The 53,626-nt window shown below is 52.2% G+C and overlaps 2 protein-coding genes across 2 annotated transcripts; one reads left to right on the plus strand and one right to left on the minus strand.

The window, feature by feature from the left end:
- Positions 1-25,867: 25,867 nt before the first annotated feature.
- LOC122370231 (28S ribosomal protein S15, mitochondrial-like) lies at positions 25,868-32,622 on the minus strand. Its single transcript, XM_043345654.1, has 5 exons — positions 32,373-32,622; positions 31,233-31,425; positions 30,809-30,942; positions 29,228-29,438; positions 25,868-26,282 (listed from the first exon to the last, which is right to left on the minus strand). The coding sequence occupies exons 1-5, from the start codon at positions 32,407-32,409 to the stop codon at positions 26,003-26,005; spliced, it is 855 nt and encodes a 284-aa protein (XP_043201589.1). The 5' UTR covers positions 32,410-32,622; the 3' UTR covers positions 25,868-26,002.
- A 7,622-nt stretch (positions 32,623-40,244) lies between these two features.
- On the plus strand, positions 40,245-41,943 carry LOC122370222 (piggyBac transposable element-derived protein 3-like). The gene is made up of 2 exons (XM_043345638.1): positions 40,245-41,450; positions 41,689-41,943. Exons 1-2 carry the CDS (start codon positions 40,245-40,247, stop codon positions 41,941-41,943), a joined length of 1,461 nt encoding a protein of 486 aa, XP_043201573.1.
- The last annotated feature ends 11,683 nt before the right edge of the window (positions 41,944-53,626 follow it).

Here is a 53,626-nt window from a genome sequence, read left to right on the forward strand (position 1 = left end):
CTCTCTCTATCTCTCTCTCTCTCTCTCTCTCTCTCCTCTCTCCTCTCTCTCTCTCTCTCTCTCTCTCTCTTCTCTCTCTCTCTCTCTCTCTCTCTCTCTCTTCTCTCTCTCTCGGCACTTAAAATACGATCAACTCGGCACACATAGCCAGCTGAGCTCGCTCTACCCGGCGCACTCTGCCAGCCAGAGTGCGTATCATCGCTGCACATGTCATGTCAGCCGAGCCGATTCGTTATGTTCCTGATGCCTAGAGTCTCGTATGTGCCTTGCGGCTTTCCTGTTAACATATACATACATACGTGCACTCACTTGCCAAGTGCGTCTCTGCACAATGGTCTGGGTTCGTTCACGGCATACTCCATTCGTTTGACTCTTGAGCGGGTCAACCATGCTGGTCCCTATCACTAGTCTCGCTAGCACGCTAGCCTGACTTACCGGCCATGTATGTTTCCCTTGTGCTCCCTCTGCTGAGCACCAGCTACTTTGTCGTGCCACAAACCTGTCTCCCGTCCTCGCCCACTGCTCGCTCATATCACACAGTCATTCGCTCGATTTCCACTCTCTCGACTGTCCGTTGCCTCCGAGACCACGACCATTTTCCACAGCCTGTCGCTTGGTTTCCACCCTTCTGCACTGTCCGCCGCCTCTGAGCTCGCGTCTTGGACTGCCTGACCTGTTTTGCAGCAGATCCCTCCCTCCCGTGTGTACAGGGTGTCTCAAAAGTTCGTTCACACATTTCCCATGCCCATAAAGCATATAAGAACCGGCCAAAATCTAAGGTTTTGGTGTCTGTGTGCACACTAGACAAATATGCATGCTTTGGCAACTGATTCCGAAGGTTGGAAATCAAACTATTTGCTATATCTCCAAAAATATTTGTCCATACCGATTTTCGTCGCTCCGTCAGCTGCCGGAGGCTGATAAAAGGTTACCAGCTTTCAAGCTCTTGTAGGGGAATCCCCTGCAGTTTCTGCGTCGGATTTAGGTTTGACGAGCTCCCCGGCAACATCCGCTTCTCCCTGAAAGCCGACAGCTTGCATCGACACCATCCGTGAGTATTTTGTAGGTCTTCTCTGGCGCTAACTCCTTCATGAATGACTGGCGCCGACCTCCCAAGCACCATTTTCCTTTTCAAAACAACCCCATTCCTGAACAAATGGGAAGTGCCAGGGGCAAATTTTTCGCAGCATATCGTAGAAGAATGTGTCGGCCATCTGTTTCTTAGACACGTTGTGCAAATTTTGCAAATCCCAAACGCTCATCATTCCCCATGATAAGATCTTCACTGGGTTGCGGAGTGTTTTCCTCAGGAGAGGTTCTGCTTTGTAAACGGCCAAAACCTGTCCATCGTGCGGTTTTGTCGGGATTTTGTGTCTAAAAGAAAGCTATTCGCTCCAGATCTGCCTCTTGAAACTTCGTAAGATAAAAATTTACATTAATTGACACTTTTGGAGGGTCAGTTGTCCTTGGCATCGACGATTTTCGTGTTATTTTCCCCCAAAATTTAGCGTTTTAGATATAATAAACAATTTAAAATGATACTTTGTCTTTATTTTACGATGACCTGCAATTTTTGAAACTGGGTAACCTCTGTCTGTGAGCTTCTTGTCAGTTTTCAATAGTTATGACTTCATTTTAAGCTGCTTTCCGGAGCACGAGTCTGCTGCCGTACGAGGGTCGTTCAAAACGCTGTTAGTCTCGCATGGTTTTGTCCTTCAAAAATTTTAGCCACCGTTTTTATTAGATGATCATCATGTTGTACTCATCCTCGCCGACAGTTTGCCATGGGTCATTTCCGACTTAACCATTCCCATTACTCCTGAAATAGAGAGTTTCTCAGCCGACCCGATTTTGCGACCTCCATTTTCATGCCTGACCCATGGTCAGAGAGGAACCCTTTTTGTGAGCTCATGAAGGGTGGAATGCGCTTGAAAACACTGAGACTGCTTGAGGAAGGTTGTTGCGAGTGCCCATGCAAAATTTCGACCGTTAATTAATTGTTGATTCAGAATTATTGACAAAAAAGCATGGCTGGTACCTGTGAACGAACTTTTGAGACACCCTGTACTGTGTGTGCCTTATCTCGCCTCGGCCGCGGCCCGGTCCCCTCCCCGTCCCTGGACCCGGGCCGTCAACCGCGCGCCACGACTCGGGTCTCCTCCCACCCCTCTGCCCCTCCCTCCCTCCTCGTGCTGGCCATCCTCCGCTCACTCTATTCGAGCCCCAAATCAAGCTATTACCGGATGCCGGGCAACTCTTTGTCAGCCCCTTGTGTACACAGTCGTCTAAATGGCCGCCAACAATAGCCTCTGGAGGTCGAACGTTTTCCAAGCATGCAAGCCAGCGTAAGACCTTGCGTGTCCGTCTCTTTACAGCCATCGCCCGAGGACTATTCCTCATCCCAGCTGAACGGAGCTGTATCACGCGCACGCACGCGCTGCCGCACCGTACTTTCACTCCGTCTGATGCAAGGTGACGAATTCTGGCCATAATTCCAACCAAACGACTCCCAGCCCTCCCTCCCTCTCTTCCTCTCTCCGATCCCGCACCGATCTCAGAGATCGTTACCGTCACCCGCCCAGACACTGCGATGGCACAACGAGAGCGCGTCTCGCCCTCGTTCCAACAATTTATCATTTTTCTGAGGTGCTCGCGGCGCCCGAGGCAGCATTAGATGGCGCCCAGCGCAGCTCCGTCCTTCCACTGACCTCTGGAGGCTACCTCGGGCAGCTCCCCCTTCACAGCCCCGGGATCTCTCGTCCGTTCGGTGGGGAGCGCTTCAAAGCTTCAGGAGGGGAGGCAGACCATCAGAGCACCCCAAGACGCCCCGCTGAGTCGGCAGCCGTCTGAGAACCATCACCCACGCACCCAAGCCGCGGAGATTGGTCGGCGTCAACACCGCCGACGTCCAGTCAGCGTCGGAGGGACATTTGGCGCTATCGAGGCTGTCATCAGCGGCGACAGAAGCACCACTTGAGCCGGGAAGACAGCGCCGGCGCCGCTCCCGCTGGTGCCGACATAATGGAACCATTCCGTGGGAGCAGCCCGCGGCGGCGGCCCGCGGCGAGACCCGCACACAAACGCCACCGCCGCCGCCGCGCGTGCTGTGCCACTCCGCAGCGCTCCCGTTCTCTTTGGCTGCAGTCGCTGGTACCGTTCGCAGGCGGGTCGGAGAGTGAAGGAGCGCCACCGGCCTACCCCGGGGCTGCGGGACGCGGCGAGGTGGAAGGCAGAGCACTATCCGGGCTAACGACCAGCCACCTGGGGTCTATAATGACAACCGGCGGCTACACGCCCCGGGTGTGTTTTGAACAACATCCATCGCCGCTCGTTGGAGATTATGCAACGCTGGACTCTGCCCCAGATATGACTAGCTCTCTGACAACGGCACTCGAGGTTAGGTTGCGGTCCGCGAGTTTCGCAGAAAACAATGAGCTCGGGCTTCGCCACGGAAAGACCATGCCTCTCCGTGCCAGTTCCTTGCCCAGCCCATACCCGCATACCTGGCCCAATTATCCGGGACCAATCAGTAGCCGCCCGGTGTCGGTCGCGGCCCGCAATCTGCGCGGACCCGACCCTGATGAGGATGTTTGGACGCGCACGCCGTCCCAGCACTCCCGGCGGGCTCATAGCACGCTCCGTTTACGATACAGGATAAATCGCGCGCCTGAATAAATTTGCGGTCACGTGGCCGTTGGCGGCGGCGCTGCGGTAAAGTGGTTGGAGCGCCGCCGGCTCTGGACACTGTGAGAGAGGTCCCACGCTCCGCACACAACTGGCGTGAGGCCGGGAACGGCCCAGGCAGGGGGTAACCGACCTTATATGCACTCATAAATATACGTCGTCCGTGGACGTTGAGATACGTCAATACATTTTAAATCGCTCCTTTGATAAACAACACAAAGACTTGTTTTTGCCGTCGTTCTCCGATCTTGTCATCTCCAGAAGCGCTCGGCAAAAACATCACCGTAAGTTGTATCTTATGTCATTGATGTAAATTTTCTGGCATCTGCGGCGAGTTTTTGTGGCTGTGCGCGGTGCGGCTGGCGGACGGATCAGCGCATGCCTCGGAAGCCGGCAGTCCCAAGTGGGTGCGTTTGGACCTGTGTTTATGGGTGACATGACAGCTCGCAGCTGATCTGGATCGGTGTTCAGTGCTGGTGCGGCGGCCGGACCCTCTGTTTACCTGCCCGGCCGGTGTGCTCGGTGAGGGGTAGCGAGTAGAGTTGCAAAGTTTTCCCAATGGGCTGCTACCGGCACCGCCCCGCCCCACAAAAATTTTCTGGGATACCGGCATGCTACCACGCCCCAAGCAAAAAAACCGCCAAATTACCGGCATACCGGTAATTTGGCGGTAATTTTAATACGGCATATGGAACTTTTACCACAAAATGTATTTTGCAGTGGCTAAGATTGCTGTTATTACAATTCAATAGCCTCTTAGTGTCCAAAGTTTGAATCATATGCTGATAATTTTTTTTTGTGCAAAATCAAAAATACCGGCATGCTACCGGCAAGACATGCCAGATACCACGAAAAAACCTGCGGTAGTGAAAATTACCGGCATGCCGGTAGTGCGGTAGGGAAATTTTGCAACTCTAGTAGCGAGGGGCGCCGGCCGAGCCCGACCCCCGCCGAGCGCACAAAGCGGCCCGGGCGGCCGGCGTCCGCCCCCAGCAAATGGACGGTAATTACGGGACGTGTGTCGCTCCTCGCACGGCGGTGCCGGTCAGCCGCCCCCGTCCCTGCCGCCGCGGATGAGCTGAGAACTAATCAACACGACTGCGTCCCGGCCCGACCGACCGGCGTTCCGCTCAGCCCGTGACGAATCCCGGCCATCCGGCCATCAGGTAAGTGCGGGTTCTTGTGGCGGCTGCCGGCGCGTCCGATCAGGAGCCCACCGGTCGGGGATGGGACGGCGATGATTCACCCACCCCGTCCCGTCGGCCCATCAGCACACCTGCCGCCGCCCAAACCAGCGCCACTCAACGGCGGCCGTGTGGGAAAGGAGAACAGAAAGGAAGAGTGCGGAGGCGCGGCAGCCGTGATTGGCTACCTCCGCAGGAAGCGGCTGCCACCGCCGCGCAGGGGCGGCCGGCCCAGCGCGAGAGCGTGGGACCCACTGACTTTCTTCCCGGCCCCCTGCACGGAAACGAGCACCGCCGGCGGGCCCGACGGCGGCGTGGCAGTGCCACGGTCGAACAGGTCACGCACAATCCACGAACTCACCCGCGCCGTGGCACACAACCGCTTCGACAGAACCGGGCCAACCCGACCCGGTTGAGCTGTTGGTCATGACGGCAATGGTTTCCGATCGGGGCCAAGGGGATCACGCAGCGTCGTAATATACCTATCGTACAACGTGTGAACTTCGGCGCCGGGTTAATGTTCGAAGCCGCTCAGCTCACGACTTTGTGCGAATGAGACCGGCCTAGTCGCCGCTCCCCCATCTGACGGATCACGCTTACGAGTTGTGGTACGAGCGACTCTCCGGCCGCGGGGATTGAGGAGCAGGCGGGTCACGCAGGATGTCGGGGTCGATTCGCTGTCTATCTGGCGATCGGGGCCGGCCGAGCGCAGAGACGCTCCCGAGAAAGCCCACAGGCTCACGCGAGACCCGGCCAGCCGGAGCGAACGGTTCGTGAAGAGGTCACGAGGGCGGCGGCCGGCGGGAGGATTCGCGAAACCGCACCACAAGGAGCTAGCTGCAGACAGCCTCTAGGGGGCAATACCACGTCCCTTAGTGGTGTCAGAGGCTACTCATGCACCGGACAGGGACACCCAGGACCAGTCATCGGTAAAGAATGTCCAGGGGGACCGAACGACCATCGCGGGTTACTGGTGACCGCAAACGATATCCCTGAATGGGAGTCTTCCGGCCCAGTAGCCACAGATGAGGCGAGATTGCACCCGGTGGACGTCCAGAAAACAAAGACGGTAAGTGCCAATGGAAAAAATAGCATCGCATGCAGCCATGCGAAGGCCTCATGCAGAATTACACGAAACGAAACCGCAAGCAAACATATCTTGAAAGACTGACAGCAAAGGTGACCAGCATCGGAATGACAGGTTTCAACCCCACCACCGGAAAACACACCTTGCAAGAACACATTTCAACGTATTGCCGTCACAACGAACGGAATTCCGTTTCGTGACATGTGACATGAGTATTTATCACTGAGTCAAAGACCATTGTCTATTATCCTGCCAACGGCCCGAGCTGCCATGATAACAGTCGACCCGCTGTTGTCATGCCCGGTCCATGATGCAACTGTATGCCGTGCAGGACGACCTGTGAGGACAACAGACCACCGGTGGCTACCGGAGCCGATCTACAGACCACCGCTCGACTTCGGACCAGACCACTGCGGCAGCTCCACCTCCCACGGCACTGTGAGGCGCGGCCAGCAGCCTTTCCAGGCCACACATGGCGTGTGGCGACGGCCGACCGGCTAACCGCGGCCACTCGGCGCTCTCCGCGGCCGATGGGAGACGGACCGACCGATTTCGGCGCCCGAATTGGCACCGCATGAGGCTGCGATTCGGCTGTGGGTCTAACCACAGCGCTAGATATCTCCAGTCGGCACAGAAACGGCAGCCACACCCTCCGCTACCACAGCAGCGACCGCAGCAGCAGCACCACAACCATAGCCAACACAAACCGGCACCAGCGCCGCCATCACTAACACCAGCGCCGCCATCACCAACACCAGCGGCAGGTCATCGCGCACCACGGCTGCACGCAGTCAGCTCCGGTCACTGCCCGATAATCGCCACGACCCGGGTCGGCAGCCGGGCCAATCGCTCACGTCCTGCTCCGTCCAGCCGGTGTTGAAACGAGCACGGACCCCATTCGTCAGCGCCAGGCGCGGCCGTCGAGCTACGCACACGCACCCCGCCCTGCCAGTCGATCGGTAGGCGCCGATCACACACGTGCCGGCGACAGCGGCTTTATGCCTGTTTGAGAGCTCAATAGGGCGACCACCCGCCCGCACACTAACCGGTCAGTGCGCTTCCAGCTGCAGAAATCACGATTGACGACGGATAGGTCTGGTCAGAGCCCTTTGTCTGCGACAGATTGGTCAGAAGAGCAGTAAAGACGACGAGACTCATCTGATTTCGAAACGACATACCGGAGCGATATAATCCCACAGACACTCGCCGACAGAGCGTTTAACTCTAGCCATAACGCCGCTCTACATGTCAAACCTATCCAATTATATCGTAAAGCAGGCCGAGTCGAGCCGCAAAGACGTCGCACACGGCCGCGCTCGCTGGTATTTAGTGCGGAGCCATATCGGGTCCAGCCGAGCGGGGCGGTGCGCCGTCGCGACCGGCGTCACCCCACGGCAGGGCCGCCTGCTCGGCTGCCCATCGCGGCGGCGGCGCGGCGGCGGCCGGCGGCATTGCTGGCGGGCTGCCGTGCTACTGATCTACTCAGTGACCGGCAGGGAAGTCCGATGGTGGCCGCGGCGGAAGTGGGCCGGCGCAGACGCTAATGGACGAGCCAAGTGGCCAGCCAGCCGAGAGAGACGGCCGGATAGGCAGACGGGACGGGACAGCTGGGAGGAACCGACGGACAGGACAACTGGAGAGAACGAGCCAACGGGACAGCTGGAGCAGATGGGAGAGACAGCTGGACAGAATAGATAGGCGTGGCAGATGGAAGGATTGGAAGATACATCAGAAGCTCGTTAAATGAAATCCTCAATCACCCGGAAGCTACGCCTGACACCAGCCAGACTAATCTGGCGATATAAATAACCAGCCGGGTACGAGAGTAGTGACCGATGGGGCTCAGACCAAACAGACAAATCGTGGCTCTTCTATCAGCTCGATTTATTGCGCTCTAGCCTCAGACTGAACTTAATCCCGGCCGATCTCACAACCTTGTCGGCCGGTTCGTGTGCCCGGCCACGGCCGTCCGTGCCGGGTCGTCCGCTGGCCGCTGTATAAGGCCGAGGCGGCGGCAACGGTCGGGCCGCGGCCACCCGCTCTGGGTTAATCAGGCGGCAAAACAATGGAGCTCCGTGTGACGGCACCGGGGCGCCGATCGCGGCTACGCCCTGTGCCCAGGGCAGCCGCTGGGTGTTGGCCGGCTCACCGGCTGCCCGAGGAAGGGCTGGTCAGGGCGGGGCGGCGGCTTACTTCCGCCAGCCACCAGAGGGGGCTGCAGATCAGCACTGGGGCACAGAGACCGCCCGGCAAACGAGCACTCTTCACACGCGGCTCTGCACCACCTGAGCCAATAAACAAAGCCGCCCGGGAGAGTCCAGGAAACGGCCCACTGACGGAAGGAAAACCCCAGAGGTAAATTCAGGTGAGCGCCGGGCATGTCCACCAGACAGGTGGAACCCATACGCGCCGAGCCGGCACTGCACCCGGCCGGGCCGGCCCGGGGCCGAGCGCACCAGCGCCAGCACGGAAACAATTAGTTTCACTCATCAACCACAACAGGAGCGGGGTAAACACATCCGTGGCCCCGCCCCCGGCTCTCTCGGTGCACAAAGTGAAACCGGCCGCTCCGCCCGCGCCTATCTACCCGCAGGGGCACGGTAGCAACCAGCAGGGCCGTCTGGCTGCAGCCACGGGTAATCGCTCGCGCAGGGCAGTCTAAACTCGTCGGCCACCAGACATTCTCCGAATTCGACGATTCCGTGTCCGGCTCGGTGCGCCGGCAAATTGCGACAATTATTCGTGTGATGCCGCCGGCAGCTGGGCTCCCGCCTGCCCGGGATGGGGCGGCAGATTACGTTTTATCTTCCCGCCTGCCGACCACTGTTATTGGGGCTCCAGATAGGCAGCGTGACGTCACGAAATGAGTGTTGTCGACCCCTCTGAGAACAAAGGAGGGCGACTGCTGGCGCGCACCACCACCTCGCGTTTTTGATAGATGTGCGTCGACGTATTTCATCAGTTGCATTTTTGCCTCATTATATCCCAGAGTCAAAACATAAAAATGCGAAGCGCTCAATAGGTAGGTAAATGCATCGCTCATAAAATAATTCTTGCATAATGTAACCATACTGATAACATTCAGCTCAGCATGCATAAGTTCTGCACAGCGCAAGAATGAGCAAATGCCGGCGTAAGAAGTTGCGATAGAGTCAAAGACCCTTGCAGCGAATCGTGGCAATATGTGTAGATTGACATAACGTCCTTGGCTGCAACTATCAACCACTCTGCACCCACTGTCTGGCTTACAATCCTGTCAGGGGAGTGAAGAGAGAGGAGAGAGAAAGGGCAATGGCGTTGAATGATGCAGTGGGTAGGTACGCAGCCAGAAGAGGAAACTGAGTTAGGCGTTCGATTAGAAGTATGGTCAAGTAATTTTTGGGCGAGGTTAAATGACATAAACTGTCACCACCTCGTGGTCAAAGTAAATGATAAATTGATAATATTAATAGAGACAGTTGACGTATGTGAACACGACCGAGTCTGACGTAGTGTGTGGTAAAATGAGATCATTATTCCGTGAGGGATGAGGTGGTATGAGATCGGACAAGATACAGCAGTCCAAGACACTGTTACCTCAAGCCCGGGGGCGACAGACCCGCCCGTGGCCGCAGCTCTGTCCTCACTTCTCGGACGAAGTGACCCGGCACCACGCCTCGCTCCCTCCGAACCGGTTCTATGCATACTTCTGACCGAGGTCTCCGCTCGCTTCGTCACGCCCTGCGGATCGCACCCTGCTCCTCCGACCGACCCGGCAGTACCGGGTTCAGTGACGGGCCTATATCTGCCTCTCTCACCCCGACCGGCCGGCGCGCCGGCCGGTCGGTGGCGCAAGTCGTAACCCAACAACATCTCATGATTCAACCGCATTCTGATCCGCGTCACCGCGCCCCGGTCGACCGGCGAGCGAGCTCGGCGGAAGGCCGGCGGCGATTGGCACTAACCACCGTGATTCAGGTCGCGCAGGTGAGCCAGGTAAATATGCCAGGCGATTCTGGGACCAGCCGGCCGGCGGCGCTGGACAGTGCAGTCAGTCGGTAGAACCGTGACGTAGCGACCTGTTGCCGGAAGCGACCTTCCGTGGACGGACAGCTCCGCGGGTCGGAACAGTGGCCGCTGACAGTCGCCCTGACAGTTCGATAGCGTTTGTGTGCCGTTTGATGTTGGTATGACGACATACAGCCGGTCGGGCGGGCCTGGTACGGGCCTCCTCAGATTGGGACACCCAACAAAACCGAGCAGAAGAGAGCGCAGCGACTGTCCGTCTGGATCAGACGAGCGATGGAGATAGAGACTGCGTATAAAGCGTGCCGCGTCGTCTGGCACATTTCACAACATCGGCGGTCCCGGCTGCAGTTCGTCAATTCTGGCGACTGGCTAACCAGGGGTGACGCGCAGCTGACCTGACCTGACACGCCATGACGAGGCGAACCGGGGCCGGTGAGCTGGGGCGGAGGCGAGGGCGGGGCGGGTCAAGTCGGACGGGCGGCGGGTGAGTGGGTGGAGTCGACTGCCGCGCGCGGGGCAGGCCGGGCGGGGTTGACGCACCCTGCCGGAGGCGGCGTGCTGCCCTAATGACTGATCATTACCGCCGACCCAGCCTGACCCGACCGTAACGGTGGGAACCCGCGCGGCGCGGCGCCGGCCGCTCACACTGGAGGTCATTGCACAAAGACGAGCACGCCCGCCGGCGGTGCTCCGTTCCGCCAGCCGGCGGTAATGAAGCCACCACGGCACCGAGCCCGAGGGCGCACCAAGCTCGCCATTTCATACGGACGGAGCGAACCCTGCCGACTGCCGACGGAGACGGACAGACGAGCCGATCCAGCCGCATCACTGACTGGTCTCGCTCTCATCACCGCGGCTGTGACGACAGAAGCCGTAAACAGCCGGCCCGAGCGCCACCCACAAAAACCCGTCATTACCCGCCGCCAGGTGGGCCGGCCGCGGTCGGTCGACGACGAAACCCTGCACCGAAACCGCGACGGCAGCGGCGCGGCGGCCCAGGGGTCAGCGTCGGGTCAGACATGCTGCAAACTTTGGCGGAGCCGTAGCCGGTCTGAGACACACCCATCCCGGGTCGAGCGGGGCCATCAGCCGTCCATCAGCCCCGGTTTCCTGTCCGGGGAGGGTCCGACGGCTGCAGACCCCGTCTGTACCGACAGAGGCGCGCAGTGTCAGTTCACTCAGCCTGGGAACGGACGGACGACACCGCTCGGCCTCCGGGGTATGCGGCAAAGCGCCGCCGAGTCTGCGACTGACTACGGGAAACTGTCAGCCAGCTGGTATGAGTAAACGCCAAACGGATGTCGATTCAGACGGTATGGAAATACAGACAGACAGACAGACCGGCTTCAAGCGACGGACGTGTTTTTCGGCTGAGCAATAGGTACGCAAGTAGCAACAAATGCGAAGCATTTCAAGCGAGCTTGGAATGTAAAGATGGTTTCGTATTTTGTTTGGTCACAGTGATCAGAGAAGGTCTCTCACAAACAAAATTCAAACAAGGCATATCCGTTAAAGTCTAGCATATTTACGTCTGCCGCTTGATCGCTTCACAATGCTGCTTATCGGGCGAAGGAGCCCGAAATTTATCGACGAATCAAAGGTCAAGTCGACTTTTGAGCGAAAGAAGTGGCATAGACATAGTAACAATGTGGGAATAAATGACAATCAAATCACAATTGGCCTTTGTGGCATACCAGGCCAGACGGCTGAGGACGGTTCGTTCAAATGTGACTGAGAAATTGCTTTGTGCTGGCCATGCACAATGGGTTCGCCTTGCAAACCGAAGCTGCAGCAGCGAAAAACAAACTCGTCAGCATCACTTGGCCGGCTCCAATGCCGTGGCAAATACATACAGCAGCGCTGGAATAGAATCGAACCAGTCTGGGTCCGAACAGCCGGGCATTGGTTTCGCCGAAAACACTGAACTCTGGCCATTTCACACAACGCCCTAAAAGCCACCATTCAGCAGTTCCACACTTTTCATTTGAAATTCCTAGACCGCATTTTTTGGACGATTACACTCAACTGTCCGGCCTCAGAAAGAAGTGGTCTTTCTGAATTGGTCCGCTCGGGCGTATCGGAAGGTCGGGATTAATGAACCCACTCCAGCGGTCGACCAAGCCCCTCGCATTCCAGCGCTGGCCGGGCCGGCGTCAGCACGCACGGGGCCGGTGGCAGCGCGAGCCAGAACCGTGATACACACCACCGGCGGCGCACAGCCGAGTCTGAGCATTGTCTGGATAGGATCCTCCAGCGGCGGGGCGATCCGAGCCCGGGGAGTGACGCGGCCGGCCGCGGGGGTGCGCCGCGTCATCGGCCGTCGTTACGGGGAGCCGGCGTCGGCCTCGAGGTCGCCGCCGTTCGCCGAACCGTCACCGAGCCGACGGAGAGCGGCGCCGCTGTCTCCTCGCGTCACGTCACATTCCGACACAGGGAGAGCCGCCTGCTGAGCCCAGCGCCTCAGAAAGCCCGCCTGCCGGCCGACCAGGTGGACAGAGACGCGGCACGGAGCCCCGTCACTGGCTGTGTGTACTGAGGCCCAGCGATCGTCCGCGGCAGCGGCGGCAGATGCCGACGGTTGGCGCTCGGCCGGCCGTCGTGCCAGTCCGCGCCGCGGGATTTAAACGGCCACCCGTGGCGGCCTATTGACCGGCGACACGAGGGGAGCGTGGGGACGGCCATGGCAGCCCCCGCAGGCATTGTGAGCGGCAGCGGCAGCGGGCGCCCACCGCCCAGCCCAGCCGCTACCCCGCGCCACAGCTGAGCCGCATAGCGCAGGGGAACACGACACCACCAGCCTATAGAAATACGAGAAGGAGCATGAACCACAAATTGAAACCAGCAAAAGGTCATCGACCACAGAAGCCGCGACGCTTCCTAAATAGGTACACGATCAAAGATGTCGCATTACAGCCACTAAGCTCTTCGCGAAATTCCTTCGCAGTCTGAATTTTAAACGTCGTTACGGTTTGGCGACGCTGGGCGTCCTACGTCCCGAGTACGCTGCCTGGGCGTTCCGCAGTCGGTTGGGAGCGCCGGGTATTCGCTGCACGACCGGCAGGAGCCCGTTTCCCAGGCGCCCCTTCCGGTGTCGCGCACAAAGCACCGGCTGGCCGGCCGTGACGAACGACAGCCGCTTCCTCTGGGGACGGACGTGACGGCTAGCCGCGCAGACACGCACCATGCGTGACGGCGAGCGACGACGGGACGGTGACGAGGAGCGACGTGAAAAGAGACGGGGCGGGGATATGGCAATGACACCAAATCGTTGATTGCTTTTGAGATGGTGGCGCTTCATACAATCTTCCAGCCTACCCTGGAAAGCAATAACAGTCCCGAAGAATTATATCGATACATCATGTCAGCGTAAGCGAGTCTTTCTGAAGTCGCATCTGCCATCTATCCAGGCTCTCGTGCCGGGCACTCAGTCCAGTGAGTGTCAGTCCAGCGTTCAGCGGCCAGGTGGACGTTGTCGCCACGATCCCCCCAGCTGCCAGTACCCGTGTGGGTCGTGACGCCGCCGTCCGGTCGCCGTCTCGATAGCGCGATATAAAAACGCGGACGTGCCGGCCACGGCGCCGCCGCCGCCGCCTCGCTGACAGGTGTTGACGACAAACGACGGGTGACGTCGACGGGTGACGCCGACAGCGGCGGGAGCGACGGCAGAGGTTAGTCCCACTCCTCTCAGCAAAGGCAGCGTGATCGGAGGGAGGCGACGACGGCCTGAAGCGAGGGTGAGGCGGCGTCACACACGCAGTGATGCCAGGGGCGACGATCGGCGGCTGGCGGACTGGAACGATGCGCCCTCGGTGTGCCGAAAACACCTATCTGACAGACGTGTGTGCCTCTGGCTGATCCCAAGCGACGCGCCGAGGCTGGAGCGGGGCTCGGCCGGGGCGGGGAGGGCGCTAATCTCTGAGAGACAGACACGGACATGACGGACGGCGGGGAGCTGCCACCGCGGGGGACGCGGCAGCGCGGTCGGTGGTGCCAGACCGATCCCCGACCCGGGGCGCAAATTCCCAATAATGCTACACGCTACGCACCTCCAGCGCTGAGTGGCTGGTTGCCGCGGGAGATGACGTCATAGCCTGACGCCACGCTCATTGGCGTGCGGGTTATGTGACGTCACATCTATCAGCCAAGCAATAGTTAGACGAGGTGGGGTCTATTCGCTAGTCCAGATACAGGTTAAGGAAACTTACGAGGACAATATACGAGTCTATGCACGAACCACACGCGGACCATGGATAATTACCTTGTGAGTTATCCAAGCGCGGACCTAAGGGGCGAATTCAAGGGGGCTATTGTTGGCGTTTGTTGGATGCGCTGACTCATCCATCGTCTGTATGAAGATAGGCCCCTCTTGCACGAAGACTCATCCCAAATTCGCAGTCTTCTTGGACGAATATGTCTATAATCTTGGTAACGTATTTAGATTGAGATTCATATTCGATATTGATGGTCTGCGGAGTGCGGAGTGCGGACCATTTAGAATCACTTGAAAACGATTTTGACTTGTGTCTCCGTGCAAGAGGGGTCTATCTTCCTCCAGACGATAGAGCGAGTCGGTGCGCTTGGTGTTGAATTTGACCGTGATGGTGTTAGACCTGTTAGACTGTAATGAGTGTTGGATTTGTGGGTAGTGTTGTTTCTGCACCTCTGGTGTTCGATGGAAAAGGATGTTTTTTTCGGAAAAAATGATCTTCAGGCATTTTAACATCCACGTGAACTGCAAAGATTTGGCTTTGAGATGTAACGTCAAAACCCGAGAAGAGTTCAGAAACTGGCTGGAAATTTGCTGTTCTTCTACCTCAAGTTACCTAAACCCAGGGACACCGCCGAACACTATGTATAAACGTTCTATAGCCTTTTGTATGAACGGATCAGCTACAGCTGCCGTCAAACTCGTAATTGATGCGAGTGCATCTCGTTCACCTACGTTGCAATAACGTAGCATCTCGCTATTCGGTGTCACTTGTTTGAGGTCATTTGCTTTGTCAAACATCTGGTGCGTAAATCATTCACGACGGATACGCTTACTTGAGCCGTGGTGGAATGTTGGTCCTCAAAACCTGCCACCAGCCGTGCACAGCTCGCCCTACTACCACCGAGCCAACACTCCAACTCGCACCGCACGAGCAGAGTACATTTCGATTACCATAATGCTGCATGACGCAACAACCTCAGGTTCTTTCGCCGCAACTTCCCTTGCGTCGGATAAACCCAATAAATCGTTCGCAGTGTAGTTGACTAATGACTAAAGCATCAGAGCAGTGGTCTTCGAGCCCTCCCATCGGCCGTGCACATTTCGGAACCCCTCCCATCGGCCGTGCAGATCTCTCTGAGCTGCCTGCCGCCGGCGCCTCCAGAGCCGAGCGGGCCCCCATGCGCATGCCCCGGACACGAGTGACGACACCGTGACGTCACCCGCCCGGGCTGTGCGTAGCGTGTAGCACTATTGGGAATTTGCACCCGGGGCGGGGCGTGTCACTCACTCGCTCCCCGAGTGACGGCCCAAAGGGCAGGGCGGCAGCGGGCGCCGGGGGCAGACACTGGGAGAGAACGATCGGGTTGTTAGAGAGATAGCCGGAGCCCAAAGTGGTCAGTATCGCCGGTTATCAAGTATTTCCCAACACAACAGCGGTCCTGGTTATCTGGCGCCCCACGATTACTCAACAGTCTGTCCTGGAGTCGGGAAGTGTTCGCCTGTCCGTCCGGGAGACTGGCTCCCGTTTATCCTGTTTGTGTGACCGACCGCCTGTTGTCCTTGTTCTTTAGTCTGTCTATTTCTCAGGACGTCCAGCCCGCCAGGAGCCACGCCAGTTTCAAGCTTCTGTGCTGCTCTACAGCCTCTCACCCCCGTGGCTCAATCACAGAACCCTCGCCGTTAGCGCCAGGTGCAAATTTGGCCGGCGGAGCAGCACACCTTTCCGACGACTATGGCGCAGCTGGACGCAGCCGAGTCGGGAACTCGTGTCCGACTTCGTCCTCGAACAACAAAGGAGGCGGTGCCCCCTGCCAGATGGTATTTACTGTCGGCCGCGGGCTACAGCGACTTCGGCGTGTAATCTTCAGGACTTTGCTGTTCCCAGGCGTTCAGATTCCTTCTTCCCGGTTCAAAACGGCTCGTAGCGACGTGCCTTTCAAACTCAAGGCCGCCGAGAAACAAATTGGGTACCAGCATACATAAAGAACGAGCAGATACTTTATCCGGGTCGTGCTGGTACGAGACACGAAAACAAAATAGAATTAGGTCGCGCTGTTCAGGTTTTCGGAATTTCGCATTTTCGTTCTCGTGCAAATGTATCATTAGCGTTTGTGATCCAGGAACCAAAGTGCATATTTATATTCCAAACAACGTTCTCATCCTTCTAGGGTCTTAGCTGAGCAACTCGACATGACGACGCCTCCTTTTCGTGTGTCAAAGCTTTGTCGTCGTATTTCAACAGCGGACAGTCAGTGTTCCGTAGTTTGTACAAAATGCCTTCAAGGTTCTTGGATGGGCATGCAGGTACTTTATTCGTATGATTATCCTTCAACAACGAGCATGATAACTGGCTTAGGAGAGCGAATTCGCTGTTGCTCTGTAGGACCATTGTAGGACGAGGCCGACAGTGTTGAGGTAACGAGGTAGCAAGGCCTATGTCATCAAGTGTATACGCCTCTAAGCGCAATGCAGGCTGTAGCAAAAAAAAAGTAAGTCGCAGGCACATTTTGCGGTAAATATTTACTTTAGGACCGTCACACTTTTTCAAAGGGAAATTTTCGACAATCTTCCATTATTTGACATCCTAAATCAAGAAATGATACTTACATGTCACCAAAACTGCAAAAAGTCACACAAAAACTTGATAAAATCCATCCATCTCACCCCGCGTCACGTAACGTACACCGACGAAATAATACGAATGCGGCGATTAGAATATAAACAACGTGTTTGCGCCGTTACCATTTGCGAAAAGGAAAAATGTGTGCATGTTTAATTCAATGAAAATGACGTCATAAAAAATTGGGTGATATGGGGTAGGATAGCAAATTAAACACGGAAAAAATTATCAGAACATAACCTAACCTTACCTAACCTGACCTACTGATATTTGCCTACCCGGGGATAAGGAAAAAGTTGCTCGCATGAATAGATTGCAAGCAATGGTAGGTCAAATATTTTTAGGTTAAGTGATTGTGCATTAGGCTTCAGGCCTTCGGCCTGAAGCCAAATACACAACCACTTAACCTAAAAATATTTGACCTACCATTGCCTGTAATCTCTCCTAAGGCATTGCCTTCGGCACTGCCGCTGCTTCGCGACGAGAAATTTCATGACGTCACTTTCCTCACAGTTGAATAGCATCGTTAATATGTATTCACTGAACCTTGGAGCACAGTGCGTGGCCGGTGGAGTACGCAGTCGGTGGGGATCTACGGCGGTGACGGTAAATGTTGTATTGGTGCATTTAAACTTGTTTGTGCCATGAATGACTATCAGCTATGAAATCAAAAGGTCAAATTATGTAATGTGATATGCTTCTTATTATCACTTGGGGTTCGCGACGAAAGTAAAGGCTGCCGGTCCTAAAGTAAATAAATACCCATTTTGCATTGCATGTTGACAGTGGTAGCTTGAGCTGGTAGCTGCCGCCTGTCAGGCTAAAGAGTGCTGAGACCGTGTTGAACTGCTGAGTAGGCAACAGACGGGATAAATCGCCCGTTCTCGTCAGTCGAAGTGAGTCGAAGGTGCCCGACCGGTGCCCGGGCCGACTCAACATGAAAAGACCCGCGACCGATAGAACCTGAATCGAACATGAATCAGAAACCATATCCTAGAGCCCAGCAATCTGACTGCGTGTCACTTGTCAACTGAACACGGACCATCGCATGACGTGAGCATGACATGCCACATGCCAAATCATCGACAAAATCTGACGTATATGAGGGCACGAGATAAGCCCTACGCAGCACGCAGCAGTGCATGGGCAGTCGGACTTCCATCGTTTACAACAAACACTATTGTTAGCGCCCAGACCCCACTGCTCACAAATTCCCATTCCACCCGCCACCACACACAGCTCGGATCTCAATCTCCGATACTCACCACTCTTGAAGCTTCAGTGTCTCAGATACTCCAGCTGTTTTCCTACAGCTCTCCAAGCCAGCAATCAGTCAACAGTCCGCGCCCAGGCGCCACAGAGACCCAAAGTCCTATATCTCCGCCACTCCGACACACACCCCACACGCTGTAGCGTCTGGTCGCCGACTGCCCGCCGCCTAGCCTTGCGCCGCCGCTCGAAGAGCGCCGCCGCCGCGCGGCGTGGAGGGGTGGGTACTGGGCATGGAGGGGAGGGGAGGGGCGGCAGCTGCTCGGCGGCGCCAGCTGACTGCGCCACCAGCCGGCCGGCCGGCCGCCGCTGCACGTGGTCCGCGCCTGGCCGGCTTCCCTAGGGGACCGCCACGGGGGCAGACAGGGTCACGTGCCGTGTGTCCCAGGGTGGGCGGAGGGGAGGGGGTTGAGGTCAGCGAGGTCAGTCATGGACGGTGACACAAAGGACGCGCCTCCGTCCGACGTCTCCCACGAACGACCTCCACACGCTCCAGTGGATTATGCAAATGGCGCGTCTCGACGGTCCAGCGTAAACGAAATGACACGGAGATGGATAATTGACAGGCGGCTGTCCATCCATATGCACACAGCGAGCGTGACTGGAGACCGGGCGGCATGACACCGGCCTCTGGGGTCGTTTGGACTCGGGACCTCGAAAGGTCGAGAGGCAGTCAGGGACGCCGCCGCGGTCCCAGCGAGTTGTTGCCCGGTTCAGCTGCAGAGAAACAGTGCTGGTTTCCAGTTACTGTCATAAAAACTATCAGGTTTATGACCCAGCCCGCCCATTTAGCAGCTTGTAGGTCCGTTGACCGTTTCGGTTCAGTCAGTCACCGTCTGTCTAAAATTGACGGAACTCGTGACATCTTTTCTGTCCATCCAAAATGTCACTCTCACTGCCAATGCATCATCTCTCGTGTCTCCTCTCCACTATCGAAGATAAGAAATTGAGGTTCTGGGCCTGGCTGCGTCATAGTATCAACTCGCACTCGCACGTATCTCTAGCGCCGCGGCGGAGCCATGCGGGTCAGCCTACCTTCAGGCGTTCGAGCGCAGTGCCATCTAGTGGCGATAATATCGTTACTCGATGAACGCTCCGCGCTGCATTGGACTGCAATAAAAACCTCGTAATTTTGACTCGCCCCGAGAGAAATAAAAACAAATGCTTAGAACCAAAAGCTAGCTAAATGGGGGCTGAACTCTTGAAAATAATCTGCGCAGTGTGCAGCGTCATCCTAATCGCTGACTGCACCATGCTGAATGACGGGCTCACCACATCACACATGTTAGCTGTACCACGAATCCTAACATTCAAGCGCGATTACAATCATGACCAAAGACGATGAAGCATTATGATCTTATTTCCATGAAAACCAGCATACTAATGGTGACGTTTCCATTCCCTCTTCTCCTTTTTAAATTAAATGCCTACTTTACCTACGAAGGGGAAATCTCTATTCACACCGGCAATGGTAACAACTACCGTTCCGCTCACCCCTTTCTGAACACTCCCTGCACTCTGACCGCCGCTTGCTACCTCCCCACCCCTTTGTAACCTCTAACCCCGTCCTGACAGGCGGATGGCCACCGTTGTGCCACCCCGGCCGGATGAGCAGTGAGTACGGCGTGTGAACGGGACCCCGTGGATGTCGCCAGCCGCGCCGGCAGCCACGACCCGCGGTGACACCGGCGCACCGATTATAGTTGTGTCAGCAGCAGCTCCGACCGGCTAATGCACACACGTCGCGCCCGCGAATGGGAAAACAGCCGAGATATTCGCACCCGGTTTCTAATAGGGGAGAGCGGGGCCAGTTGAAACACGGGGTCAGATGAAACATGGCTTTATTTTCAACAATATGCAACATATGGCGTTGCCGACACCACTGCGCATCCGCGCTCGACCACTTCCTTTGTTAACGGCGTTTGGGCGGCAAACGGACGGTAATTTTGATTTGACACTTGTTTTTGTGTTTTTGAGGGGCGTTTGGGAGAAATCGTTTTTATGAATATTTTGTGATATCTCATATACCTTTGTTTGCTGAAAGAAGAACTCCTGGCTCCGGAATAACACCTTATTTGGCCCTTCATTCAGCATGATGCCGTCCCTCCAGCTCGTTTGACATGTGCTTTACGGCGCGTGCGAGATGGTGGGAGCGGATGGGGTCAATTGAAACGCTTCTCTGAGGGTCAGTTGAAACAGGGCCACAGGCCGTTTCAATGGACCCCGGTGACCTTTGCAATGCTTATTGTTCAGGGGCTGTAAACATTAAAGGAAATAGTCCACCTTTGAAATGAGCTTTTAAACTGAAAGAGTAGTTTAATAGAGCTCAATTTGTGACCCCTTTTTCTCCAGCCTTTTGCTTCAAAGCACACTATAGCCTGAGATATTTCTCATTTTTCTCATCCGCCCATTTTACCATCGTCTATGTACTTTATGTCACCTATTATGAGGAACCTTGCACTTTTAGCTTTCCAACGACCTGTTGAATGTAGCATTTGGAAAAGTAAACCGGACAAAATATCTCCTTAAGAAAGTGGCCTTAAAGAGGAAAACATCCCATTGTTAAGGATAGGTGCAATTGACCCCATGGGCTGGTTCAATTGACCCTCGCATCGGGGTCATTTGAAACGGGCGTAGAGCTGTTTTATAAGCATGCGTTTAGCAGCAAAATATGTTTGAAACATAATTTTACATATCTTAAAATAAAGCCAAAAGAGCATATTTTTTCATGGCATTGTGCATTTTTCGATATGACAACTAGATCTCGCTGTGCATGTCAATATATAAAAAGTGGTTCAACTGGCCCCGCTCTCCCCTACCGGGGCGGAGAACAATGGCAGGTGGCAGCATAATGAGGTATGCGCTATCGAAACCCGTGACCCTGTCTACAGCACGGCCTGGGTGCATGGCTTCGGATGGTGTAACCAGCGCCTACCGCCGACCTTTGGCGTCACCTGAATAGAAACGAAACGATTTGAAACAGTGGGCTTATTTGATTTCTTAAAAATGTGTATATGTTGTCATGTGCTTTTCGGGTAAAAATAACACAAAGACTAAGACGTCTCAAGGGCTTTCCGATCTTAGAAACCAAAGTAAGTTTTGAGCCTGCTTGTAAAACACGAATAATCGGGTCAATGAGGCGGCTTTCCCGTTTCCAAATAATCGTTGATAAATCTGGTCATCTTTGTCATGCACATGGTGGTGTCATTCAATGCGTCAGTCAGCCAACGTACAGTGTGATAATCAGAGGCGGATCCAGCTCAGAGTTTTTTTTTTTGGGGGGGGGGGCAAACCATAACAGTTTATCGATTCTTTCCATGCATCGTCCATAGGCGTAATGTTAAAATTATGCCGTTTGGGGGGGGGGGCAAATGCCCATTTTACCCCCCCCCCCCCCCTGGATCCGCCACTGGTGATAATCCTCCCGTTCCAGTTCCATGTGCAGGCACGCACCAAAAGACTGTTTCATGAGGCTCATTATACGTTATGCCGGTTTGTCCAAAATGTCCATGCAACCGAGCGACGACGTAATCCCCGTCACGTATTCCCTGCACGTTCACCGTTCAGGGACATGGGGCCCTTACGATTCCGTATCGCTCAGAATCGCTGACTGCTGGGTCGGAGAGTCCAGTTCGACGCACTGATATCAATGTCTCGAGAGTCGGGACGATGAAGTAGGGAGACCTGGAATTTATCAAGTCGAACAATCATGCCATTACTCACCAAAAAGGAGCGTGAGGCTCTTGCGTTTTGGAACTTGCATTCATTGATAACGCCAATTATAAAATGATCATCATCAAATTTCTTTGAATCCCAAGGCACAGTAGGTACACCAAATGGCGGAAAGTCGCCAGCATATTTGAAAGTCGCTCGGTAAAATGTTATACCTATTGAGTTATGACCCTGAAGTCTTCCTAAAAATTATACAACTGTTTCACACGACAAGTTGTCAACACCGCACGCAAAGTAGTATGCATGCGTGTCATGTTGTTTCCGTTTTCAGCTTCTTCGTTGTGTTTTACTTGAGTTGTTTTAAGTTTTATTTGTAGAAATGCTTCTGTGATCTTTCACAAAGACATTCCAGCACGGTGTTACTTGTATTTTTATCCACTGCCTCGTCACGAAAGAGTTGACATGATTCGAAACAGTGGCAGCTCTCAGTGCTGAGCTGAGCTTGTAAAATGTTTGCATGTTGTTATGTGCTTTCCGGGCATAACAGCACTACAGAGGATTTAGAAGTTTCAAGGGAACCTGAGACAAGAATGACACCTCTAAGTTTCCTCCCGGATGCCGGAGTACGAGGAAATCCGATGTGCCAAAGGAGCAGCCACAGATTGTCACCGTATACCGACAAACGCTCGGTCAGGGTCAAGTAGGTTCCACACCACGACGTCCCTGAACAAAGCCTATTAGTGGCACAGAGAAACAGAGAGCCGACACAATCGCCGTCGCTAAGTACAGGAGTCCCGGGCCATAGCCTCCGGACGGCATTGGCGCCCATTGTCAGTGTCCAGGTGGCCGACACAGTCGAGTAATAAATACTTGTGAAGGCTGTGTGGTATTTTCGTAGTTCTTGTTAGTTTTAGGGCCATGGAAACTGTCATGTCCCGATAGAAGTACAGTCGTATGCAGATATGCAGGCATCCCTAAGCCATGTATATGCAGAGAAGGTGGGTGACACTCACGACTCATCCGCTGGATTAGTATGAGCTTTTAGCTACAACGGTGCAGCCCCACACCAACTACGGATTACCAGCATACCAACCCGGCATGCACAATCTAGCACGCGGTCAAGGCACGTCATTTTTTAGCGACACAATCCATATAACGGTCACTCTAGCCCAGCAGAGATCGGCTTCAGCCCACTGATACCGTACCGTGCACTTGGGTACTTCCAGGCTGAATGCTGGCCCACGGAAGCGGAATTCGATATCCTCTTAGATCTTATCGCTTCAATCTGAATCAAACGGCTGTTTTGATGCCAGGCATTATGGCGCCGCCTCGAACAAATTGCACAGAGAGGAATCCGAATGTTGGCATAGATCTCTTGCAATAATAATCTCACATAACCCACAACACAGAACGACCGTGAACTTGATCTCTGACTCATGCTGGCGCAGTAATGCGAGTTCCTGTGTGTTGGTATCTGTGTATTTTGTGGAGGATATGAGTGTGGCGATATTACTCCCGTGTCCGGCAGCTGCTGCCTTTATAGAGCGTCTGGTGCGGTATGAGTCACAGTCATTACTGTGCACTCGTTATGACATAAGCGCCAGTTCAGTCAGACAACAGACCGACACAGACAGACAGACAGCCGCTGAGAATCTCAGTCGGAGCCGGCGGTCACGCTCCGTTTCAGTGCAAAACGCGGTCTTGCTCTTCGAAATCTCTGCGGCACCGAGCGGCGTAGGGTCGCTTGAAGCAGCCTGAGGGCGCAAACGACGCATGTCCGAGCAAATTCATACAGCGCAGATTGCAATAGTATCACGAAATAGATTATATGACTGTGACCTGCACGCGGCGCCGTCGGCCCGACTCTCTGACTCGGTACCGCCTGGGAAAGCAGCGAAGGAGGAAGTGGAGCGAGCGCGGGGAAAACTGCACAGAGTGCCGGCTCAGGTGGCAGACTTGCCGGCCCACTCCTCGGACGCGGTCATTGGAGCGTCATTCGTCACTTGGCCTCGGACGAAGGAAGTTCGATCGGACTCGTGATAAGGTAGTCCAGCTGCTTCACGAGCCAGACCACAAGCGCCGGACCTTGAAACTAAGGAACACTGACCTCAGCGCGGTTCGACAAAATTATTTCTTCCCCACGGTGATGATATACGACGCTTGTTAAATTAGCTTTGGTTGCACCATTTGCATTTAGACGACATATTGATTAGTCAGTATTTGATATTTCCAATCGATCCACACTGGTCAGATCATGAAACAAACATACGACCGTGCATGGATTGCATCGCAAGCTAATGTTGCATCACATACGGGCTAGGAACTTAGCAGTTAGCACATCCGTTACCTGTTTTAATGCACTATTATTTACGACCAACAATAGCAGGAACATGTCGTTAAAGTGAAGCACTATCATTATCAACTCCGAATCCTTTATTTCATTCTCGTGATTGTATATCCAAAAATAGTATCATTGCACAACCGTACACTTGTCGACTGCCTAAATACAGCTCCTCAGCATTTGCAGACTTCCCTCTCTCGTGAATTATCCGGATGACACAGCGAAAGTGACCATCTAGCCGAGCCAACAATAGACTAGCTGACGACGCTGCGTTCCTCAGGCGTAGCATCGATTGATTATCATACAACAGCCATCGGGTCGGCCGGTGGAAGAAACCCGTGGTCAGCGGTATGCACTGCGTCATGATGCGGCGTGCATCGCGATCGGGGGGACCGTGCTGTCCCGCTCCGAGCGTTGCGATGGGCACGAACGATAGTGACCCACCGCAGCGCAGCGACGGATTTAGCAAACAAATTCAACCGACTAACGCTGCGTGAGCGTGAACCTCGAGTTCAGACGCTCACTTCGCGTCGGCATAAATGCTGAGATAGCAGAGGGGATATAAACAAGCGCACCCGAAGCGTAGACTACATAAGCAGTTGCCGCCAAAGCCCGATGTTTCGCCTCGTCACGGTCCTGAATCTGTTTCCGGCCGTCTGCCGTTTAGGCAGTACCCGGGCTGTAGGTGCACGGTTCGCGGCTCCGAACCCCTGCGAACCGGCAGGGGCGGCCGCCCAGCCGGCGCCGCCGCTCCCATACACACTCCGCCGACACCGCGAACTGCGGCCGTCTCTGTGGCTTCCTCGCACCGACAATCACTTACTGCAGCAGTGCAGTCCAATTAGGGCGTCATTTGGTCGCCGGACGCCGCGCTGGGAACGGCCGCGCCTCGCCGTGCCGCCGGGGCAGGGCCGTTCACCTCGGCCGTAGCACGCGGTACGGTAGGCACTCGAGCGGGTCGCACGTCCCGGCCAGGCCAGCCAGCAGCACTCCAGGCGACACCCCGGGGCGAAGGGAGGGGGGGGGGGCGGTGCTGACGACGCTAGGGTCACTGGGGTCAAGGCGGAACGAGCCGAGACTGCGACACAGCCTCCGGGCAGACCCACACGCCGCCGAAACAGGAAATGACTGCGACAGAGCGCTACAGGGCAACCGTGTTATTATCTCGGCATGAACGACTGTTGGCTGACACGCAAATATGCGTTATATATGTGCCGATGTGCGGCAAATATAAAAACGTTTATAAAAAATAAGTGTGGGCAGGCACGTGAAATTCTGCTAGGAACATTGAGTAAATGAACAATGGGGCCTGGCGATAAATTTAAGGAAATGGAGCGGGCGGAAAGGCCAAAGCCCCAAAATAATATTCACATTTCCCCAAATATCTACCAAAAGTATCAGACCAGCTTATGTTAGTAGTGGTCACAGTTTACAACGGACACACGAAAGCACCACTTAATCGCGTCAAATACAACTTCCTTTCGAGTAAGGAAAATGTCTCATCATGCTGATGCTTAGTTAACATCACGAAATTTCCTTGGGTGAATAATATTTGTCAAAACATATCATTGGGCAATCCAGCTCGATCATGCGACCTTCCTCGTTTAAACAGATGTCTTGCCACGGTCGAGAAAACCCCGTCCCTCCCCACATGACCCAGACAGTGGCCACCATTCATGGAACTAACGCCATTACTTTACCTTCGGTAGTCTCTCCCTTGGTCCCCCGGCGGCCAAGCCTCAGATAGCCATCAAACTATCCAGTCGAACACACTCTCTCCCAAACACACAGACACGGACACACAAACCCTTCTATTCGACACTTTCTCCTCTTTCCAATGACACCAGCACACATATCTCCATCATCCCCACCCATTCTGACTGTGCCCCCCACCTCTCTCACACACTCAGTTCCACCGCGCGGCGGCTCACGCCTGCGCCTGCTCGCGCCGGGGTGGGATCACCACCCGTTTGGGCAGGCGCGGCTCGAGCAGACAGCCCCGCTCCGTGTCCACGCTCAGAGACAGTCCCAGGGCGCGCTCCTCCTCTGCGATCCACTCACAGGCGCGCCGGCGCTCCTCCTCGAACGCCGGCTTCTCCGAGTCGAGCTGACGGCGCAGCGCGTCCAACTTCTCCTGGCGGATGTTGTCGCAGAAGATCTGCACCATGCGACGGATGCTGGTCTTGCGACAGAGAGTGACGTCCGTCCTGCCGGCCGAATGGAACGCTTAGCGGCGGCTTAGAGGTCGTCGGAATAGGCGAGGGCTGGAGACGTCGATACTTGAAGGATGAGCTTCAGGACGTTCAATTCTGGAGTCTGGATGAGGCTATTGAATTTCAAGATGTTGATAGCTTGAGTTTCTAGGAGTCCTGACTTGGTATCCAGGGTGGCCGAGGATATCAGGATAGCCGCCCTTTCATAAGAATCATGAGTGAATTAAATATGATTTCAGTTTTGATGCAAAATCTTTCGTACATAACGATTTTTGAAAAAACAACTTAATGTTTTTTTAGAAGTAGCTTACATACAACTTGGTATATCGATTTGTGGATACATACTGCATAATGGTATTATTGGTGGCATAATCTAAAGCAAAATTTAAACGATAGGTTAGATAAAAATAACAGTGAAATGGGTAGCATGTATTTTGTTTTCACTGGTAAACTTACAGCAGGACAACCACAAGCTCATAAAGACAACACGCCAAACAAATACCCACACCAGAATTGGCTACTGTGCACAGTTCGTGACAAGAAAACTCATCCACCGGACTGCCTCCTACCGCTGTAAATAAAACTACAAATCGCCTCCCGTTGAAAGATCGCCTCAGCGGCCGTAAGTTAAGACCTTTCGCGTGAGAAACCGACTTGGAATACGCCACCACGAGGTAATTTGGGCAGCGCTCATTAGCGTAACATCCCGTCAGCCCGGGAAACCGGTGCCAGTGTAGAACACGCACGTCTGCGTGCCAGTATCATCGGGAAGACCGGTGACGTCACGATTTGACGTCACGGCGGTAAGGAATCTCTAACAGGATCATCGTGCGGGTGATGGGATAAATGAGAGCCTGGGGAGAATTAGACTAATGTATTTCAAGTTAGGATCGGACCAAGGACGACTTGCTGGATAGGAGGGGATCAGAAGACGAACCGTTCTTCGGACAGGATGCGACTACAAACCGCTGTTCGGGTGGGATCATACCGATACCACAGGCCGTTTTCGGGCCGGGTCGGACAACAGACTCCTCTCCTCAGGCCCAGAGGAGCTGGTAAGTGGTAACCACTGACCACCCAGGGACGAGTGGAGGCTGATGGCGTGATAACAGAGCCATTGTGACGCATTACTCAGACGGCGAGACAGCCGTGGAAATCAGATCAATTAACACATCGGGGCTCAGCCGCGCACCGACACCCGAATCAGGCCGGAGAGATAGCATCGACAGCACGGGAACGGCCAGAGCACGGAGCCTGACTGACGTCTCAGCAGAGCAGAACGGCCGGGATGTCACAAGGACAGAGCAGAGACGGTCAGATAGCGGCATTGTGTGGTCATCCCCAGTGCAAATGACTGACAGCCTTCGCAGTCTGTTGCAGCGGCACATGTTGCCGAAATTGCAGGTGGGCAGAGCGTGCACAGAGTGCTACGTTTACCTGGATTTACATGTGATAGTTGAAAGGCATTGCGGCTTGGTTCATGCAAGCATTTTTCAACAAACGGTATTTGTAAGCCATTGTTACATGGGAATCGCTTTGTTTTGATTATGAAATATACCATAATACCCTGTGTTTGTGTGCTAGTTTTAGTCAGCAGTCTGACTACGAAAACCATTATTTATCTCTATTCGGTTCCAGTTAGTTTTAAGTGCCTGAAAATGACACACTATTAGGTTCGCGGCAAAAGGCAAGCATATTATTTCACAGGTAAACACAGCGATAAATAATGGATAAGGAAGGCTAGTCCCTTCCATCATAAGCCTCATTTTATCCACCCTAATCGCTTTCTCATTAGTCTCGTTTCTAGGAAAATTGACCAGTGGGTAAGTTGATCAGTTGAGTCACAGTGTGTACTAGGAAGAAAAAAGTGTCTGGCAGAGCCCAGCAACTCAGATGGAGCCAATCACCGATAAGCCGCTTAGATGCTGACCAACGCATGCAGCTGGCATGGGACCATTCGAACATATAGCTGGCAGTTGTAGGTCAACTGGCAACAGACAGCAGAAGAGAGGAAATTGGAAACGGAGTCCGGTGCGTCATAATGGGACAACAGCCAATTAGAACATTGTGCATTGATCGTGCACAGAATACAAACATAATTCAGCGGACTGAGAACATTTTCATGATGCACACGGACGGCAAACTAACAAGTAACAAAGATGGTTAAAGGTGCTCTTCAACAACTATTGACAGCAGAGCAGTGAAGAGTCATTGAGGAAGCACAATGAGTCATTGAGAGCGGTAGGATATCGAAGAAAATCAACTTCAAAAGCAATTACAGCTATGTTATCTGCACAACATGATTGCTCGGATCTTGATCGAAATGAAAATGTAAGATACAACGAGTATCTGTGAGAAAATCTACGCTTACATAAACAAGACAATGATCAATAAATGAACCGTGCACCTCTAGGGCCGTGCTGAATGAAGGAGTGTGTCCAATTATCTCAACAGGTTTGCGATCCACCAATGACAGCAAGGAAGCGAATTCTCTTTTCAGAATCACCATTCACCAAACACTAGAGGTGGAAACGGCTGGAATCGGCGAAGGAATGAGATGAACGGCGATTTACCCATCAGAGGAACACTGGCGACATCTATCGAACGAAGACACCAGGGAAGCGATAACTACTCGTATGTACCGAGCTGACGCTGACTTGTGCCGGTCAGCGTCTAGAAAGCCAAAAGCCAAGCCTCTAAAAGAAGCCAGCTTTGATGAAGTGATTTTAAAACTCAAAGGTCTTGCTTTAGCATTTAGTGTTGAGTTATAGATATAGATCCTGTTTTGGAATGTCGTCCGCAGATTTTCCGAACCCTCAATTTGGGCATTCATGGTATTGGTACGTAGCTCGCAATCCATATCCAAAATAATCTTCCCCAGAGCCCTAACGACAAACAGTCGAACGCCAAAGCAGCAAAGTAGCCCACCCATCACTCACTTGTAGGGCAGCGGCGGCCGGTAGACAATCTCCAGCTGCTCCAGTAGCCACTCGAAGCGCCGGTAGTCTGTGGCGCGCAGTTTGCGCAGCAGACCGCTGCGCTTGTGCGCCAGGTCGTGAACCCGCGCACGCATCAGAGAGCTGCTCTTGAATATGGCCGGGTCCTGGAGCAGCAGCTGGTAGCGACGGATCTTGGCCGTCATCCGACCGACTGCGGGAAAGGACGGTGAAGGGCCGTCAGCGATGGAACGCTCACTCGCTCAACCAGCTGTCTGGCGAGTTCACGAGATGCAAGACATTAACGGATAATTATCATTGATAACCTTCACTGGAACATCCCAAATTTTGATTTTTTAACCTTCGCCCCAGTGGGGGGGGGGGGGCATATGTTACCACCCTGTCGCTTTTTTTGCGTGTGAATAAAAAAACGCGGCGCGCAGCGCCGCGCCGCTTAGTGTAGCTTTTGGTACATCAATTTTGGACAATGTGTGAAATTTTTGACCCCAGGTCATGTCAGGTCAGGTCACTAGGTCAAGTTAACTGACCAAGCCTAAAAAAGTTTGCAATCATGTCCAGCATGCAGTGTTTGTCAGAAAGGTTTTAAACTTGGTGGATCGCATGATGTTATGGGCACCTACAATTTGTATATCTCAGATTTTTTATATCCGTGACCTAAGGTCAGGTCAGTGGCGTGACCTTTCCATTACAAGTCAATGGAGAAAAATGAAAATGCCTCTAGATCCGTGTGTACGCATAGGAACAGTCCAAATATTTCAGAATCACAATGATTTGGACCACTCGTGATGACCAAGGTGTCATTTTTGCTGATAGCCTCTAGAAAGGTCATCCGAGGTCATCTGAGGCTACAAACAGATTTTTGCCAATAACTCACGATTGGAAAGAGATAGAACGCTGGGGATGGTCTCATTGTGTTTGTCTTGCCGAGACGCATCGACTGATATGCAACATGACGTTTTCCGGTCAGGTCATGACCTTGACCTGAGGTCAAATTTTCAAGTTGACCTTTCAAGGTCAAATTATAGTTCATTCGACGCGTCTCGGCGAGAGGAACACGATTCTGTCAATAGAAATGTCGTGGCTTTTTGTGGTCGAAAGTTATTGTAGAAAAACACTTTTCGTAAAAACAGCTATTTTTGTAGTTTTTGCCTTCTGGAGGCTAAACCGTTGACCTGAGGTCAATTTTGATTATGAACTTATCAAAAAAAGATTTCAAAAACTATCGATTGCTTTTCCACGCGTTTTTCTAGCTACCATAGTTCCTGAGATAACGGCATGTTTTCTGAAAAATATAATGACCATTGGCAAATTTTGACCTTTGATGACCTCTGGTGACCCCAATATTGCTCCAAGATGAAAAATGACTGAAATACTTTCAAACGTACGCATTGAGAGCTATCGACTGCTTTTTACCGCGTCTTTCTAGCCCTCTTAGTTTTTGAGTTAGAGGTGGGTGGTAACATATGCCCCCCCCCCCCCCCCCCCCCACTAGGGCGAAGTTGGCTGAGACCGCCACTGGGGCGCGGGTTAAAGGACTACACCTGATTGTGTTGCGTGACTTACTTTGTGCCTCGGGTGATTCCGTATCGAATCGGTGCCGCTGAACGAACGCCATCGCCTTATCCTCCAGCTGTTTGGTCTTCTCTACCCCGCGGGCGAACTCGAGCGACAACACTCGCTTCGTGACATCATCAGATCTGGCGGCGAGAGAGCAAATGCATGAGTGGAAAACATAAAATGGCAGGAAACACCAGCGAGGTGAAATGGCCTAAACAAACAGCATGACACAGCCACAGGCCAAGATCGGCAATGTGGTAAATGTGGTCCAAGATCGGCACTGCCAATATGCATTAACAACGAGAGAACTCTCGATGTGAGAAACCGAGAAATCCATACAATTATGTGTCAGACCTAACGCTTCGTAGGCTCCGTGCCCATCTCACAGATATCATCCCGTCATCCCCTCATCGTTCCCAGCGGCTCGCACCTGTCGAACTCTTCACGCGCGGCGCTGACGGCCGACTGTGGCTGGCTCTCGTCCACCGGCTCGGTCACGCCCAGGTCTCCGGTGTAGGCCGGTGACAGCTTGGACGGACGCGTGATCGGCCGCCACTTGACCACGTCCTTGACGTCCCGCACGCGCCACCGCACCGGCTGAGTCGTGTTGATGACTGGCAGTGCTGTAATGGCACGGGGAGCAGAAACACTGGCAGTGAATGGCTGCTGTGTTGAACTTCGCCCATGGCCATTACACCAGACTTCCTGAAAAACTTATTGTCCATACCATGAAAAAGCAACTATGACCTTCATCTGTGAGTTGGTAGTGAGAATCTTATCAGTACCCAGGGGCTAAGGATGGCAGTCATGCCCTCAAAGAAGAATTGGATTTAGCAGTAATGAGATCACTGTACAATCAAATGCAGCTCTATTTCAAATGCACTTTGGGGAATTATTTCAAGTAACTTCTGTTAAGCAGGTAATGATTAGGACTGCAATGGTTCAGCAAATGATAAATTTTCTTCTTACATGGCATAAAGCAGCAGCCTGCATTGAACATTTCAATACAAAGCAAACAGGTAGCTAGGATACATACAGAATACAGCACCATTCAACAAAAATATAGGGTGATTGATTAACACCTGGCAAAAATATTTAACCTTAGAAAATAGAAAATTTAAGGTTCAGAAGACCTAGACAAAATCTAAGAGGTATTTGTTCCAAGCACACACGTCTGCAAACATACACAGATGACCTAGGATCTCTGTCTTCCCAAAAGCTACTCAGTATCCACTTCCCAAAAACTACTCAGATTTTTGCTCCTCTTGGGTTGCCTTGTTATAAGAAGCAATATCTTTGTGGGATGCCAAATTTTCTTTTGAAGTGACCAAATAATATTCAGATTTAGATGCTAATTGATAAGAGAGAAGTGAATGCCCCATATTGTCTGCAAGATATTCAGGTTAGATCTAGGCCTACTCAGGTATTTTGCAATGCTTTTTTTACATTATCTGATTGATTTGGGAAATACGAGACCAATAAAAGACAAATTTAGAATTAAATTGGAATGTCCTCCTTTACTAAGCCCACCCACAATAACACACTCTGCTTGCGTTAAGATGTTCCTCACCTGTTCTTAAGACCCTTAAACTTTTAAATACACTCATTTCAATCGGTGAAGACTTCCAAAAAATGCAACCTTTAAAAAATAAAACCCAGATCCCTCGCTACCAAGGCTATATAAACCCTCGCTACCCTCGCTACTGTATCTGCTGCTACTGTCAAAGGGTCTGTTCCCGTCGCTCCTCCCAAAAAATCTCGGATGAGGTTGGATGAGCTTGGAGGAGAGCCGTTTCAGAGGGGTGAGTATTGAAGCATCCAAGAGCGCAGCATCCAAGGGACGCAACATCCAAAACCTTAGCATCCAGCGATCAAAACGTCCAAATAACATCCAAAACCGACTCCTTAGGGATGATTCAGAGCATCCAAGAGCGAAACATCCAAAACTGCAACATCCAGGACCACAGCATCCAAAATCGTATCATCCAAATTGGCAGCAACCAAGGACGAGGAATTGCAGCATCCAAGAGTGAAACATCCAAGGGTGCAGCATCCAAAACCGTATCATCCAAAAAACATTTTTGGCACCGCAGCATCCAAGACCGTATCATCCAAAATAGTGACATCTGTTGTACAAGCTGTAAACTATTAGTTCAATGGCTGTCCGATAGGTGGTGGCACGTACGGTTCATAAGTGACGGAATTGTATGACATCACTGAGTCTCTATACAGTGGCATCCCTATAATGACCTTACATCCTCAAGACGGAGGTGCGTAGCTGCTGGTAGCGACATCGCTGCGATACCACTACAAACCTGACATATGACATGAAGACGCATTGCAGCGTATCCAAGCGCGGCACGTATGTAGGTAGGCTGAGCCGTTGAAGTGTCGATAATGGAGACCGATACCGAAAGTGGGTTTATTTGCCCTTTGTTTTCACACCAGAAGTGCCTAATAAGTCGTGAAGTGTACACTATCCCCGTAACCAAGCCTCCGCAAGGATCTTCATCTCACCGTCAGATCGCGCTTATCATCGTCAGCTCCTCCCGTTCCTTCACAGTTAACCTTTTTCCTGTCCTATGTGATATAGTCCATGTTCCAGAGGGCAAAAAATATAAAAATAGCCGTTTATACCAGGGGTGCGGAGCTGGAGCCGGAGCAGCCGGAGCCGGCATATTTTGCCCAGAGCCGGAGCCGGAGCCGTAAAACAATATAGCCCGGAGCCGGAACCGGAGCCGGAGCCGTCAAAAAAGGGGGTGACTCCGGCTCTTTTTTAAGAAGAAAAATTATTAACCTAGTTCGGTTTGACAGTACAAGGCCATGTGGTATTCACTATTCAAATTAGCCTTGTTATGCAAATACAGAGGCAACGTGTACCAATCCAATTTCAATCGCCCTTTCTCTTCCACCCGTAGGTATTTAATTAATCGCATAGGGGATGTACCTACTGAGAAGGAGCCGGAGCCGCCGGAGCCGGACCATTTTACTCGGAGCCGGAGCCGGAGCCGGACCGTCTGAAATTTCCACGGCTCCGCATCCCTGGTTTATACGAAAAAAGTTTTAGGTAACAGATTTTGACTGAAGGGAGCCACGACATTACTTTTACCAGCAACGTGTTCCCCTCGTCGAGTCGCGTCGAATGAAATTCGGACTTCTAAGGTCATTTGGAAAATTTGACCTCGGGTCAGGGCATGGCCTGACCGGCAAGGGTCATGCTGCATATCAGTTGATCCGTATCGCCGAGTTGAACACATCTGACATGTTTTTACCGCTCTAGCACGTCTGTCGTCTCTTATATCAATTCAAAAGAAATAGTTTAAAAAAACTGCTGGTGACCCTTCATGACCTGAGACACCCTGAGATAACCTCAGGGTCACACAAAGGGGTAACGGGTGCAATATTCGGGTGTGTCATGTTTTCCAATAAACCGATGTTTGGGAGTGTTTATAGGTAGCATGGGCGTCGAAAGCGGGGGGACGGGGGACACCCCCCCCCCCGCCGGCAGTCGATGAATCCGGGGGGGACGTCCCCTAAAAAAATCGGCCATAAAGGATTTCAAAAGTGACTATTTGCAACGGTCATTCAATATGGAGTTATGTAAACAGAAATAAACCATTTTTAAAAGAATACCTACTGATGCTGGTCAGTTCGACGGTACAACTGAGAACTCAGACACTTCAGCGGCTCAGGTACAGCCCACCGCTAAAGTAATGTAGGGTTTTACCAATCTCAACGGTTGGCTTTGACTGGCGATTGTTTAATGCGGAGTGATCGAAAAGAAGATGTCAATAGCTAAAGTTGCAGCTGCAAGGGTGACGATACATATACCTAAGCTACATTCAAAGTTTCATTGTAGTCTGGCTAATCGTTCCTAAGCTTCATAAGCAGAACATACTCATGACTGAAACCCCACATTACTTCTGCTGTGGACTGTACACCCACCAAAGGCTGAAGTTCGGTCCTCTGGGTGGGGTGACAGCTGCATAAGCCACACATTCGAATATTCACAATACTCAAGCACTTCTAAACGGCCATCCTCCCGTGCTAGGCAAAACGACAGCCGAAGGGGCTCACCAGTTCACCATGACCTTAGAGTACCTGATGCTGGTGTGAGAGGTCAGAGGACCTCGCCACGGTCTGGGATTTTTTTTATTGGGTTAGGACTTTTTGGTCTGACGAGACCATTTCAGAGCCGGAAGGAGATGGGAATTAGGGGGAGGGCGAGGGGGGACATTTGGTCTGGGCGAGCACCCTGATAGTCGACGAGGCTGAGCCCGTCCAGAGGGGCAGGCCGACCAGCACCCCAAGCACACACCAGTCACCGCACCCGGTTACGGTCGTGCTCTTATCGGGGGTTCCCGCATGGGATAAAGTTGCCCGTCCAGCCCGGAACAAGGAGTTGAGGCGTAGAGGAGAGGGATTTGACTGTCCTGAGGATAGAAATGACGGAACGGTGTGTGGTATGAGAGGGTCTAGGAGGTTTGAATACTCAGTGTGGGCCTATATTGGTCTGACCTCTTTACCGATAAAACCACCGTCCACCAGTCACAACGGTCAACAGAACCTACAGCTCTTATCCCACCTGCCCACGATCGGCTAAAACGGCTTCATAAATTTCGACTAACCAGTTAAGAGCAATGAGCATGACTTCAAGCCAGAGAATGTCGACTCTGACTTCGGAGTCGAAGTACAAACGACTTCGGTGACTCCAGCTCCGACTCTGGCCAGAGCTGTCAAGTCAAGCTGACGAGCTGTCAAGCTCCGGCTCCGATCCCGCAGTCCTGCACTTGCACTACACAAAATTACAAACTTCTAGGAAATAAGTTATACGGTTAAAGGACCACATTTTTTTAGAGGGCTATTTGACTTTGTGACCAGACCTTAGGTAAGTGTTAAGGAGCGGACCTTAGTTAAGGAGCGGGTTGGATGCCATGCCACATTTCGAGTCGGGAGACGTCACTGCAGACTTCGAAACTCCAAAATGACTTTATAAAGCGGATTGATAAACTATGGATATCTATGGAGAAAATCCGGGAACAGCTCAAGCCAGTAGCGGCGGAACACCTTCAATTAAGGGGGGTGGGGGGTGGGCACTGCCGACTTTAGGTCCCATTCTTTCCATGCGTCGCCTATAGGGCTCATGTTAAAATGCCAAAATCAAAAGGGGACACGGTGCCCCGGTGCCCTCCCCGTTCCGCCGCCTATGGCTCAAGCGGCCACAATAAGCGGCTGGATTTATTATTCGAGGATTTATTAAGCAGATTCCACTGTACAGCATTAAAAAATAAGTCCACTGCAGGCCTGCGTTGCTAATGGGTAAGTACATCAAATAGTGACTATTTGCTTAGTTTTGATATGGCACGAGTTTTGATATGGCCGTGAGGAAAACATTGGGTTCTAATACCGCCCGGTCGGTATTAGAACTGCCCTACCGGCCGATTACCTACTGACCGTTCCGAATTTATACAGGCCGGCCTTACGGTCATTATTGATACGGGCCGGGCAGCATTAACCCTCGCACGACCAGGCCATTTCTCATAACACGAACGACCAGGGGGGGGGGGGGGTTGTTACGACCCCCCCTGGCGTTTCGAAACGGAAGGTCGTAGAGCTTAGCGGAAAAAACCAACGGATTGCTCTCAACGAGATCTCGCGATTGGTGGTATATTTTTTGGTCCTAGGTCAACATTTGACCTACTTTTGACCGGTCAAAGGTCACATTTTCGGAAAAATAGACTTTTTTCAACTTTCGGCGGCGATTGCGGCAAAACGGTGGGAGATATCGACTTGAAATCTTCACTATCGTGTTCCTTGATCAATTCTCTATCGTTTGATATGTATTTCGTTTCCCTAGCTCTAAAAATGGCGCGTTGGGAGCGCCGGAAGTCGGCAAGGTCACAGTCGGCGGCAGAAATTCGAAAAATCAAAATTTAAATTTTTGAAATCTGATTGTATTTTTGGATTTGGGAGGTCCATTTGCTCCCTATAGATTATAGAAGCTAATATTGCTGCATATTCCCATTGAGGTGACAAGAATTAGCAAAATAGTGGTTCGGCCGCTTTTCAAAAATAGTACCGGACGCTGTTCCTCTTGTGACGTCATAGCTCCGTGACCTGACCTGACCCGGTCAAATTTCTTATACCATATGATAGCCAATACTTGCCCCAACATGCATGGGAAGTTTCATCACGATCCATCAACCGATGTCCGTACCACCGGCAGGAAACCTCGGGCGTTGGCACTCAGTTTGTGAAAATCCGGCCGGAGGCTGTACCTCTTATGACGTCATAACTCCGTGACCTGACATGACCCGATCAATTTTTTTCGGCAAAAGATGCGCAAAGGTTGCCCCAGAGGGTATTGAAAATTTCAGCCCGCTACGACAAGCCGTTTAGCGTGCACTTCGAAAAAACCTCAGGGGGGGGGTTGATACAACCCCCCTAGGTGTTCTAGGGTTAACCCTCGCCGGCACAGGCCATTTTGAGTCCTTCGACGGCACAAGGGGGGGGGGGGTTGGTACAACCCCCCTTGCGTTTGGCCCCTGATCAAGCTAGAGCTTCGCGGAAAAAACGAGCGTGTTGCCCGTCACGAGACGAAGCCGATGATACCCAATTTTAAGGTCCTACGTCATCGGGTGACCTTCCAGGTCAGGTCAATGACCCGAAAACCGGGAAAATCGGGACCTGTTAGAAAGTCGTAAAGTGTGGCTGCTACGTGGTTTTCCGGGGTGCTGATCACGAATATCGTGTTAGTTTTGATCAGAGATGATGTCATTAAGCATTTAGACCAGGTCGGGTCAGGTCAGGTCAGGTCAACCGGTAGGGGTTGTGACGGGTATTCGTAATACGTGTCAACCGCCTCGGACAGCTTCGTAACATGTTACGAAGGCACCAAAACTACTTCGTAAATGTTCAAATGGTTGATAAATTCGAATTTAGCTCCAAAAACTAGCCTAGAAACATGTAAAACTCGAAAAAGTGAACCGAGGTCACCCGAGGTCACCAAAGGTCAATGACCTGACCTGACCTTCAGGTGACCTTGACACCCACCCTAATGCATGGGAGCAACATCAAATCACATGTTTGAACGTTTGAAACCACGAAAAGCTTGCAAACGCGCGGCTAATGCGAGCCGACATGCGCCGAACCGCGATTTCGGCCAAACATGGTCACAGAAAAGAGGCCACAGGTCAAAGGTCATTGGGGTCAGGGTCATGAAATTTTCAGGGTAGGTGTAAAATTGATCAACGCGAGGGTACTGAAAGTTTCGTCGCGATCGGCTGCTTTTTACGCGAGTTATTCGCGAAAAACCTTAGGGGGGGTTGCATCAACCCCCCCCCCCCCCACCTGTGCCGGCGAGGGTTAATACGGGCCGAGTTTTCAAACGGACCGTAACGTTAAATATACCAAGTGTTTAGTGTTCTACAAAAAGCAAGACTGTAGAGCTTTTGCGTGTAGATCTTTTGCGCTGATGTTGATATTTTATTATACAGAATAATTATATTTTTAAAAACACTTTGGATTATGGGGCTGCGGATTCCGGCGAGGGGGGAGGCAGGGCATGTGCAATTGCAGACGTTGAAAATCCCAAGGTGTGCAAACTGCAAACACTAATTTTTGCACATCCACATTTCATTGCGGGCTCATGCGGGCTAATAAGGGCTCTCACAGGCGCTTGCTTGTCTCATCCCGATGCTCGAGGGCCCCAGCCCGAGCCTGATGGCCCCGCACCGGAACTTTAAGTCCTAAACAGGTACAGTCCACAGCAGAAGTAATGTGTGGTTTCAGTCATGGGTATGTTCTGCTTCTGAAGCCTAGGAACGATTAGCCAGACTGCAAAGATACTTTAAATGTAGCTTACATGTATCTTCACCCTTGCAGCTACAACTTTGTCTATTGACGTCTTCTTTTCAATCAGTCCGCATTTAAAAATCGTCGGTCAAAGCCATCCGTTGAGATTGGTAAAATCACACATTAGGTACTTTAGCGGTGGGCTGTACGTGCGGGTGTTATCTTGCAGGTTATCTCAGGGCCCCATGGGCCAGTATCGAAAGGCTCTCGCCGGCTCTTAAGGGCCCCAGCCCCCTTAGGTCTCTTGGGGCCGAAGTCTGAGGGCCCCGCACCGGTACCTAAAAGCCCAGTTATCCCAGCTGGCCCCGCCAGTTTCTAAGGGCCCTCACCGGCCCGTGGTGAGGATGACCCGGATACCATTTACTGAAATGGATAGGTCATCTGAGGTCAAATATGGTAAAAAGTAGTTTTTCCACGATATAATGGTGCTTAAAACTAGTAAATAGTGTGGTACCAAACTGTCATGACATGTCGATCGCTAGGTGCAAAAAGACCTGCTTGGGTCAAGACAAGACCTGACCTTGACGTGGGTCGAATAGTGAAAGTGACCTACCGACTACCGAGGTCTATCAAATACATATTTCGAACCATCTCGACGGAAAAAGGATGGTACAAATTTTATGTCTAACGAGTTCAAAACGATTAAGCTAAAACGGTCGGAGCTTGGGCGGGGAAGCTACCCCGCCTGCCCCCCTCCCCCCATCCCCGTGGCGACGATAATGATTGAAGCCCAGAGGCTTTGCCTGTAACCGTACTAAGTTGAATTATCGGGCTGCAAATGTAGGTACAGGTAATCGGTCGGCTGCCATTAACCCGCGCTGGGGGTGGGGAGGGGGGGGACTACAGAGAACTCCCCTCGCTTTTCTGCAACATCTTCTAAACGACTGGGCGTATCCATGCACACGAAACTTGCAGTACCTACTACCTTGAACCTTCGGCTCCATCACTTTGACACCTCGTGTTCCAATGAAAATTTATTCGCTTCTCATAGGTCAACCGGAAATAACGTCAGAGTGACGTCATGTTCGGCCAATTTCGATGCAAAACATTCAGCTACGGCTTAACCCAGGAACGCCCAACTGGACATTTTTGTCCAACCGTGTCTCTCTGCAGTGCAGGGGACCCACAGCGTGCGACAGTGGAGCCATCTTTTAACAGCGGCCGGTACAAGTCGAGAAAGATCCAGCAAAACGTTTTAGAATGATTCCGAGCTTATCGGTCCAGTTTTGAGCGACACGTCGAGCAGCCAAGTCGCTCGCTGGATTTAGACCCCAAATCGCGATGACGTCACATGACGAAAGGTAAGATGTCATGGCGCTGGAGTATTAGCCAGGTAAATTAACAGTGTATTCATGTTTGGGAGACTTTGTCCCATGTTTTGATGCGCTAGCTTGTTCTCCCAGTTGCGTTGCATGATCATTAGAAAAGAAATTGCAAAATATGGACAAAATTGTCCACGTGGGCATTGCTGTGTACAAAATAGAGCTGGCTTGCACAAATGCTTATTTGGTATTATCTGTTACAGCACTTTCAATGGCTCCATTCCTGTTTCAGACACAAGACAAAGACACTGAATGATGTCCTTGACATGGTTGAAGAAGATGCCAGCGGAGATGAAGCGGACATCATCCTCATCCCTCCAGAAGGTGACGTATCTGACGGCTACTCCGGACCGGAGGACGAAGGCGAGGGCGACCCCGACCATCTTTCTGCCCCCATCCTGAAGTCTGAAGCTGAACTTCAGCGTCGCAGGAGTTCAAGGACTGAGACCACTCACCAGCCTACCGCGCGACGTCATCAAGCTCATCACACTGTGACGTGGATGAAGCCAGCGCCTTCATCGGGAAAGCCTACCAGGCTTTTCCCTGAGGCTAACTTCAGCCAGTTCTCGGGGATGAGTCCAAACGAACTGGTAACACTCTTCCTTGGTGAGGAGATCTTCGACCTCACTATCAAGGAGAGCAGCCTCTACGCTCTTCGAAACGGACGCCAAGATCCACAGCTGAGCAGGGAAGACATCGCCATCTTCATCGGCATCCTCGTCCTCACTAGCTACCTGACAGCAGTGAACACCAGGTTCTACTGGCAAGAGGCTGCGGACACTCACAATGAGCGCATATGTCAAGCCATGACGCGCAATCGCTTTGACACGATCAAGCGGAACCTCCACTTCTGCAGCGAGGAAGATCCTGCTGACCGCTACTGGAAGCTCCGTCCGCTCATCAAAATCCTGCAGGTCAAGTATATGGAGCATTTTGTTCCGCAGCAAGCTATCTCCCACGACGAGGCCATGATCGCCTACTTTGGGCGACACGGTCTGAAACAGGCGATCCGGAACAAACCGATCCGTTTCGGATTCAAGGCCTGGGCACAGAACACGCCAGACGGATATCTCCTGGCGTTCGACTTCTATCAAGGAAGGGGAGTCGCGGAGCACACTGACGACAACGTTCAGCTTGTTGGAAAGAGCGGCGCCACCGTGCTCGATCTGCTGGAGCACATGAAGCAGGAGTTCCGCGAGCTGCCCTTCCAGTTCTTCGTGGACAACTATTTCATGTCCATCCCCCTGATGCAGGAGATGACGAAGAGAGGATACGACGTGACAGGCACGATCCGGGAGAACCGCATCCCTGGCACGACTGGCCTCAGTGCGACGAAGGAGTTTAGGAAGAAGGAACGAGGCATGCACCAGGCTGTCACCAGTCGGGACGGGAACGTGATTCTCGTCAGGTGGCAAGACAATGCACCCGTCACTCTGGCCTCGACATGCTACGGCGATGTTCCCCCAGGCAAGGTGCGCCGTTACAGCCGTGTGCAGAAGCGACATGTGGAAGTTGACCGCCCTCATGTTGTCGGGAAGTACAACGAGATGATGGGCGGAACTGACAGGATGGATCAAAATGTCAACCACTGCAGGATCGCCGTCAAGGGCAAGAAGTGGTGGTGGCCGATCTTCACATGGCTTGTGGACACGGCAGTCCACAACGCCTGGCGTCTACTGCCGCGCTGGCGGCACGATGACTTATGTCCAGTTCCGTCGCGAGTACGCCTGCACCATCCTGCGACGATGGGCCAGGGGAAGCAAGCCCATGATGAACCGCAACCTTGCGGCTCCAGGATCCGAGGCCATCCGCTTCGACGGGATGGGACACATCATCATCAAGGCCCCGTCACGGGGGACCTGCCGGAATGAAGGCTGCACGGCGAAGGTGGGAACCAAGTGCGTGAAGTGTGCTGTGTTCCTGTGCGTCAACTGCTTCGCCGGCTTCCATGGCGTCGCCCAGTGAAAAGATGTTCAGGCTTCCACTGGTGGACGCCCGGCGATACCCCTGCCAAGCAGCGACAGTGCTGATGGCCCCAATTTGGGATTTGTCTCAGTTTGCTGCTTGATCTTAAATTCGTTGATTGATAATCTGGAGTGGCTGGATGTCACCGGTGTGTTGACAACATGAGCATGGAGAGCAAGTTGACAAGGAGAGCATGTTGACACTCTGGTTGATTTTTTAGAAATACACTTGCTTTTTAGCTGAATGGAGTTTTTTTACAGAAAACTTAAGTGGTCTGGTGTGGTTTGATCTAATCTTCCGCAAAGCACCATTTTTGTACATGGTAATGCCCATCTGGACATTTATGTCCAGTGCTATATGTCGAAAACTACAAAAGGTACAGTGATAATTTCTTCGGCTGTTTACAACACTAGTATAGGGGGGCAAACATGTGAATTTTCTTTGGAATCGGAAAACTTTTTTTCTCTGGGCACTGGGGGGTTAACATATTCTCCCAAGAGCTTAGTTTCTTAACTAAATCATTTTTCTTAGATGAGAGAACTCAGAATACATACGGATCTGTAGGGTAAGGTGCGTAATTAGCGACCCCCTTAATTTGAACCGTCATTACTCACGCTCTATGGGTGCCACTGTATTACTGGCTTGATCTTCGAAGGGATCGTACATTTTGCTATTAAAATCCATTCATTTTCTGCACCAATATCCACTAATTTATTTGCACTGAGCATTTTGGCAAACCATTGCAAAAACGTTAATAGGGAACTCGTCCCGATTAGCGACCACGGTGAGGGTCGCTAATAAGTCTATGGGTTTTCCCATAATAAAAATGGCAAAAAATGCGACGCCTGTAAATTTGCAATATGGTTCCAAACAGTCAACTTATACGCAAAGCACTCAATCATTGGAACAGGAGCGTTTGTCCAACACCTTTATGAAGGTGAAAACTGATCACGTGATGCACCAAAGGCAAAAATAAGGCGAAAACCCATATATCGCGGGCTATCTCGCATGATATTCGAGGCCTGCCCTGGATTCGGCATCGGCACCCCTGCAGTCGGTGACAACAGTTGGTATCACCCGCCACACATCGCAAACTTCAGCAACACCTCATTTTAATTTCTGTCTGTTTCCTTTCTTTCTCTTCTTGAGCTATTTGCGACCGTGTTGGGCGCAAATAGGAAATATGGGTTGCGACACATTTTTGACTACCATGCAGTGCACAGTAACAAGATTCACTACGGGAAAACGGCAATCAATTGGAAAAGGATTGTCGATTTAGAATAAAAAGGTGCAGTATCTTAATGTGCATCGCTTTTCATCAGATAGGGTCCAAATACACACGTTTTGGATAAGAAACTGGCCATTTTTATCGCAACTCCCCTAAAACGTTCCACCAGAAGCACCAGCAACCGGAAAAGAATTTAGTTTGATAACCAAAGTATGGCAGACCTTTTGACATTGTTTTTACCCCGATTCATCTTCCCAGCTATTCTGTAAGGAGGTATGTCGCAAATAGGAAAGGGTCGCTAATTAGGCACCTTACCCTACAGTGGGGGAAGCCGGGGGAAGCCCGGCATAATAAGGTCTTTTTTATTTTTATGACATACCTTGCGTGATGTATAAAATGTTGATACCTACCCTGTTAGCTTGATAAGTTAACTGGCCGTGTTGTCCCAAACACGGTTGCCTGGCCGTGTTTATGTTTTTTTTTTTTAGATTTCACCTCTGTCGATCGTCCCCCCCCCCCCCAGTCAAAAATCCGTGGCGACGCCCCTGCCTGCAGCCTCAACGAATAACTTCTAGTAAAGTTATCCATCAAACCAAATACCATCGACCTCCTAACCTTTCGGTAATGCCACCAGGCGCCAACAGCTAACAGCTCTGTCCGCAATTCATTGCTTTGTTAAGTGCATCTGTACCGGCCGAGCAACGCGTTGCCACGCGGCGCGCAGCCGGCGCCGAGTGCAGCTGCACCTAGCGAGCGAAGAGCTAGCACGCGGCGCACCGATTTGGCGCGCTTTTGGTTCCCGCGCTTTCTTGCTATTTGGCGGGAGACAGAGTGGCGGCGGTGGCGGCGGCGGCGGCGGGAGCACAGAGCAGCCACCGGCAGTCGGCTCTGGTTGTTAATAAATATAAGCGGGATCCACTGTATAATACCTAGTGGCGTCATATTACCTAGTGACGTCACATCGTGAAGATGTGCCGCTAAACACGACGCATTCGCCACCTGTCAAGCGAGCCTAAAACTAATAGTTTATAACAAATATGCCAGGTGGCGCTTCTGAGTCTCTTGAGTGGATCCATCTTTTCTGTATTGTTTTGGATGATACGATTCTGGATGTTGCATGCTTGGATGTTTCGCTCTTGGATGAACCGTCTTTGGATGATACGATTCTCAGATATTCTCGTGCTGCCATTTTGGATGATACGGTTTTGGATTCTGCATCCTTGGATGTTTCGCTCTTGGATGCTCTGAATGCTCCCAAAAGGGCCGATTTTGATGTGCGTGAAGTTGGCGTCGGATTCGGATTCGTATTCAGCGTCGAGTACCGAATCACTTGAAAACGTCATATCTGGTCAATTCGGGGACGGGGAGCACGAATATGACATCAATTTTGCCCTAGCAGGTATCCCTTATCCCTTAATCGTCCCTTAAACGACGGGGCGCGCCAAAAGTGCCTCAGGGGCTCTTCCGATCACGAAAATAATGGTCCCAGGCGATTCCCCGGGTCGATATCTAGCCGCACCACCACTAACTTCACACGTGCCTCATATCCCTTATCCCTTAATCGTCCCTTAAATGACGGGGCGCGCCAAAAGTGCCTCAGGGGTTCTTCTGATCGCGAAAATAATGGTCCCAGGCGATTCCCCGGGTCGATATCTAGCCGCACCACCACTAACTTCACACGTGCCTCATATCCCTTATCCCTTAATCGTCCCTTAAATGACGGGGCGCGCCAAAAGTGCCTCAGGGGTTCTTCCGATCGCGAAAAGAATGGTCCCAGGCGATTCCCCGGGTCGATATCTAGCCGCACCACCACTAACTTCACACGTGCCTCATATCCCTTATCCCTTAATCGTCCCTTAAATGACGGGGCGCGCCAAAAGTGCCTCAAGGGTTCTTCCGATCGCGAAAATAATGGTCCCAGGCGATTCCCCGGGTCGATATCTAGCCGCACCACCACTAACTTCACACGTGCCTCATATCCCTTATCCCTTAATCGTCCCTTAAATGACGGGGCGCGCCAAAAGTGCCTCAGGGGTTCTTCCGATCGCGAAAAGAATGGTCCCAGGCGATTCCCCGGGTCGATATCTAGCCGCACCACCACTAACTTCACACGTGCCTCATATCCCTTATCCCTTAATCGTCCCTTAAATGACGGGGCGCGCCAAAAGTGCCTCAAGGGTTCTTCCGATCGCGAAAATAATGGTCCCAGGCGATTCCCCGGGTCGATATCTAGCCGCACCACCACTAACTTCACACGTGCCTCATATCCCTTATCCCTTAATCGTCCCATTATTTATTCGTCCCATATTATCGGTCCCATATTATATTATCGGACCATTATTTTCGCGATCAGAAGAACCCCTGAGGCACTTTTGGCGCGCCCCGTCATTTAAGGGACGATTAAGGGATAAGGGATATGAGGCACGTGTGAAGTTAGTGGTGGTGCGGCTAGATATCGACCCGGGGAATCGCCTGGGACCATTATTTTCGTGATCGGAAGAGCCCCTGAGGCACTTTTGGCGCGCCCCGTCGTTTAAGGGACGATTAAGGGATGAGGGATATGAGGCACGTGTGAAGTTAGTGGTGGTGCGGCTAGATATCGACCCGGGGAATCGCCTGGGACCATTATTTTCGCGATCAGAAGAACCCCTGAGGCACTTTTGGCGCGCCCCGTCGTTTAAGGGACGATTAAGGGATAAGGGATATGAGGCACGTGTGAAGTTAGTGGTGGTGCGGCTAGATATCGACCCGGGGAATCGCCTGGGACCATTATTTTCGCGATCAGAAGAACCCCTGAGGCACTTTTGGCGCGCCCCGTCATTTAAGGGACGATTAAGGGATAAGGGATATGAGGCACGTGTGAAGTTAGTGGTGGTGCGGCTAGATATCGACCCGGGGAATTGCCTGGGACCATTATTTTCGCGATCAGAAGAACCCCTGAGGCACTTTTTGCGCGCCCCGTCATTTAAGGGACGATTAAGGGATAAGGGATATGAGGCACGTGTGAAGTTAGTGGTGGTGCGGCTAGATATCGACCCGGGGAATTGCCTGGGACCATTATTTTCGCGATCAGAAGAACCCCTGAGGCACTTTTGGCGCGCCCCGTCATTTAAGGGACGATTAAGGGATAAGGGATATGAGGCACGTGTGAAGTTAGTGGTGGTGCGGCTAGATATCGACCCGGGGAATTGCCTGGGACCATTATTTTCGCGATCAGAAGAACCCCTGAGGCACTTTTTGCGCGCCCCGTCATTTAAGGGACGATTAAGGGATAAGGGATATGAGGCACGTGTGAAGTTAGTGGTGGTGCGGCTAGATATCGACCCGGGGAATTGCCTGGGACCATTATTTTCGCGATCAGAAGAACCCCTGAGGCACTTTTTGCGCGCCCCGTCATTTAAGGGACGATTAAGGGATAAGGGATATGAGGCACGTGTGAAGTTAGTGGTGGTGCGGCTAGATATCGACCCGGGGAATTGCCTGGGACCATTATTTTCGCGATCAGAAGAACCCCTGAGGCACTTTTTGCGCGCCCCGTCATTTAAGGGACGATTAAGGGATAAGGGATATGAGGCACGTGTGAAGTTAGTGGTGGTGCGGCTAGATATCGACCCGGGGAATCGCCTGGGACCATTATTTTCGTGATCGGAAGAACCCCTGAGGCACTTTTGGCGCGCCCCGTCGTTTAAGGGACGATTAAGGGATAAGGGATATGAGGCACGTGTGAAGTTAGTGGTGGTGCGGCTAGATATCGACCCGGGGAATCGCCTGGGACCATTATTTTCGCGATCAGAAGAACCCCTGAGGCACTTTTTGCGCGCCCCGTCATTTAAGGGACGATTAAGGGATAAGGGATATGAGGCACGTGTGAAGTTAGTGGTGGTGCGGCTAGATATCGACCCGGGGAATCGCCTGGGACCATTATTTTCGCGATCGGAAGAACCCTTGAGGCACTTTTGGCGCGCCCCGTCATTTAAGGGACGATTAAGGGATAAGGGATATGAGGCACGTGTGAAGTTAGTGGTGGTGCGGCTAGATATCGACCCGGGGAATCGCCTGGGACCATTCTTTTCGCGATCGGAAGAACCCCTGAGGCACTTTTGGCGCGCCCCGTCATTTAAGGGACGATTAAGGGATAAGGGATATGAGGCACGTGTGAAGTTAGTGGTGGTGCGGCTAGATATCGACCCGGGGAATCGCCTGGGACCATTATTTTCGCGATCTGAAGAACCCCTGAGGCACTTTTGGCGCGCCCCGTCATTTAAGGGACGATTAAGGGATAAGGGATATGAGGCACGTGTGAAGTTAGTGGTGGTGCGGCTAGATATCGACCCGGGGAATCGCCTGGGACCATTATTTTCGTGATCGGAAGAGCCCCTGAGGCACTTTTGGCGCGCCCCGTCGTTTAAGGGACGATTAAGGGATAAGGGATATGAGGCACGTGTGAAGTTAGTGGTGGTGCGGCTAGATATCGACCCGGGGAATCGCCTGGGACCATTATTTTCGCGATCGGAAGAACCCTTGAGGCACTTTTGGCGCGCCCCGTCATTTAAGGGACGATTAAGGGATAAGGGATATGAGGCACGTGTGAAGTTAGTGGTGGTGCGGCTAGATATCGACCCGGGGAATCGCCTGGGACCATTCTTTTCGCGATCGGAAGAACCCCTGAGGCACTTTTGGCGCGCCCCGTCATTTAAGGGACGATTAAGGGATAAGGGATATGAGGCACGTGTGAAGTTAGTGGTGGTGCGGCTAGATATCGACCCGGGGAATCGCCTGGGACCATTATTTTCGCGATCGGAAGAACCCCTGAGGCACTTTTGGCGCGCCCCGTCATTTAAGGGACGATTAAGGGATAAGGGATATGAGGCACGTGTGAAGTTAGTGGTGGTGCGGCTAGATATCGACCCGGGGAATCGCCTGGGACCATTATTTTCGTGATCGGAAGAGCCCCTGAGGCACTTTTGGCGCGCCCCGTCGTTTAAGGGACGATTAAGGGATAAGGGATATGAGGCACGTGTGAAGTTAGTGGTGGTGCGGCTAGATATCGACCCGGGGAATCGCCTGGGACCATTATTTTCGTGATCGGAAGAGCCCCTGAGGCACTTTTGGCGCGCCCCGTCGTTTAAGGGACGATTAAGGGATAAGGGATATGAGGCACGTGTGAAGTTAGTGGTGGTGCGGCTAGATATCGACCCGGGGAATCGCCTGGGACCATTATTTTCGCGATCAGAAGAACCCCTGAGGCACTTTTTGCGCGCCCCGTCATTTAAGGGACGATTAAGGGATGAGGGATATGAGGCACGTGTGAAGTTAGTGGTGGTGCGGCTAGATATCGACCCGGGGAATCGCCTGGGACCATTATTTTCGCGATCAGAAGAACCCCTGAGGCACTTTTGGCGCGCCCCGTCGTTTAAGGGACGATTAAGGGATGAGGGATGTGAGGCACGTGTGAAGTTAGTGGTGGTGCGGCTAGATATCGACCCGGGGAATTGCCTGGGACCATTATTTTCGCGATCGGGAGAACCCCTGAGGCACTTTTGGCGCGCCCCGTCGTTTAAGGGACGATTAAGGGATGAGGGATGTGAGGCACGTGTGAAGTTAGTGGTGGTGCGGCTAGATATCGACCCGGGGAATCGCCTGGGACCATTATTTTCGTGATCGGAAGAGCCCCTGAGGCACTGCGCGCCCCGTCATTTAAGGGACGATTAAGGGATAAGGGATATGAGGCACGTGTGAAGTTAGTGGTGGTGCGGCTAGATATCGACCCGGGGAATCGCCTGGGACCATTATTTTCGTGATCGGAAGAGCCCCTGAGGCACTTTTGGCGCGCCCCGTCGTTTAAGGGACGATTAAGGGATAAGGGATATGAGGCACGTGTGAAGTTAGTGGTGGTGCGGCTAGATATCGACCCGGGGAATCGCCTGGGACCATTATTTTCGCGATCAGAAGAACCCCTGAGGCACTTTTTGCGCGCCCCGTCATTTAAGGGACGATTAAGGGATGAGGGATATGAGGCACGTGTGAAGTTAGTGGTGGTCCGGCTAGATATCGACCCGGGGAATCGCCTGGGACCATTATTTTCGCGATCAGAAGAACCCCTGAGGCACTTTTGGCGCGCCCCGTCGTTTAAGGGACGATTAAGGGATGAGGGATGTGAGGCACGTGTGAAGTTAGTGGTGGTGCGGCTAGATATCGACCCGGGGAATTGCCTGGGACCATTATTTTCGCGATCGGAAGAACCCCTGAGGCACTTTTGGCGCGCCCCGTCATTTAAGGGACGATTAAGGGATAAGGGATATGAGGCACGTGTGAAGTTAGTGGTGGTGCGGCTAGATATCGACCCGGGGAATCGCCTGGGACCATTATTTTCGTGATCGGAAGAGCCCCTGAGGCACTTTTGGCGCGCCCCGTCGTTTAAGGGACGATTAAGGGATAAGGGATACCTGCTAGGGCAAAATTAATGTCATATTCGTGCTCCCCGTCCCCGAATTGACCAGATATGACGTTTTCAAGTGATTCGGTACTCGACGCTGAATACGAATCCGAATCCGACGCCAACTTCACGCACATCCGATTTTGGATGTTATTTGGAGGTTTTGATCACTGGATGCTGCGGTTTTGGTTGTTGTGTATTTTGGATGCTGCGCTCTTGGATGCTTTAATAGCCCCCCTTTCAGAGGAGCCACGGGAACATTTTCGCGAGGAAATCAGCTGTTTGCGGGCTGTAACGGTCGGCGATTTATGCCGCGCAAACATAAATCAAGAGATAATAATCGCTTTCTAATAAAATAACCTTAGATTAATATAAAAAATTACTATTTAAAGATATCCAATCGTCATCAATCACTAAAATCATTTCCACTTCCCTCAAATCTCATTTATAAACAATTCACATTTGTATTACGTGCGCCAAATATGTCTACGCAAGAGCCTCCTCCAAAAAACCAACTTTCGTTTGGGATGAGGGAGGAGGCAAATAGTGGTGGTGAGATGTGAAATCAAGATGAGCTTGGAGGAGCTTGGAGGAGCGACGGGAACGATTTTTTGAAACGAGAGGAGGTTAGAGGAGCTTGGAGGAGGTTAGAGGAGCGACGGGAACAAACCCAAACATTAGGAAACATTTTACTCCACAAACGTCAGAGCTGCGCAGGTTTCCCAAACATTGCTACAATCTTTATTGCATTTCTTCGAGCAAAAATTGCGTTTTAAAACAAATGTTGTATTTTTAGGTTTAACCATAAATTTCTGAACTATTTGCTGTTTATTAGACTTAAATGTGTAATTTATGAAGTGATTAAAATACTTCGGATTTCTGTTCTGCAGAAGCAAACATTTAATTATACATATATACGTCATCATATTCCTCTGGTCTTTTGTTTGATAGTCATGATGTGTGGCAAACCTTACCAAATTGCGATCTCGATCGTTGCTGTGTTGTCTCTCGCACGGTCCGTTAGGTAAAAATAGGGCCTTGGTAACAACTGGATTTCCATTACGTCATGGGTGATGATGTCACACCACGGGTGACGTTTCACTGCTGCTGCTGCTGTCCACGGAGGGCAGCGTTTGTGAGTGGAAAACAGTATCAAAATTGTAAATGAAGGCAGTATTGACGCTTATGCTACATATGAAATTTATAACAACATATTGACGTTAGTGAATGTTTATTTTTGTTACTTTTCATAAACCCTCCATTCCAGGGTCTACATGCAAAAGTTCTGTTATTTTAGAGTCAAGCTATTGTTACTAAGGGATTTATTTTGGCAATTTAGTCATTTGTTAGGTTATAAGGCTGCAGAAACTTTTAGTTGAGGTTGAGGTTGGTATCCACTATCCAGTTGCAGCTATAATTGTGTCATATTTTGTATCATTTTCTGAACATGTAAACACCTACCTATATGAATTCAAATATTGTGATTGCAGAAAAGCAGTTACCCTCACATTGCAGCGGGGATTAGAACCAGGGGCGGAGAATTGGCATTATCCCAGGGGGTGCTTTTCTAGCACCTGGCGAATGGAAGCGTCGAAATCTTGCGTAGAAAAGCACATATAGGTACGTTTTCCCAGCAACATCACTCTCCTATCGTCTTACGAAAAGCACTTTGCGTCTCAGACGTAATTCAAGCACCTCTGAAGCACTATTATATGGTGACTTTTGAATTTCAGGGGGTGCTCGAGCACCCCCAAAACCCCTAATTCTCCACCCCTGATTAGAACAATTAACTACACTTGTTATACAAAAAGCCTGTTTGCCATCAATTTTGGGAATTTCAAATTGGGTATTGGTAAGGTAGATGTAGCACAAGCTGCCCGAGGCACGAGCATGGGTCTTTCTAACCAAACCTTACCTAACCTGACCTACAACCTACAGCCTTAAACCTAAAATTTACAACCTACGACCTAGTCCTACGGAATGTCATATCACAACAGCTTGTGCTATGTCTGCTACTATGACCCAACTTTGTTCCAATTCATACCAACTTGGGATGACAGTCACTGCAGATGTGTGCTGAGTGCTGACCATGCAGGTCTTTGTTACAATTGCAATTCTATTGTGTTACAGGTTTGACGTTCTACAGCTGCGACCCACCATCGCTGGGCCACCGCGGCGGCATCACCTTCAGGGTGGACCTGCCCGTGGCCATCCGCCGGTCGGACCCGCCTGCAGTCCGCAGGGAAGCTGCCCTGCGAGCCATTGCAGAGCTCCCGCACCCGGACGTCACTATCTGGTCGGACGGCTCGGCTCGCGGCGGGACGGAACAGGGCGGCGTAGGCGCTGATCCAGTTCCACCGCCTCAACAGAGAAGAGACCGTGCGCGCTCCTGCAGGGGCGATCTGCTCCAGCCTAAGAGCAGAACTGACCGCCATGCGTTAGGCGTTCGCGGCTGTGGCCGGCCTGGAAGACGGCATCGACCAAGTCGGTCCGCCTCCTCACCGACTCAAGGTCTGGGCTCCAACTACTCGGCCGCGGCCCAGCTAACCAGACCATGGCCCTGGCCGCCGAGGTGTGGAGGCTGTTGAGTGCTGAGCATCCTCGCCGAGAACGGCACCAAGACGGTGCTCCAGTGGGTGCCAGGCCATGCCGGGCTGGACGGCAACGAAACCGCCGACCGCCTGGCTGGCGAGGCTACGGCGGGCGACCAAGACAGTGCACCGATCGACCTGTCGAGTGCGCGGGCCGCCGTCACGCGCCATGTCCGGGAGCTGTCGCGACAGAGGGCAACCGCTGCCCACCCGCACCCGGACCCCACGCCTGGCCACGACTCCCTGGCGCGCTGGGGGTCGGTGACGCTGTCCCAGCTGAGGACCGGCACATCACCGCTGACCCGTGACACGCTCCACAAGATTGGCCCGGCAGCCGACGACGAATGCCCCGCGTGCGGGGAGCCCGACAGCGCGGCGCACCTACTGACCGATTGTCCGGCCTATGAGGCGGCCCGCCGCCGCCGCTGGGGTGTCGACCCTCGCCTGGTCGACGTCCTCGGCGGCCCGGCGACGAAGGTCGTCACCTTCATCGAGGATGCTGGGCGGACCGAGCCGCCGCTCGACCCGCCTGCGCCGCCCCCCCCCCCCTGAGCGGGTTGGCGGTGGGATGCAGAAGAAGAAGAAGAAGCAACTGCCAGCGCGCCACGGCGGCGAAGCCGAGTTCCGCCGCTGGACCGCCCGCGCAATAGCCAGCACAGACAAGAGACAACCGAATTACAACACCTACAATTACGTTATTGTTATGGTATTGACATTGTTACAATTAACCCTGCTCTTTCGAGCGTGGATGCACGCTGAAATTGTCGCATAATTCCATGCAGCTTCCACCCTTCTGCAATACAAAGTTTGAATACAAAGTAGTCTTGCAATAGGTTTAGAGCTTATGTGCAGATGCTGGTTGACTTGATAATTGGAATTGTGTTTATCTGTTTCATCTGTTTTGACTTAAATATATGGCCATGGACTATGGCCTACCTTGGGAAGTGTCTCTGATTTCAACAAAACATTTTTCATCAGGGTACGCTGCAGGGTTTTTGAGCATGTATGCGTGCGCATGTGGAGATGTAGACTGCGAATGAGACGGACTACGACGGTTTTTGAACCAATTAAATCTGATTGACAACATTATGTAGGACTAAAAACTGACTGTCAGAAGAATATTCACTGAATATTCGCTTCACCCGGTACAACGAAAAGGGAAAGTCAGGGAACAGAGGCAGAGTACATCTCGAAGATCAATCAAATTGCAGGTGCCGATTGGTTATGGATCATCGCAGCTCAAGGTACTGCCTTGTGCTGCTTTATTGTTAACTGAAATTCCTTCCACCTTGTATTGAAAGAAGTCATTATGTAAGATTTTAAAAAGGTTCTTGAAAAATTTTAAATACTCATTTATATTTCTGCAGAATTATACACCCGTATCATTCTTTACATGTCAATATTTGTATATTATCTAGCAAATAAGAA

This window comes from Amphibalanus amphitrite, unplaced genomic scaffold (genome assembly GCF_019059575.1).
Source record: "Amphibalanus amphitrite isolate SeventyFive unplaced genomic scaffold, NRLGWU_Aamphi_draft 001111F_arrow, whole genome shotgun sequence".
In the NCBI taxonomy this organism is placed as follows: domain Eukaryota; kingdom Metazoa; phylum Arthropoda; class Thecostraca; order Balanomorpha; family Balanidae; genus Amphibalanus; species Amphibalanus amphitrite.

Coding starts and splice junctions, on each gene's coding strand:
- LOC122370222 (XM_043345638.1), top strand. CDS start 40,245: ATGGTTGAAGAAGATGCCAGCGGAGATGAAGCGGACATCATCCTCATC. Junction 41,451..41,688: donor GCGATGTTCCCCCAGGCAAG/GTGCGCCGTTAC, acceptor ACTTATGTCCAG/TTCCGTCGCGAGTACGCCTG.
- LOC122370231 (XM_043345654.1), bottom strand. CDS start 32,409: ATGAGTGTATTTAAAAGTTTAAGGGTCTTAAGAACAG. Junction 30,943..31,232: donor GCGCGTGAAGAGTTCGACAG/GTGCGAGCCGCT, acceptor TCTCGCCGCCAG/ATCTGATGATGTCACGAAGC. Junction 29,439..30,808: donor GGAATCACCCGAGGCACAAA/GTAAGTCACGCA, acceptor CCTTTCCCGCAG/TCGGTCGGATGACGGCCAAG.